Source organism: Cimex lectularius, unplaced genomic scaffold (genome assembly GCF_000648675.2).
Source record: "Cimex lectularius strain Harlan isolate CLEC.00 unplaced genomic scaffold, Clec_2.1 scaffold317, whole genome shotgun sequence".
Lineage (NCBI taxonomy): Eukaryota > Metazoa > Arthropoda > Insecta > Hemiptera > Cimicidae > Cimex > Cimex lectularius.
The window spans coordinates 289739-360511 of record NW_019393018.1 but is presented as its reverse complement, the minus strand read 5'-3'; the positions used below and the strand labels follow the sequence as shown (position 1 = coordinate 360511).

The following is a 70773-nucleotide window of genomic DNA, read 5'->3' as shown; positions in this document are numbered from 1 at the left end:
GCCGGTTTCTGATTTCCGGAGATGGCGTGATATCCTGATAGAACTCTCTGCTCGGGCCCAGTCATATCGATTACTTTGACTTTAGTCAATTCACTACGATTTGAATACGAATGATATTCTCAATTATTCAATAATTAATAAAATATTTAAGATGTTGTTACTTGAATTCTCGTTTCCTTTGGGGCTGAACACTTTGATCGAGTACGTCTTCAATGCTCTTGTAAAAATAACGAGCTTTTCGGTTTTTAGACCCTTCGACTTTCCTCCACTGGGATATCCGTTCTTCCTTTCCTTTCGCTTTTCCGTCTGAACTCTCTGCCACTTTTTGGCCTTTTTCAGGCCCATAAGCACCTGGAATTTGCATTTGAGTAATTTGTTGAAAATTAAATTAAATATACTGAAAAGTTCGTACCGATAGCTCCTCTTCCCTTTCTCAACTGTGCTTCTATGGGAGCTTGTATCCCTTGAAGATCTTTACCAAGACCTTTACCTGGTTGAAAACCCATCTAAACATCAAAAATATAAAAAATTATAATACATATAAAAATATACAGTCAGTACATAAAACAAAATAAATTACACCTTGGTTTTCATTAAAAGATAAAACTGTAACTTAATTTTGGATATAAAATTATAGTTATTACTGGCATTAAAATGAGACCAAATTTTTCATCATCAAGATCATGTCTGAGTTCAAATCCCATGAATTTTAATCGATAATAACATACTTTTGAAAGAGTCAGGTGTACATATATTTTTTTAAATACAATTAATTTAAGTTTTTTAGTTGAAATAAAAAAGTCAATGGCACGAGCGGGATTCGAACCCACGATCTTCGGCTTGATATGCCGCTGCTCGACCACTTGAGCTATCATGACCTCGATCCACTCGGACACCAACTTCCCATCTCAACCGCACTTTTTTTTTTTTTTAATTTTCCCCCCTTTTTGCCATTTTTCAAGTGGTAGAGTGGATCGAGGTCACGATAGCTCAAGTGGTAGAGCAGCGGCGTATCAAGTCGAAGATTGTGGGTTCGAATCCCGCTCGTGCCATTGACTTTTTTATCTCAACTAAAAACCTTAATTAATTGTAATATATTAATTGGTCAAGCAGACCACGAAATTAGTGAATTTTTTAAAATAATTGAATAAGAATTGATAAATATAATGAAATTTACCTGAAGAAGAAGTTTAGCGCCTATTCCTTTGGTGTGTTTTTCCCAAGTTCCGACACCTCTTTGAGCCAAGGCTGGATTAGGTTTGAAAGCAGATTTTTTTCTCAAACCGGCAATCTCTTCATTTATACCTGCCAACGGATCTAATACTTTTGAACCGAATGACGCTCTTGGTTCCTCATCACTGGAAAAAAAAAAAAAATCTAGTGATGAAATCTAATCGGTTTAGTGAAAATAATAGAAAAAATAAAACCTCGAGTCAGATAACGTAATGTGTTTTTGTCTCTCGTGGCTATTTTCATCGTTTTCTTCCTCGTCCGATTCATTCTTTGCTTCTTCTTTTCCTGCTTGTTGCACACCACCAGCGACAAAGCCGATAGGCGCTGAAAAGTTCTTACTCCTCCTTCCTGATTTACCAAAAGCAGGCCTTTCATCTTCATCTGAATCCTCATCCCTGGCCCAAATACCTAAAACAACAGCAAACAACTTGTTTACAAATAACATAAATAAATACAATTCTTTGCTAAACACCATAATCAATTTTTGTACGTCAATTTCACTTTTATAAATTTTAAAAAATATATATATATTTAAAAACACGTGTGAATGTGTTCTCTTAATATGTAAAGGAGGGAAAATTTATTTATTTATTTATTTATTTATTTATTGAAAAATGGCAAAAAGGAGGGAAAATTCAAAAGGTGAGTTGAGATGGGAAGTTGGTGTCCAAGTGGATCGAGTGGTAGAGCAGCGGCATATCAAGCCGAAGATCTTGGGTTAGAATCCCACTCGTGCCATTGACTTTTTTATCTCAACTAAAAACCATAATTAATCTTAATATTTATTACCTTATTTAAATTCATCAATATGAATCTTTCAGTAAAATACACTCTACACTTTCTTTAAATTCTGCACGTCTTACGAGCTAATATACAATGACGATTCACTCGTTTCCCACAATGAGGACTGAAAGCGAATTGTGGATTTAAAAAATAGTTTAAAGAACCTATTTATTTAAAAATAAGTGATATCAAATTCCCACATAGTTTTTTTTAGGATTTATCTATGTATATAAAAGAGTTATGATAAATGAGAACAATGATCAACAGGTTTCAATTTAATTGGTGATAACCAGGCAAACTGTCTCCAGCCATAAGGAAAAAATGCCCACTTTCCAGAGAAGCAATTTAAAAAGTTTGCACCTATGTCCAAAATCATGTATTACACCTCAGATAATTTGAATAGATAGTGGTTATTTTCATATTTTTTTCTTTTATACGACAACAAATTTTATAAAAAAAATTTAAAATTAAATTAGCTAAGACTTATTTAATTATTACTGACTACCTATCTAGTTATGTACGTACTAGATTTTGGTAAAGGCTTTTATGAATTAAGTTCTATATCTCGACAGTCATCTGGTGGGTGCAGGATATAAAATTTGGAAGAATCGGAATATACAAGTGAAGAAAATATTTGGTTCTTATATAAACCTAAAACATCAATATCTCACTGGCACTCTCAACACGACACACAAGAATGACACATCTACATGGAAAACAAACACTTTGAGCCCTGAAGATGATCTCAATAAAGATGAAAACGTTGGAACAATAAAAAAAATGTTTTACTAAAACATCACACCAGACCACATCTCACGATCTCCAAATTGATATTAAACCTTGCGTGGACCCCCTGACATCGTTCAGAAACCCCAAATCAATTTTAATTTTCCACGGATCCCCTGAATGATACCGGGTAGGGACCACTTTGGGAACCACTGTTATATACCATTCACTTAGGTGGACCACTTTACGTTTCTCCTTTTCACCCTTTGCACATATAACTAATCTAAATCACTATACATTCAGGGTAATAATTACATTCACTCTCAATATACACAAAAGGAAACACATTAGTGATAGGACTAGAACCCTTCTGCAGCATAGGAATCCACACTATCAATGAGCACTTCAGACAAAAGGATAAAAAGAAAATGAAAGAACAATGGAATTCATTCATTGGACACAAACAATCCAAGAACCTCCTAACAAATTTCGGAAGGGAAGAAGTAACAGAATATATCAAAGCAAGTAGGAAAACGCTGTGAATCCTAACAGGATTCCTAACAGGACACTGCAAACTAACGAACATTTAAAGACTTATAGCCCAAGACGGCACGTGCAGAACCTTTTAACAAACTGTGGTGCTTCACATTCTCGGAGGAGGAAGTACTTTGAGACGTACAATGTGTCCATAGAAGAAATTCAACAACTGAAACCAGACCTACTTCAAGTTCTTGATTTAATAGGACTTCATCTCTTCATCTAAAAAGCCCTGCTTCCTCTAAAACTCGAAACACGACAACTAAATACTCGCTGCTGTACTCAAGCACAATTCTCATATCAGGTGGCATTCCTACGCGCTCTTCATATGATGTCAAGGTATGCCGTTCAATTATGCAAGACACATCAAGTCTTGTCGTACATTTAAAAAGTAAGTGTCCTTGTGTCAACCTGCAAGGCCTATTCTTAACCTTACAATTAACCTATGTATTATTATAAGGGGGTCACTCCTTTCCCAGAATAAATTATTTTTTTATTCTACTTCCTGTGCTTACATACACGCAAGACAAACATTAAACAAATTACTACTAGACCATTCTGCACAGAACTAGAACATCAATAAAAAGTATAAATAATCAAATGTTAATTTCGCAAGTTTTTAAAAGTTTTTAATTAATACAATAAAATATTGAACTCATTCATAAATTCTTTTGATGTTAAGACCAATTGAACGTTTCCAACTAGTAAATATTATGAAATAGTTTAAAATGAGTTAAATGAGTATTAAAAGAATGTTAACTATACCATAAATTTGTTGGTTTTTGGAATTCCTCTGAGGGCGTCTGGGGTTGAATTCGTTTTCTATGTCATAGTCGGTTATTTCAAACGGTTCGTACTCTTGGTCCGACATTTCGTTTGAATTCAACTCGTTTTATTTGTTATAAATAATGGTCGATCATTAGAATTAATACAAATAAACAAGGAAAATCCAATTTTTCAAACCATAAAAACAAACACAAAAACCTCCTGGGACTGTTATAAGTGTAGCACATAGATTTATTGGTAAATAATCGATATTCTTATCGAAAAAAGGAATCGATATTTGACGGCTATATACACATATATGATGGAGTAACTAAAGCGAAAGAGCTATTTTGAGCTTTTTAAAGTTTATTTTACAACATGGAATTACTATCAGTCTTAAATTAGAGTTTTGGTTCTAATCTCATGATTCGATGTTTTTTACATCAATTATCGATATTTTTATACGAGTTTTTCGAAGTTTGTTGTACTTGTGGTGCAACTTTATTATGAATGGTTGACCTGTTTAATATAATAATTAAAAACGATTAATATGATTGGACATACAGGATTTCAAAAAAATGAAAAAGAACTATTGTCTATTAAAAACTACGATTCACTAAGAACTACGCTTCACTAAGAACCATTGTTCACCAAGAATGTAGTTTCAATAAGAACTATCGTTCACTAAACGGAAAGACCTGTCAGTATAGTCGTGGGTTCGAATCCCTCTCGTGCCATTAACTTTTTTCACCTCAACTAAAAACCTTAATTAATTGTAATGATTTAATTGGTCAAGCGGACCACGAAATTAGTGAATATAGTTGTGTTTAGGGAATAGTTCATTTGAACTAGTTCTATATATAGAACTATATATTTCTTTAGTTATGGAATAGTTCTATTTCTTACTGAACTACAGACCTTATATTGAACAAAAATTATAGCGAACAGTTTGAAAAAGTTATATTAATACAGGATAGAAAAGATGATAACTAAATAAATATATGTGTATAAAAACTACAATTCACTAAGAACTTTGCTTAGAAGAACCACACAATTCACTTTAGAACCACAGTTTACTAATAACTACGGTTCACTAAGAAATATTTTCACTGAGAACTACGGTTCTCTATGAACTATTGTTCTCTAAAAGAAAAGACCTGTCTATATAGTTCTTTTTTGGGAATAATTCATTTCTTTGTGTATTATTCTAACAGAACCTTAGTCTCAGTGAATTATATATTTTTTCACTTTCCTTTGTTAGAAAACAATATTAATACAGGATAGAGGGGAAAATAATTTAAAAAAATATATAGTTTACTAAGAACTAAAATTCACTTTAGAACTACGGTTTACTAATAACTACGGTTCACTAAGAACTACAGTTCTCTATGAACTATTGTTCACTAAACGGAAAGACCTGTCTATATAGTTCTTTTTGGGGAATAATTCATTTCATTGTGTATTGTTCTAACAGAACCATAGTCTCAGTGAATTATATATTTTTCACTTTCCTTTTTTTAGAAAACGATATTAATACAGCATAGAGGGGAAAAAATTTAAAAAAATATATAGTATACTAAAAACTAAAATTCACTTTAGAACTATGGTTTACTAATAACTACGGTCCACTAAGAAATATTTTCACTAAGAACTACGGTTCTCTAATGAAAGGAAAGACCTGCCAATATAGTACTTTTTGGGAAATATTTCATTTGAACTAATTCGTATGTGAAAAAAGAACACTATTTCTTAAGTTGAATTATTCGAAAGGCTTCATTTGCTAACTTGCAACTCGTGCTTCAACCAGTAGGTCAAACTCGAAAAACCGTTAGAAAAACATATTTTTCGAAGTACTTTTAGGGTTTTCATATTTCCTTAGTTTCAGAAAGTATCTTTAAACAACAAAAATTAAATAAATTATGGCAGGCTCAATTTTTAAATGCATAAATTTATTGTTAAGATAAAATTATTGTATAAACTTTAAAGTGTGTGATAATTGATGCAGCAATAAGCAATCTTCAGGAAGCACGTTGTGTATTTTTTCCCCTATGTTATTTACTTATAGCTTGCATATGAGATTGGATGTTGTTTGTGTTTTTTTGTCATCCCATTACACTCAGATGATTAATTTTTTGCAGTAACTTCCTGGGCGAATTCCAGTGTTTATTCTCTTTCTTCCTCGCCACATGTTGAAAATGCACTCTACTAGCCCAGCATTTGTCTAGTTTTTTTTTTCTATTAGTATCAACTGTGTTTGACTTATGGAGTACGTTCCACTTCTAATGAACATCGAAAAGTTAAAAATTCTTTGATCATTTTCACCTCTTCACCACCTCTGTGAAATTAAATAAACTTAGATTTTTTTAACACATGCTTGTCTGACAACCGTATTATAAAAAAAAAACACCTCAACAAATAACAACAAAGATAAAATCGATTTTACTTAACAGAAATGAGAATGTGCTTCGTGTAGGCAAAACATAACATCGAATGGAGGACTTAATCCTCCTAATAACTAATCAATTAAATGTTAGCATGGTAGAGGACTTTTTAAATTTGTTCATCTAGTCTGGGTTATTTCACCATCAGAAAAACAAGGTTCAAAATACTTATTGTGACAATACAAAGTCCTGCGTAAAAAAAGAATAAAAAGCCAAAAAATCATATTAATTTTTAAGTGTATTATTCGTCAGTCTGACTGTTCCTGTGTACTTTCAATTTAAAAATTATTTGTTACATTTTAATTAAATTACTTGTACATTATTAATTAAAATCAAAGTAATTACTTACACTGTATTTGAAAAAAAATCACAATGTTGAAAAAAATTCTAATAGAAATAGTATAATAGTTTTCTATATTTGAAAAATCATGAGATTATAATATTTAAGCTTTCTATGCATAAATAGAGAGGCAGGTAAAATTTTAATAATCTATCCGCACAAAGTATGCTTTTCTGTTAATTTAATTTTTTTAATTCAGATTTTTTCTCAATATTTTATCCAAGAAAAATTAAAAATGTTCCTATATTATCAAATTAAACACGCAGCCGAGATTCAAAGAATCCCAGTGCATACTTAACTTTAAGAAGTATTAGATAATTTTTTGTTGCTGCAATTTCTTTCCTTGGGTTTTCTTGAATTCTGGGTTATTTCTCCATTGAATAGATGCTTCTCATTCGAAGAGGCTATGGTTGGCTGTCTCTTCCGCCTGAATAACCTGCAAAGTTATTCAACATGCCCATATTATGTAGATGTTTTCTCAAATGACTGGTATATCCTGTCACTCCTTTAAGTTTTGCCCTGTTTAACAGTAGCAGTGAGTTCACCAGTATTGTTTCTGTTGTGAGATGGAGGATTATGTGTTTTGTAATCCAATGTATAGGTACAAGGCCTACACAATTTCCTCCTCTGGCCAGTTTGTCTGTCTTTCATTACTCAAAAGTCCTTTGTTTCCTGGCACCCAAGAGATGGAGGGCCTAGAGTCAAGAGTAAATGGGATACCCTGACACCCGTCACCATATTCCAGAGTGATAGAAAAGGCCTCCAGTGATCCGAGTGATCCACAGCCTTTGAGATCATCAACTACGCCTGACACCTCATATGAAGATACACTGGGCACTAAAAAAGATTGTAAGCTAGATTTGGCACATGTTAAACTTGAGCATTTATTTTATTATACTTCCTCGTACAGGATTGTTTTACCTGTTTAGGGAGATATCCTGAGGCAGTAAAGCAATACCAACCCTCTACCGCCATTAACCTCCTCCACCCTTGTATTTTCCAGGAGCATGAATCTCTCAAATATTTGAATTTAATGTGGTAACAACTTTGCCCAAAAAATGCCTTTCACATTAAGATCTTTATTTATTGAAATAAATAAAACAGTTTTAAATTAGACTGTAAATATAATATTTATTTTTCAATCTTCTATAAGACAGTCCCACAGCATAAATCATACTTATGGTGACATTTTTGTTTCTTTTATCACATTCTCAGTAAAAGTATACTTTTTTCTTTTATGAAACTGAAATTATTTATTCTTAAATACAATGAATGAATAAGATGGGGGATGATCACAATGATGGTCTATTTTGCACATGTAACGAAAAGATGGCAAGATAAACGTCAGAAATTTGTTAATTTAAGAAAAAAAAGGCAAATTCACAGCTGAAGATCTAAGTTCCTATAAAAACCATAAAGTTAAAAGCTACTAATTCACAATCAGACAAACAAGGTGTACATTGCAAATTTTTTAAACACAAATAGCTATAAATAAAATACCTAGAAAAAATAATATTGATCAGTTTGCATGCTCTCATATACATAAACAAAGTTTAATAAGAAATGCAAAATTAAAGAAATAAAAGTTTATTAAACATTGAAAATCGCCAAACTTTTTCAATTTATCATTAATTTGTATACATTTTGACCCGGCTTATTTATTACTTTCAAGTAAAATCTTGTCAGTGAGGTTCTACATGAAAGATTTTCATGATTGTTTAGGAAAATTGTATTTTATTATTTTATTTGTTAAGAGATTATACGATCGTATATCCCTGACTGCTGTTTTTAAATTACTTTCATTGCAATAATCATATAAGTGTCATAATAAGTAATAAATATGTCGATTTTTCAGTTTGCATTTTACATTCCTGTCAATATTATTCCAGATAATACAAAATATTTATAAAGCAGTTTAAATCGTTTCAGTCTGTCCTTTTGGCTTAATAAAAAGTAAAACAGAAAGATTTTTAAACAAATAAGATGTTGGTGATTGGTTTTTAGAAGTGGCTCTAATTTAAAAAGGAATTTTATATAAGGAATGCCGGGCCCTCCGGGATAGCCGAGTGGGTTTTTCAATAGCCCCTCGGTATAGATATATCTACGATCCTACGGGTTCGAATCCCACGAGGGTAAATTTTTTTTTTTCAAATATGAGATTGTAAAATACTTTTTTATGTACTTTATATACGTTGTAAAAGGTATTTTTATGGATTTTAGAATAAATTTATTGTTAAAATGTGTGGTGGTTAGTGACCGTTAATCGAATAAGATAAGAATAAGAAATACTTTAATTGAATATATACAAAAACATATATATTTTGCATTGTATAAATTCACTTTTCCACATCCAAAATGTAATTGCTATGTGTAAACAATGTTTGTAAATCCCAGGCCCTGAAGATGATCTCAACAAAGTTCGAAACATTGGCACGATAAATAAAATGTTTTTCTGAAACCTACATCACACCAGACCGCATCTCACGATTTCTAAATAAATTTATTGTTAAATATAATTTTTTTTTTGTATCGGACGGTTTAGACGACTCAAGGTTGAGTTTTATTGAAAAGTGTCTTTCATTCAGAACGGTTTTATTTTTCGTGTCATTTAAAAATAATAACAATAATAATGTCATTATTTGTAACCTTATTTTATCATTGCTGTCCGTACAATTTCGCTGGTTTTTACTCATCAACAACTGAAAACGATAAAATACCGAAAAAATTGTAGAAGAAAAAAAATCAATAATGCATTCTAGATTTTTTTTTGTGACAATATATTTTATATATTATACCGTGTTGGTTTTTATAAGAGACTTGGACTTTTATGCTATTGTAAAACTAAGTATGGCTCCAAAAGTAATTTTTCACATTCTGCTGGTGTTATTAGCTATTTTTTTTACTATTTTTGAAATGTAAAGCTCTGTTTTTATTCACATATTTTGAAAGTCCTTTTCATTTAAAAAAAAAATTATATCAAAATCTAAAAACTTAATCATTTAAGATATTGTAGTTTTCCTTCTGAACTTCATGATTTTAATTTATCGTTTACCTTATTGATCTTGTTCAGTGTTTACAGACATCTTTAAAAAATTCCACGGAAATTAAATCTTTTTATTTTCTTCAATAAATTTACAATTTTCACCTTTTTTTAAAACTAAGTTATAAGAAAAATTTAAATTATTGAGCTCCGAAGGAAAACTTCAATAACACCAGAACAAATTGATAAATTTTTTCTTACTTTTTGATCCTTTCGTTTAAAAAAAATTCATCAGAAACTTAAAAATTCATCAATTTGTTTTGGAGAAATTTAAGCTTTTATCAGTTTTTAAAAAAATCAACACATAAAATTTCCTTCTTTTATTCATTTAAATTTTCCCCTTTTTTAACTAGTTATAAAAAAATTTAAATTATTGAGCTCCGAAGGAAAACTTCAATAACTCCAGAACAAATCGATAATTTTTTTCATACTTTTTGATCCTTTCGTTTAAAAAAAAAAAAAATCATCAATTTGTTTTGGAGAAATTTAAGTTTTCATCAGCTTTTAAGTTTTCAGCTTTTAAAAAAATCAACACAAATAAAACTTCCTTATTTTATTCATTCAATTAAATTTTCAATTTTCTCCTTTTTTAACTAGTTATAAAAAATTTTAAATTATTGAGCTCCGAAGGAAAACTTCAATAACTCGAGAACGAATCGATAATTTTTTTTCTTACTTTTTGATCCTTTGGTTAAAAAAAATCATCAGAAACTTAAAAATTCATCAATTTGTTTTGTTGAAATTTAAGTTTTCAGCTTTTAAAAGAATCAACAAATAAAATTTCCATGTTTATTCAATTAAATTTTCAATTTTTTCCGTTTTTAACCAGTTTTTTTACACGATAAATTGAAATTGTCGAGTTCTGAAGGAAACTTTCGGTGTCTCCTGAAGGAACCGATAATTTGCTGACAATGAATTTTTTTCATACATTTTGTAATCCTCCTTTCTGAAAAAAGATAAAAGAAATTCAAACATTCATAGATTCGTTCTTGAGATATTTTGAAATTTGCAGAAATCGAAATTTCAGTTTATCGTGTAACTAATTGTTGTTGCTTAAAGCCAGCGTTTTAAAAAATTAACACAAATGAAATTTTCACGTTTTATTCAATTAAATTTTAAATTTTCTCTTTTTTTAACGTTTAACGTCACGACACACAAGAATGATACAATTAAGCCGAAAACAAACACCTAGAGTGAGTAGAAACACTTTGATTGAATATATATTTTAAAAAATTGTTGCATTGTATAAAATAACTTTTTTCCACATCCTATATGTATTTGTTAAACGTAAGCAATGTTTGTAAATCCCAGGCCATGAAGATGATCTCAATAAAGATCGAAACGTTGGCACGATAAAGAAAATGTTTTTCTGAAACCTACGTCACACCAGACCGCATCTCACGATTTCCGAATAATCAGTTATACGATTAATTGCAATTATGGAATTCTGAATGAATACTGCAATATCTCAAGAACAAATGGATAAATTTTTAGATTTCAGGTATATTTTTTTAGAATAGAAAGAACATGTGGTGATAGTGACCGTTTGTCGATGATTCAGAAATCGTGAGATGCGGTCTGGTGTGATGTAGGTTTCAGAAAAACATTTTCTTTATCGTGCCAACGTTTCGATCTTTATTGAAATCATCTTCAGGGCCAGGGATTTACAAACATTGTTTAAATTTAACAATACATGTAGGGTGTGGAAAAAAGTGAATTTATGCAATGCAAAAAAATATTTTTTATATTCAATCAAAGTATATTTAGTAGTATTTCATAGTTATTTTTTTTTAGTATTTTATATTCACTCAAAGTGTTTGTTTTCTGCGTAATTGTGCCATTCTGAGAGTGCCTGTGAGATTCCTGTTTTATGTTTATATAAGTTGGATTTTGAAGGGGTGGGGAAGGAAGTCGGTATAGAAAGACATTTTTATATGAGGAGTCGGCTTCTTTGAGGTGAAAGGAGCAGACGATATGAAAAACGTTGGTAATGGTTCGGCCAGATTATCCTTTCAGGATTATATAGACTGGGATAATTAGGAAAAGGAAAGCTAAATTGTTGAAAAATTACACTATGTAGAAAATTATTCAGAAATCGTGAGATGCGGTGATGGAGGTTCGTATGGCACTCTCGACACGACACGTAAGAATGGCACAATTACACAGAAGACAAACACTTTGAGCCCTGAAGACGATCTCAATAAAGATCGAAACGTTGGCAAGATAAAGAAAATGTTTTTCTGCAATCTCCATCTCCGCATCTCACGATTTCTGAATAATTATCGATTAACGGTCACTAATCATCACACACTATGTAGAAATTTTTGATGTGTGGAATGTGATGACATATGTCTGTTCTGTAATTGATGCTGTGTTTGTCTCTGTTGATATAAACCATTTCTAAGAAATTACGTTTATGTTTGTTTTGTTCTGTGTGTAATATTTTTGGATTTTTGAAGTCGAAATTGTGTTTGAGTTCAAAATGATGGAATGCTGTTGGATTTTGCTTGGGATTTTTGAAATCATAGATATGTTGCTTTACTTTCTTATCCAGAAAATGGGATGTTTGTATATCCAGAAAGTTGCTGGACAATTTAAACAATTGATTTTGTAGATTACTTCAGATTTATTTGATTTTGGTGTGGGATCTTTAATTTTGGAAAAAAGTGTGTGAATTGTTTTATAGTTTTTAAAACTATTGTAAAGTTATCGGAAGAGAAAAATGTGTTTAATTTATGTGATAGATATGAATGTTGGTTTGTCTGTATTTGATAGATTTGATGTAGTATTTATTAGTAATAGTGGATGGTGTTAGTTGTTGATTATTCTGTTATGTGTTAAGGGTAGTGATTGTTAAGGAGGATCTGTTTGTATATCTTTATGTTCTTGTGGTGAAATGATTCATGGCTTAGCGTAATCATTCTATGAATTAGCCCATTGGCCGTGTTTATTATTGTATGAAGAAGATGGTGAGATGTAAAGTTGAGGTAGGGTTTTTGATACCAATCTGTGATTAATGTGCCATCTGGTTGTTTTATCACGAGTTTATCTAAAAATGGTATTGTTTTGTTATTTTCGATTTCATGTGTGAATCGTTGGCGTGGGTGAAAGCTATTAAATGTATCTAATGTTGTTTGAATTTGATCTGTGGGAACTGCTGTCAATATATCATCTACGTATTTAGTGAGGAAGGGTAAAGTGAATTACATCTATTAAACACAACTTCCTTTCACATTACCCTTTGAAGATTTCTTCGTTAAATTTTTGAGTGGTGTCATTTATTGTGAATTACCAGCCCCTTTAAGGACATTTAAAAGACGAGCCGAGTTATTATTACCTAGAAAGGAGGGTTCAACCTATCGTTTTAAATCTCTATTATATTTAGATTGTTGTTTTCTGGACGGTTGGCACGTGTTTGTTATCTTTTTGTCGACTACTTCTTCAACTCTGGGTGTGGGTTCGCAGCGGGAGACGCGTGCCGGCTTCGTCGCCATGTGTAAAACCTTATTCACTTTCTTATATCTCACATTGTTATATTTACATTATAGGACGATTTCTTTTTGTATAATTAGATTTGAAATAAATGGTCGGTAGGATGATAAAAACGGATTTATTTGCGCATGTTGCGGCAGGGGCAGATTTTCTCTTCCGCTCCTCGGGTTTTCTAAAAATGAAAAAAAAGTCAAATTTGAAGATTTCAAATATAGTTTTGAACACACCCGTTTTTGGTCTTCAACTTGTACATCGTGAATGTCGTGGATTATTTGCTTATATTTCTTATCTGTGTCCTTCGCAGGAGGCTCGGTCGTCCTCTCCAATTTGGGGCTTCTTGCTCTCGTTGAAGTTCCCTAATGTCAAATATTAATAAAAAAAATATCATAAATAAATTCACTAGTTTTAGTGGTCCGCTTGACCAATTAATATATATTTCCATTAATTAAGATTTTTAGTTGATATAAAAAAGTCAGTGTCACGAGCGGGATTCGAACCCACGATCTTCGGCTGGATACGCCGCTGCTCAACCACTCGATCCACTCGGGCACTAACTTCCCATCTCAACCCCACCTTTTGAATTTTCCCTCCTTTTTGCCATTTTTCAAGTGGACCACGAAAAATAGTGAATATAAAATTAACATTCAATTGCTAAATATTTAATTTTTCGTTTACAAATAGTTTAAAAAAATATCAAAGATGTTAAAACTTCTATTAAAAAATAATGAAAATAATACAAAATAAGCAACAAAAAATGTCTGTTTGGTATAAAATGAAATGTAAGAAAAAAAAGCCTCAAAAAATTAAATTGAATATTGGAATTGTCCGTCCCCCTACTTGAAGAATGAAGTTAATATTAATTTTTTTAAATTGTTTTTTTTCTTATATTCAATTTTGTACCAAAGTCTTTTGTTTATTTTGTATTACTTTCATTATGTATTTAAAAAATATTTAAAAGAAGTGTTAATATAAGTAATTTTGTTGAACTGTTTGTAACGGAAAAATAATTTTTTAAAATTATAAATTAAATCAAACGTTAATTTTAAATTGGCGATAACTGACCTCATTGGCTACATTGGCTCAAATATGCCATTTGAAAAATGGCAAAAAGGAGGGAAAATTCAAAAGGTGGGGTTGAGATGGGAAGTTAGTGTCCGAGTGGATCGAAGTCACGATAACTCAAGTGGTAGAGCGGCAGCGTATCTAGCCGAAGGTCGCGGGTTCGAATCCCGCTCGTGACACTGACTTTTTTATCTCAACTAAAAACCTTAATTAATTGAAATATATATAAATAAAAATCATACTTCTGTGCGTTTTCTTTCGTCTTGTTTCATTTTTTGCTGGACGATCACGCTCGCCTTCGACATCTTGTCTATGTGCGTCTGCAATTCGCATACCTAGAAAATAAATAATTTATTTTTAAGAAAGGTTTGAAACAATTTGACTGCGTACTCTTTCCATCAGCATGCGGCAGTGGCTGGTAGGAGATTGGTCGCGTTTCTGCCCTTGCCCCTCGTCCAAACTGGCCAAACGTCTCTTTAACCTCTCAATCTTAAAGCGAAAGTTAATTTTTAAAGGAGCAAATTGGCTTTTTCTTTGATGAAATACCTGATGGTCCTTATCGGCCAGGATGGCCTGCAGATCGTTGACTTCCGCTTTGCGCTTAGCCCTTTCCATCTTAAGTTCGGCGCTTAACTTCCTCGTCACCGCGACCAGTTCCATGTACGCTTTCTGCAAAAGCATCAAATAATGCATGCTAAACATTTTTAGTTTGGACGAAAAGTTGTGATAAAAAAAACGAATATTGCGAGACTACTTCCACCTTGATCGCCTATCCTCTCTCTGGCTTGGCGTGAATCAATCATTGAAGCATGCTGACTAATTGGCTAACTTGGTTATAAGCTAAGTTGGTTAAAAAGGTTTACCAAGTTGTACCTGACGGTCGGACAACAGATTCTGAAGTTTATTTAACAAGAGTATTTAATCTAAACTCTTTAAAGCATAGGCTTCTGCCTTTGTTGTGCATGTCTATCAAGGTTATTGCATGTCGTTCAGTTTGTTATTGTATCAACTTATAACCTACTGGGCTATAAGAGTGGATAAGAAATTCATTAATTACACTTTTATCTCAATACTATTCACTTTCCAAACCAGGGAGGAAATTTTTAAGCTTTAGAAGATTGTCAAGAAGGATTCAGAAAGAAATGTGTTGGCCTAGGAGCTTAGGATGAAGGTCCAGGCCATCTGTATCGGCTTCGAAAGCTTTTAATCTGAAGTGACTGGATTCTTTGAAGGGTATACAGTTTGATACAGTTCAGTCCTTACAGATTGATTGTAGTAACAATGTGTAGGTGACTTTGCAGTGACTTTTGGTCTGATTGCCTCTCTTTTGGGTAGTTTACCTCATATAGTAAGTTATATTTTTTATTCAATTGTGGTGAGCTATTATGGCGTATTATGGCTGAGGTCGGTTGACTCCACAGAGGCCGAAGGTACTGGAGTGCAGCAATTAGCCGAGAGCAGCGTTTGGCATTATAGCCAAGTCATCTGTGTATAGAAGGCGAGAATCAGGCTAAAGCCGCGAGTACCCTTGCTGTCGTCGACGGTGTTCCAATAGTGATAGCTCGTCGGGTTGACGAGTCTGCTGTCGTTGTTACCAATGTCGGTTAATTAGTGATTGGTGAGATCTCGTCTGGTTGACGAGTCTGATTCCAGCAAGGCAGTGGCCCTGCTTATATTGGGAAGAGCTTTACTCTGATTGGCTGCTGGAGGGCGAGAACTTCCATAAGTGGTAGTAATAGTAACTACAAGTGGCCATTACAACTGTATTATCTAGAAGTTGGAACGCATGGTTGAACCCCGCAGTTCCATTCCGTAGTTGGAACTCAAATCGTACCAATGGACAACTTGGTTGTTGGGAGAGGAACGGTGATGTAGGAAATTGGAAGAGAGGTCATGCGATAATAAATTAGGGTTATTTGGTTCGTCGATCTTGATCCTCCATTTATTGCAATATTCTTTCAAGCGGAGATGTTCCTATAGGTTTCTGAAGCCTCTAGACTGGGTTTGCTGAAAGGTTGGTGGGTGTACAAAAACAGAAGTATACTTCCTGTAAGCTAAAAAAGGTTGATATTGAGATAAATTGGACAGTATTAAAGAAATATCAATATATATACTGATGTAACGAAAGGGAAATACAAAACTGCCATTTTTCACTTCTTGGCAGATAAGGTACTGGACTGTTGTTGCCGGATTTTATGAAGATCTACTGTAGAAATGATCCTGTGAACGTATGATCTTAAAAAAACAAAAAGGCCAGAGGCTTCGGCGGGAATTGAACCCACGTCCGCGGGGTCTACGAGCCGAGAGTCTCTCACGCTAACCACTCGGCTACCTAACTAACGAAATGGCTTCTTGGCAGATAAATTAAAATTACGAATCGAGTCAAAATTACCTTTCCTAGCGGCGAAGGTTCTCTGTATTTCTTTTTCAGGTTGATAAGGGCTTTTCCGATTTCGTCGTTTTTCCTCGTCAGAATCTCGAGTCGAGATGTGAGTTCGTCAGTCGTCTCGATCAGCGCTGCTTTGTAGTCGTTGATCACTTCCGAATGGCTCTCCTCGATCGTTTTGTTGATCCTTTGCAAATCGAGCAATCTGCAGAAAAGAAAAAGTATGAAGTTTTGTTTTAAAAAATGTAAAACAAATCGTTTAGGAATTCACTTCAGCTTGAGGTCTTCAACTTCGCGCGATACGCATTCCATTTTCTTTTCGTTCCGCTTGCTCGCCTTCTGGTAGATGCATACCTCGTGCAGAAGCGCGTCGTTTTGAGACTGGAAAATTCTTTTATAAAGCAGTTCTTACTTGAAATAATTCTAACACTCACTTTAAGAAATGACACCGTTTTGGCATTGATGGGTTCTTTATTTTGAAAAGAAGTAAAAATCGACTTGTGCTTCGGGTTTCGATCACGGTTATAGTCAAATTCTTCATCCTGTAAGTTTTATTTTAAGTAAAAAAATGAATTTAAAAACATATTATTATTAGATTCACAAGTTTTCGTGGTCCGCTTGACCAATTAATATCTTTCAGTTAATTAAGATTTTTATTGAGATAAAAAAAGTTAGTGTCACGAGTGGGATTCGAACCCACGATTTTCGTTTAGATACGCCGCGACTCTACCACTTGAGCTGTCGTGACTTCGATCCAATCGGATACTAACTTCCCATCTCTACCTCACCTCTCGAATTGTCCTTCCTTTTTGCCATTTTTCAAATGTCGTGTAATCTATATGATTCTCGGCGACAAATGAAATGGCTACCGAGTGCTTTAGTGAAGATATACTTTATTTTAACTTATTAAATTCATTAGTTTTCGTGGTCCGCTTGACCAATTAATATATTTTAATTAATTAAGGTTTTTAGTTGAGATTAGATCCCAATGAATTATCCAAATGAGATTACATACATAATATATTAATTGGTCAAGCGGACCACGAAAACTAGTGAATGTAATGAAAAGCTAAAAATACATAAAAGTATGTTGAAGCCATGGCCCGAGGAGAAACGGAAAAACAAAATAATACTAACAAGGTTGCGAATAGGTCACACCCGTCTCACGCACGGTCACCTCTTAGTGGGTAAAAGTCAAAAACGCTGCCCACTCTGTGGAAACCCGGTAACGATGAGACACATTAGAGGAATAAGTTAAGAGAGTACCGAGAACGATGTGACCTACCGTCTAATCTGGAAATAGTTCTTAAGCATAACAGTGACTTCAAAGATAATCTTATTAGGTACTTAAAATGGATAAATGCGTATGGATACATATAACCAGACGCGGTATATCTCCAATTTGCAGTGTGAATGTATTTATAAGCGTGGATGATGAGGTATGTCTGGGTGTGGCTGTGACTAAATATCGAGTAGCTCACAGGCCCGCCAAATTAGTTTAGGTAATTATAAGTTGGGTGATGTGACAGGTCGCCGCTATCAAGGTTGTAGTAATACTGCCGAGATTCTGCGACTTGCCCATTATGAATGTATTTAATAGCGTGAATGTTTTGTGTAAGTGGACGTGGATGTCGAGGAATATCGAGTAACAACAGTAATATCCAGTACTACCTGGGTCACCCCTTTAGCCTCACGAAAACTCATTTTCTAATTGAAGCAAGTACTTTCTCAAGGGAAGAATCGATTTCTTGGTCAGGGCGAACAACTATTGGGGAGAGTTTTACTAACAGGGAGACTCTGCACGTCCACTCCTCTTCGACCTGTTCCTAAGTACATGTACTACGTGGCCCAAAAGTGACAAAACAGAACACTTTCTGGTATGTCAAGGCATGGTCACAAAAAATTACATTTACCTAGGAATAACTTTTTCTAAAGCTTTTCTTGGGAATTGACTAGCTGTTTTATTAACTAATGCGAAACGCGACAAAACTAGGTTGTCGGGTGTTTTGGTCACCATCGGAGAAACATATTCTTAACCTCAAGCTCAACTCATTAATTACCTCTGTTGTGTTTTCAGCGAGGTTCGATTGAACATCAAGCAATTCCGTCGATAAAGCCGAAGAGTCTTCCTCATACAAGTCCAAGGTGTCGCCGAAATCCTGAAAAAAATCGTTGAGCCAAAACAAGCCGAAAAGTCTTGGGTTAGGTGTTACCTTGTACGTTACATGCTTGAGGGATTTCCCTTCCGGAGGATATTTGTTGAAAGGTGACGACAGCTTTTTACCCCTGATCTGCCTCGCGAGTTCTCGCATCAACTGAACCCGCAGGTGACCATCCTCGGACGACTTCAGCTTCAGAATCCACAAACGGCTAAGCTGTTCTTCTGAAACAGGTAAAAACCAATCGAGTCGATCTCTGTTGTTGATCCCCTCAGGAAATGCCCGATGGAAAAAATAAAAAAATAAAAAATAAACAAATCAGCATGTGTTTAAGACTTCAATGAACGGGTTCAACGACACGGTAATGCGCCAAGTAACACGTGTTCAGTCTCGAATGAACGGGCGCAACAGGTGCACGGCAAATATATCGGGCATGTCTGAACTTGCCTGGACTTATTTTTAATAAAATCTTTTTACCTTCGTAAGTCAAAAGGCTGAGATGGACCGGCCTCACAGACGAAAGAGCGGCTTTGAATTTTTCCTCGAGGCTATTTTGAACCGGGTCGTCCATTGTTAAAAAAGCTCAGCTACTCTACCCCGTCTAAAAACGTTATTCGGCGGATACTTCACACTAATCCTTTATTATCTAAATTACAACACAACCACTGAAAATTTAGTCATGTTGGTTTCCATAGAAACTACTATCTGACCTGTTTAATTAATTTTTGATTAAAAACATGGTTGTTTTACTAAACGATACAAGTAACCACTTCAAGATTTTTATTCAACCTTACTACCAAATTGACTAATTTCGTGGTTCGCTTGACCAATTAATATATTACAATTAATTAAGGTTTTTAGTTGAGATAAAAAAGTCAATGGCACGAGGGGGATTCGAACCCACGATCTTCGGCTAGATACGCCGCTGCTCTACCACTTGAGCTATCGTGACCTCGATCCACTCGGACACCAACTTCCTATCTCAACCCCACCTTTTCAGTTTTCCCTCCTTTTTGCCATTTTTCATCTCGCTCGTGCCATTGACTTTTTTATCTCAACTAAAAACCTTAATTAATTGTCATGTATTGATTGGTCAAGCGGACCACGAAATTAGTGAATTTAATGAATTAAAATGAAGTATACTTCACTAAACCTCTCCGTGGCCATTTCATTTGTCACCGAGAATCCAATCCAATTACACGACATTTGAAAAATGGCAAAAAGGAGGGAAAATTCAAATGGTGCGGTTGAGATAGGAAGTTGGTGTCCGAGTGGATCGAGGTCACGATAGCTCAATTGGTAGAGCAGCGGCGTATCTAGCCGAAGATCGTGGGTTCGAATTCCGCTCGTGCATTGACTTTTTTATCTCAACTAAAAACCTTACTTACTACCAAATTTAACATAACAGGTTTTGCTATTGTTTTAGATCATCAATGCTAAAAAACATTATATAAACAGAAAGCTGGCTAGCTATCCTACTAATATTTACGAAATAAAATTAAATTTAGACATGGGTACAATAATAGGCATCGTAAAACATAAATAGTTTATCTACAAGTAGAAGTAAAAGAAAAAATAAATAAAATGAATTCTATAAGTTACACAAAATCATAAATATTTTAGTATTTAGGGACCGTTAGTTAATGATTACCTTCCAATTAATTAGGGTTTTTAGTTGAGATAAAAAAGTCAGTGTCACGGGCGGGATTCGAACCCACGACCTTCGGCTAGATACGCCGCTGCTCTACCACTTGAACTATCGTGACTTCGATCCACTCGGTCACCACTTCCCATCTCAACCCCACCTTTTGAATTTCCCTTCTTTTTGCAATTTTTCATAAGGTGTCCAAAATTCAAAAGGTGGGGTTGAGATGGGAAGTGGTGTCCGAATGGATCCAAGTCACGATAGCTCAAGTGGTGGAGTAGCGGCGTATCTAGCCGAAGGTCGTGGGTTCGAATCCCGCTCGTGACACTGACTTTTTTATCTCAACTAAAAACCTTAATTAATTGAAAGATATTAATTGGTCATGCGGACCACGAAAACTAGGGAATTAATAATTACTTAGAGATCGTGACATGCGGTATGGACCCAAGACCTCTAAGTAATCATACAAATGTTGAAACAGTCTAGTAAGCCTTTGAGAATTTTCATCCTGGCACTTTCGGGGTTATGAACCTCTTTGCTGTTTTCCCATTTGGGCCATTTTGCAATATTGAAGTTTTGTGTTATATTGGGAAGTAACGATCGGTACGAATGGATCTTAGGACAAAGTAATAGGTAGCTGATAGGATCCAAAGTGCCACACCACTCAAAGGTTTAGTGCACATCAAAGTGCACAAGAAGCAGGTGGAAATGCTGTCTGCAATGTGATGTGCTTGTTAGATAGCCCACTTGCAACTCAAAAAGCCGAATTTATGTTGGAGGACATTAGTAGGTCGTCTATACAAGGAACGACTTGAAAGAAACTAACCAACCAGTCCGTAATGGCTCACTTCCAATGAAACAGAATGGGACGCCGCAGAAGCAACTGATTACTGATTACAACACGGGTGCCTAGTCACTCGACTAATTTCGCCCTTTTTCGGGTGATTTTCATGATGGACGATCAACAGGTGGAGAAGTTGAAAAACAATTTTATACAACTTTACGATTCTTGGATACAGGAGGAAATACGACATTAACAATCATGACATAAAGTTGGACAAATGCATGAATGCAAAACCTTCCTATTCTTTTCTTCTGTAGCAATTATAGTACAGTAATATGTTAGAAATTACTTTACTTTTACCATTTACTATGGACTTCACAGGAAGGTTGAGAACTAAAAGTTAATTTACTCAGTTTGAGCAATTCGATCCAAATTTGTGGATTTTAGCTTTGAAATTATCTCACTCTGATTTGTTGGGGATTAATGAATGCAGGTTTTCCTTAGGTCAATTTGAAGTTTCTTGCCGATCAATTATTAGGTGGAGAGCAGGATGCATCCTATATGTGCTGGTTATTCCAAAAAAAGAGGGGCCTTTTGGCAATATTGCATGTTGTTTTGCTCTCTGCGGCTCCAGGACTCCGAGGTATAGTTTTGATTGCCTATTTTTACTCCTTACGACCGTCTTTGTCATCTGCGTACGTCCTTCGCTGGAAATCTATTTAAATTGTTTTGGAAAACTTCCAACCTTTTTAATACGACTTAATTAGCGTTCGTTTGAACGATTAAACGCTCCGATTTGTCGAACACGATTACGATTAGTGTGATATCAAATCGCAAAAATCACTGCAAATAAGAGTCAAGTCATTACACAATATCATCATTATTTATCACTGTTTATGATTCCAGTTTGAAACGTCGAGAATCCGCTCAATGAGAAACGTTAATAAATTATTTTCTATTCCTGACTATGTTTAAGCATACCTTAGCAAATTTGAGACACGCCGTTATCTATCGTTTTTTCTCTCAAAAATAAAAAATAAAATAGCTGCCCAATCTTATTTATCACCTCGTATTACAATGTATTGTCAGGATGACCTAAATGGGACGTACTATCGCCACTCGGTGCGCTGACAACCTGATTTTATAGCTAAGTACTAGGTTAACTTCCCATAGGTTATGATGATGACCTAGTAGTAACAATAAACAGCATATTTGATTAATCAGTATCGTACGAAATGCAGTGCTCTCGATTTAGAAGAAAGGTGGAAATAGGCCTTGGTGCCAACCCAAACAAAACCACACTAGCAACAGGGAAACTATCTAAACGCGCCCTCCGAAATGAAAATATTGCTTCCTCCAGAGGGATGAATTATCCAGGCCTTACACTAGATCAAAAGCTCGTCTGGAATATTGGAATATATACAAATATACGAAAAACAAAGGTTGAATAAGGTGTGGGCCGAAGACTTTATAGCTCTACCTGCGTTGGCGCTTCTCCTCGACCTACCTTGTTTTGGTACATAGATGGATTCAAAATGGAACGTGGATTGGCTCATCGGATAAAAGTTTGACCTAGCAAAACCTTTATATTAGATATTCATTGTATATATTTTTACATTCAGATATAATAGATATTTCACTCAACACACTAGTCGCTTTCATTATGCGGATCCCACCGAGGCAGTTGGGAGTGGCGGGATACTCATTAAAGTTCTACCTTTTATCCTTCCAGTCCTTCTACATATCTACAATTTTTCCTTACAGAAGTCCATTTTTCCAAAAAGAGACATCTTAGCGGTCGAGAGAGGCGGAAGCACATTAACGGAAAAGGTCCAAAATTAATCCCCAACATAGAGGTTTTCACATCGAGAGATCGAATCAGAAAATTAGAGGCAGAAATAAGAAAAGCACCAGAAGGATATGTATAATCACGAAAAATTCATGTAATTTTTAGTACAAAACATAAACGAACAAAAATACCCTCACGACAGTAAGGAATGAGAGGTAGATTCTTTTGCGGAATCAATTCAGAGGTGCTAAAAATTTGCAACTTTAAAAATTATAAAATCATTTGAAAACCGTGGGTATATATTATTATTTATTTTATACAAAACGTAACATCATGAACATATTGCAATAAGATAAAAAAAATTAATTGTTTTGGTTTCTTATTAACTGCTGGCGTTACATTAAATTAGATTCGGGCCATTTTTTCCTAGACCACTAAAAATAATGAAAATAAAATAATGCTTTATTAGTTAACTAATTTGAAATTTTATTTAAGTTATTTAATTAATTATTTTTTCGCGTTACTTCAATATTATTTTTTGGTAACAACAAGAGATTTACGGAAAAAGACGTGTGATGGCCACGCCATATTTATTAATAATATACATAATTAATTAAGGTTTTTTTAGTTGAGATAAAAACGTCAGTGTCACGAGCGGGATTTGAACTCACGATCTTCGGCTAAATACGCCGCTACTCCACCACTTGAGCTATCGTGACTTCGATCCACTCGGACACCACTTCCCATCTCAACCCCACCTTTTGAATTTTCCCTCCTTTTTGCTATTTTTCAAAAGGTGTCAAAAATTCAAAAGGTGGGGTTGAGATGGGAAGTGGTGTCCGAATGGATCGAAGTCACGATAGCTCAAGTGGTGGAGTAGCGGCGTATCCACGAAGGTCGTGGGTTCGAATCCCGCTCGTGACATTGAGAGACTTAATACTCTTTAAAAGGATAGTTCCTACTACTTCGAGTTAAGATGAGTTTTGTTTTTGCGATTGAGTGGTAACTGTGTACCGTAATCTTGTGTGAATAAAACAATACAAAGTAATCTGTGTTGTTTTCCGAAGTTATCCTTTTAAAGAGTATTGAACACCACACTCACTCCATCATTTATCATTTCTATTGAGAGACTTATTTATCTCAACTAAAATACCTTAATTAATTGAAAAACATTTTCAATTTATATTTAAGATATAACTTTGTGGAGGTTTTAGTAACTTCGGAAAACAACACAGATTACTTTGTATTATTTTATTCACACAAGATTACGGTACACAGTTACCACTCAATCGCAAAAACAAAACTCATCTTAACTCGATACTAACAATCTAATCGATACTGCCATGTGCTGTCAGGGAAAATCTACGGTGAGTGGCGCTGTTGTATTAACGTAATTCTCAACAGTACTCCCCTCCCCCCAATAACAGCGTCCAAAAATCTGACACTGCACTAAACTCCTCTCTGCCAGAACGCGTCCTGTATTGCTCCATTGGTCCAGTTGCTCTGCTGTTCGATGGCGTGATTAGTCGCTCTGCTGGTGGTTGTGTAGCTTGGGTCAGTGTTGGATCAGTATCGTCAAGCTGGAACGCTGGCTTAAGACGATTAATTGTTACGTTAAGATTTGTTGTATCAGTCAATTTGATTATAAACACCTTGTTGGTTCGGCTTACAACCCTGTACGGACCCATGTAGGCTGGAGTTAAAGGACGTTTACTTCGGTCGTCTCTGAGGAAAACGTGCGTCGCAGTAGTAAGCGCAGCCGGAACAAAGGTTCTCTTGTGATAAGAGTTATTTGTAGGACGTAACTTTCCCAAGCCTTCGCGAAGGTTGTGTAAAAATTCATCTATGTCAGTAAGGATAGACGATGCTCCAAAAAACTCACCTGGTATACGGAGTGTCTGTCCATAAACAAATTCAGCTATGCTGGCCTGTGCGTCGGTTCTAAGGGTGACCCGTAGACCTAAGAGGACAGTCGGAAGTCGGTCTACCCAATGGTTTGAATCCATATGGGCTGTTAGAGCATACTTAAGACTTCTATGCCAACGTTCCACTAGGCCATTCGCTTGTGGATGATATGCAGTAGTCCTAAGTCGCTGGATACCCATTAACTTCAGCAAACACTGGAACAATGAGGATTCAAATTGACGTCCTTGGCCAGTTGTTACTGTACGAGGAGTTCCAAACAGCGAAATCCTTCCTTGATAGAAATCTTCTGCTACCGTTTGTACTGTGATGTCGGGAACAGGAAAAGCCTCGGGCAAAAAAAAAAAAAAATGAAAATCTACGGTGAGTGGCGCTGTTATTGGAGTATTAACGTAATTCTCAACAACTTCAAAGACAACTATCTTAGGGTTTTTCTATGCCTATCCTAGGTTCACAAGGAATCAGTGCCTTCGATAAAAAAGTGCCAATATTGTCTAGTGAAGGTGTAGAAAGAACTGCACCAAAACTAGGGATTAAACCTAAAAATGCCCCTTTGGCCTACTAGCGTTATTAGACCAATGATTACATGCGGGTAGATCTTGCAAATTAAGACGATGGTATTAAAAAGAGAAGCTAGAATAGGTATGCTCCTAGGTCAACCTGGCAGGATTAATGAACAGCTAAAGCCGAGGGAGAAGTCACATGCTGACCTCATATTAGTTATGACGACTGTTGCTACAACTCCAAAATTAAACTTGAATGGCAGGAAAGACCGGACCTCTTTAGGTGAATTATTTTTTAGTAAATTGACGATTCACAAATTGAGGAAAGCACAATAGTCATACGAGTAACAGTCAACAGTCATAAGAGGAAATCCAAAGTCTATAAACCCAGGCTACATTTTTTTAATCGAAAATTATAGCAATTGTATACAGCGCTAGAAAAATGAAAAATAATCTTTGAATCCACTCTGGGAAGATATTAAGATGATCTGCGATTTTGGTGTCAGGTAGCCGGGTTAAGAGGACTAGCCTCTATCAATCACACCACTCTTCCTTTGCACGCCAACAGCAGTGCACATGTTTGAAATTAAATTAAACGGTAAACACGTTCCATTGATTATAAAATAGCCAACATCTGGCCACCACTCCGACCCCGTCTCAAATATGTTAAGGAGAGAGAAAGAGAGTAAAAAGTGTCAACTGAAAAAAACAGAAAAGAATAGAAAAAACAATATAAAAAGTACTACTGGTTCTTATAGAAAGATGCTGGCATCAAGTCAAGCCTGGTAGCGAGTAATTATACTTAACACGTGTGTTTAGAATATTCTGGGGTGGAAAAGAAGATGGAGAGACCTGTCATTCCCACTCGAAAGATCACTACTTATTTATTAACTAGTAATGGACTACCCCCTGTTTGTCCTAGAAAGTTTTTATTTAAATCAATCGCAAAATATTCTATAATAGAAACGGGGAAAAACTTTTTGGCTGTTTTTAATTAGGAAATTTATTTTCAATTGTTTTCTGAAATTTTCAATTACAGATCAATCTTCCTTGTCTCAGTCGGTCTTCGGCCAGACAGTGATATTGTTTAATACTCAGATACATGATTTTCGGAAATCGTGAGATGCGGTCTGGTGTGACGTAGTTTTCAGAAAAACTTTTCCTTATCATGCCAACGTTTCGATCTTTATTGAGATCATCTTCAGTAGAAATACTTTGATTCAATATAAATATATATTTTTTTGCATTGTATAAATTCACTTTTTTCCACATCCTACATGTATTTGTTAAATTTAAACAATTTGTAAATCCCAGGCGCTGAAGATGATCTCAATAAAGTTCGAAACGTTGGCACGAGAAAGAAAATCTGAAACCTACATCACACCAGACCGCATCTCACGATTTCTAAATAAATATCGATTAACGGTCACTAATCACCACACATTTCTACTCAGATAAATATTATAAAATTGAGAGTTATATATTTTTATAAATATAGTTTATTAATATTTTCTTTGGTGATTGATCAGCCTTGTCAGTTTAAATATTTTTCTTTCCAAAAGGTAGATTGGGGATGAGGCCAGGAAGACAGAAACGTTTATTTTCTTGTCGAGCTTTCGGCAGAACATATCGCCTTCATCAGGACTATATAATATCGATGAATGGCCTCTTCCCAAATCTACCTTTTGGAAAGAAAAATATTTAAATTGAGAATGCTGATCAATCACCTAAGCAAATATTAATCAACAGCGGAGTGCTTCATCGATATTGTACAGTCCTGAAGGCGATATGTTCTGCCGAAAGCTCGACAAGAAAATAAATGTTGGTTCTGGCTTCCTGGACTCATCCCCAATCTTCCTTTTGGAAAGAAAAATATAGTTTATATTTATAGGGTGACATATATATCCAATTATTTCGTATTTATATTTTTATATGCAGGGTGCTCTTTTTAGATGCTTGAATTTCTCTCGAACCAATGAAGCTATAAAAAAATTACATGTTTAATATTTGTTAGCCTAGTATCAATTTTTTTCACCTTTTTTTTGGAGAAAAATGATAAGGGTAACACAGGCTCAGTTCAACTTCAAAAGTTCAAATACTGCCCTACACATCCTGGCACACTATTTTAAACGAATTTTTACGTTGAAAACACCGGTGTAATCCGATTTTAAATTGTTGAGAATATGAAAAGTTACGGCAAAAAGTTTAAAAAACGCATTTCGTTTGTTTCGTTGTTAATTCCAATAATTTGCTTATTCAATGAAGTAAACATTAATTGCCTTTATTGTTTACATTCTGCCGGAGTTAGTCGAACTCGCATGAGAGCAAATCTTAATTGCTGTACATAAATAAATTTTACAATAGTACCTGTTCGTTATATTCACATTTCCATTCAAAATGAGCCGAAGAACACATTTTTCCTATCAACAGCGAGTTGATACGACTGTTTTATTGATGGTGGTGATATTGTGCGTGATGCAGTCGAGTTGTACTCCCAGAAATTTCCTGATGGCCCCAGGGTAAACCACAAAACGTTTATTCGTGTCGCTCGCAATATGAGGCGATACGGATCAGTTGCTGTTCCAACACCAAGAAACCGGTAGCGTAATTTCGACGAGGAGCTGAATATTTTACTGTAATTTCAATTAATTAAGAATTTTAGTTGAGATAAAAAAGTCAGTGTCACGAGCGGGATTCGAACCCACGACCTACGCTGTTGTTCTACCACTTGAGCTATCGTGACTTCGATCCACTCGGACACCAACTTCCCATCTCAACCCCACCTTTTGAATTTTCCCTCCTTTTTTGCCATTTTTCAAATGTCGTGTAATCGATGTCATCGAGCGATCTCATTAAGCAACAATGTCCATTAGACAGAGATAAAACCTATGACGTACTTTTTTTCTTCCATGTCATACACCTTAATAATGACGTATTTTGTAGAACGGTTTTGTATGTCACGGCTAAGTCAACTCACAATCGTAACAGAAATTGTTCGATACATTAATTTAAAAAAATTAATTAATTAAATATATTATTAGGTTAAAAAATGGGGATGTTTGGACCAAATTTTTAATATCTCCATTCAAGATTACCCACTATGGGAATAGTACATAAATAGTACATTAAACATCAAGCTCAACTGGCATAGGGTCACTTATGTAGTACCAGTTACATGTAGTATACATCATGCTTAACTGGCATAGGGTCACTTATGTAGTAGCAGTTACATGTAGTAAACATCATGCTCAACTGGCATAGAGTCACTTATGTAGTAGCAGTTACATGTAGTAAACATCATGCTCAACTGGCATAGGGTCACTTATGTAGTAGCAGTTACATGTAGAAAACATGTAAAATGACGTAAATTAATTGAGAAAAATTCATTTAGAAGTTGGTCCTCCTGTATAGGATCTCCTGTAAGAACGGCGTATTATGACCTTTGGAATTTGTGATTTTCTTGAGATGGTTAAAAATATACATTTATTTACAGCGCTTGATGAATACTAGTCATTGTCTTATACACTGCTAAACTGATTGATTGGTGAGTAAATTTGATGCAATTCAATAATTAACAAAACTCTTCTGTCATGAAATCAATATTTAAAATCTTTGCTATATTATATACTGTATATTGAAGAGCACCACATATAAAAAGGTGTTTTTGCCATAAAATACAAATAAAACTCTTTCTCGTCATTTTTCCCAATTATTCCACTTCGGGCTGGTTCAAATAAACCACGTTCTCGAGGGGTTTCTCACACATTTCAGTACATTTTGAAAGGATTATCGGGACAAGTGGCGGTCGAGGGGAGAAAAAGCTTTCATTTACATGATTTAGACGGATGAACAGTGAAGGGGGTGGCAAAAAACAAAACAGCATGGAGGGTGAGGAGGATCACTTCTCTGGGTCAGAGCCCTCGTGGAGACAAAAAAAGGATTACTCAAACAGGAGTCTTCCAAAGGACTGTTTACATTTTTCTATGTACCGGGATAATAAAGCTAAAAAATACAGTCGAAGGAAAATTTCCCTCGTGAGACGTGATATTTTCCGGGCGCTACAGAAATTCCCAGGACAGATTGGTTTTGAGACTGCATCAAAGCCCTGCCAGGCTTCGGGGGAAATAACAAAATTACCCTCGTTAAGGTACCAGGGCACTCATGGCAGAAGTGCACAAGGAGGTCGATAAATTTACGAAGGAATTTGTTCGTAGCGATTGCCAGTGGCCTCCAGACCGTTGCTCCATCCCATGTTTGTAACCCTCACTGCGGTTGCTGAAAAAAACCGGAAAAAAACGATGATTGTATTGTTAAATACATGAAATGCTTCACAAACGATTTTCTCTTCAAGTAAAGTAGGCTAAAAGAATTGTTTTATCCTTCTTCACAAGTTTTTATTTTTTATTGGGTTTCGTGGTCCGCTTGACCAAATAAATTCTTTTCAATTAATTAAGGTTTTGATTGAGATAAAAAGGTCAGTGTCACAAGCGGGATTCGAACCCACGATCTTCGGCTAAATACGCCGCTACTTTACCATTTGAGCTACTTCGATCCACTCGGACACTAACTTCCTCCCATCCCAACCCCACCTTTTGAATTTTCCCTTTTTGCCATTTTTCAAATGTTGTGTAATTTATTTGATTCTCGGTGGCAAATGAAATGGCCACAGATAGCTTTCGTGAAGATATACTACATTTTAACTTATTAAATTCACTAGTTTTCGTGGTCCGCTTGCCGTAACTTTTCATTTTCTCACCAATTTAAAATCGGATTACACCATTATTTTCAGCGTAAAAATTCCCTTAAAATAGTGTGTCAGGATGTATAGCGTCGTATTTGAACTTTTGAAGTTGAACTGAGCCTGTTTTGCCCTTATAATTTTTCTCCAAAAAAAGTAAAAAGAATGTGTACTAATTGAAAATTCAAAAGGTGGGGTTGAGATGGGAGGTTAGTGTCCGAGTAGATCGACGTCACGATAGCTCAAGTGGTAGAGTAGCAGCATATCAAGCCGGAGGTCGTGGGTTCGAATCCCGCTCGTGACACTGCCTTTTTTTATCTTTAACCTTAGCCTTTCACCATTACGGAATTTTTTAAACCAACGCTGCACTATGGATTCATTAATGTTTCGAGCTGTTTGCGCTGCACTTCGCACAAGATTAAATACGTGGAAATAAACTTGCAGAAAATCGTTCTTTGTCAGACATCTTTTTGTTTGAAGGCACTGAACAGACTGAAATGAAAGGATTTTAAGAGAAAGAGAGGGAGATAAATAGCTTTAAAAAATAATGGATTAGTTTTGTTTACAAAATTGGTATTAAAAGTGAAGCGAAAAGGAAAACCTGCATTTATTTCTCCATCAACCCAATAATTGTCAAAATAGTATTTTTTCTAAACTATCTGAATCATAGATGAAATAGGCTGTATTGTTCTTAGGACAGTCCGTGGATCGATTTTACCCGTTGCCGCGAGCTCTTCGACGTGTTTTTTCCCTCGTTTCTTTTTTCTTCAACCCCTTCATATTTTACAGTCTCGGACCACACGTGTCACGGCCTGCAGCACGGCCGAAGACTCGTCATGTGCAAGTAGAGTTATTTTTTACCGACGAGGAACCTAACGAACTATCCTTTTTACCTCAGCCCCTTCGGATTTTTTTATATTTTATTTTTTACTACTGAAAAGTCAAAGGGCGACCAGCTTAATATATATCTATCAACAAATTAGGGAGTAAAGCAATTAAGAAGGAGACGGAGAACCGCCTCGATCGAGTGTTTTTAATTCCCCGTCCAAGTTTTCGTATGGATTCTACTTATAATAAAAACCTAAAAACCGATGAGATATTTTTACCGAGGGGGTTATCTTTAAATGTAAAATTTATTGCAAGAGACAGTGCTTTCATTTCTTTTTAAACGTACAAAGATACCCTAATTTTTCTAAGAATATGTGGCCATCAGCAGTATAACTATTTGGAAGTAGAAATAGTAAAAATGGATTTTTCGGGAAGATTGAGATGCATGGTACATCAAAACATAAATTCTGAACCTGCCTTTTTGTACTATTTTTAATAAAGAGATTTTTATTTCATTTAATTATAATTTTGTCACTGCAATGGCAACCAGTCTCATTGTAACATGATAACTTAGTATAACCCGAAAACTAAGATTATAAGAAGTTAATTAAAGTTTTTAGTTGAGATAAAAAAGTCAGTGTCATGGGCGGGATTCGAACCCACGACCTACGCCGCTGCTCTACCACTTGAGCTATCGTGACTTCGATCCACTCGGACACTAACTTCCCATCTAAACCCCACCTTTTGAATTTTCCCTCCTTTTCGCCATTTAATAAGATTATCGCCTTTCTCTCTTTCACTCTCCCTCTCTCTCTATTTATCTGTCTATCTGTCAATCTATCTACCTTTATCTCTATATCTATCAATCTCTTCTCTCCTTTGCCTGCTGCCTGTCACTCTCTTCCTCTTTCACACTCTGGCTCTCTTTTTCTAAATATCTGTCTCTCTACCTATTTTATCTCCCCTTTTCTCTCTTTCTGATTATTTCATTCTTTCTCTCTCTATTTATCTATCTATCCGTCCATCCATCTACCTATATCTCAATAGGGATTTTATCTCGCCTTTTCTTTCTTTCTGACTATTTCATTTTCTCTCTTTTCTTTCTCTCTTTCTATCCATCCATCCATCTACCTATATCTCTATGTCTATCAGTCTATCAATCTATTTTTTCGTCTGCCACTCTCTTCCTCTCTCACTCTCTTTTTCTAAATATTTGTCTCTCTACCTATTTTATCTCCCCTTTTCTCTCTTTCTGACTATTTCACTCTCTCTCTCTCTCTCTCTCTTTATTTATCTATCTATCCATCCATCCGTCTCCCTATATCTTTATGTCTATCAGTTATCAATCTGTTTTTTCGTCTGCCTGTGCCTGCCACTGTCTTCCTCTCTCACACTCGCTTTTTTTCTAAATATTTATCCCTCTGCCTATCGATATCTCTCTTTACCTCCCTTTTTCTCTCTTTCTAAATTTCTCTCTCTACATATCTTTCTCTTGAGTAAAGCAGGATCAGTATCAAGGACAGGTCCTTGCTTTGACTCACGCTAGACAACTACAACTTTAATAGGACCTGCCTAGGTATAACTTCACAAAGACATTTCCAATTATAGTACCGATAGTTTGGTATTAAATCTGCTGATATTGAAATCCTATTCATCCAGGTTCCGGCATGCTTTTGCCAAGTATTAGTACGTTTTATAGAACGCCTATTGACCCACCATTGTTTCAAACACCAAAATAAAATAAAATGTAAGTTGTGTTTATTTTAAGATTAGGAACTAATTAATAATAGAGCGACAATCCCTCGAGCCTGCAGCAATCTTTTCACCGACCACGCTGAATCTGGTGAAGTAGAGGAGGGATTCTGCAGAAAGGGTGGGAGACGTTCCGACCAATGGGGACTTCGAGGGACACGTGTCGCGCCCCAACTTCAAAAATAAAAGGCCACTTCGGCCCGACAGTACTTATCCTGCACTTGCTCGGATTAACACTTTGGATACTTCTCAGAACTGGATTAAGTTAGCGTAAGACAGATTTTTTTTCTAATGGGGTTTTTGAGTCAAATTCCAGACAAAATGGTTAAGTTTTACAAGAACAAAGAATCAATATTTGAAATTATAACACAGTGTTGATATATTTTATGGTTTAAACTTGCCAGAACTTATTTTTTTAATGTTTTTGTTTTTAATTTGGTGTTTACAGAAAGACTTGAAATAAAAATTTACAATGTTCCTTTTATATTGCTTCTTAACAATTCTTAAACAAAATGGAAACTATTCAAAACTTAGAAACTTAATTTTTTTCTAAATCAAAGTAGGTTTTAAAATTTGGCTTACACTACCATTGAAGTCATTTGATCTTCTACTTATTTATGTATCTTATTTACCCAATAAATTAGTAAATCTTGGTTAAATCAGGGTGTCCGACTCATATTTGCCACGCTAGAGCTTCTGGGTTTGAATCATGAATAGAACAAGGAGACAAATATGACAAAGTCAATTGGTTCTGACCCCTCATCTGTGGTGTAGTTGGGCTAATGTGAATTACTTTTACTTTACTTAATTTAAATTTTATCAAAATGAGCTTACTTGTGCAATATTTTATTTGGATGTACCTAAAAGAAAATTTAAAATTTGAATGTGCCAGTGCTTAGCTTGTCAAATAGATGTTCTACTTACTTCTTTTACTTTAATAGCAAAATATCTGCTTAAATTACTGAAATGTGAAATATTGACCTATAGATTGATCGTCTTTGATTCCTGAACTGCTGGTTTCAAAATAAGACAAAGGCATGATGATCAAAGATAACTAAACTTTAAAATAAACGGATAAATATGACAACTTAGCGGTTTTGATAAATATATAGAATTTCTTTCTAGGATGATGCACATGTTTGATTTTATCAAAGAAGAGTGGAGCAAGGATGATCCGCATGAGATAAAAGAAGAATGGTCGAATGACGAGTACGTGTATATGGACGTAAACAGTACATACATCACACTGCCAGAGGACAATGTATTCATCAGGGCTGACAGTGTCGACAGCGGTCTGCCTGACGAGAACAAACTCTTTGAGGTAAAATCCTATCAAATCGTTTAAAAATATCCGTTTAAAAAGAAAATTCTATTAGGATGACAAAAACGTTTACTTTGGGCACCTTACATGCAGAGATTATGCAGATGAAAACTCGACCATTGATAATTCAGTGGTGATATGCAACGATCATGAACTACTCCAGACTCACCTTCCGACGAAAGTGAATGAGGTCGCAAGCTACCACATCAACCAGGAGACGGGAGAGTTGGTCGAAGAAGAAGAAGATGAAGGTGTTGAAGAAAAAAGCCTCGGTTGGTAGATAAAACTTTTAAAAGATAGTTATCATGATTCTTCTTCGGTTTTTCATAATTATTTTGCCAATTTTGTTTCCGGATATGAAAGATTTACAATATTTTAATCGATAGGGCATGACAGAACTGTGTGAATAGTGTTAAATGTTGTAGAAGCTGCCTTAGAGTGCAGGTGGGAGGGCTGTTACTGGCTGTTCCAAACTCAGCAGGACCTGGTTCGTCATATCGAGAGCCAGCATGTTGAGCGTGCGAGGAAGAGCGACGAGTACCCATGCCAGTGGAAAGATTGCCCGAGGAGATATCAGCCCTTCAATGCCAGATATAAGCTTCTTATACACATGAGAGTACACTCTGGTGATAAACCCAACAAATGCAGCGTAAGGTTTTTTTGTGTAATTTAGTCTTTCTATATGTTTTTATATATACATTTTATTTTTATATTTACAGTACCCAGGCTGTTCGAAGGCTTTTTCTAGAGTTGAAAATTTAAAAATCCACCAAAGATCGCACACCGGTGAAAGGCCTTACATCTGTCAATTTCTGTCGTGCCGAAAGGCTTTCAGCAACAGTTCAGACAGAGCAAAACACCACAGGACTCACATTAATCTGGTAACTTTCTTTGCAATTTCCCTTAAAATATGAAAAATAGAACAACAAACAACATTTGCTGTGCTAGTGGTTCTGGGTTTGAATCCCAGCATCCTTGGCTTTTTAACTGAGAATAATAGTTAAAAAGCAATGTACAGTGTTTTTACCCCTCATCGGTGACACCCAACAAGTTAAACAGTAAATCCTGTATAAAAAGACTAACTTAAAAACAATGTAATAATTTATTAAACTTAGAACATTTGTTATAGTCAAATGTTAAATGTTGCTGTTTTTTCCTCAGAAACCTTATGTTTGTCATGCCAAAGGTTGTGGCAAGAGGTACACAGACCCAAGCTCGCTGAGGAAGCATGTGAAACTGCACTATCAAGTCATCCCTGGTCCAAAAAAGCTGGTGAGATTTCTTGTTTTAATATTCATTATAATAAACGCACGAATAAATTTGTTTATGGAATATAAGAATGCTCTGTGTATGGTTTAAGTTTGAACAAAAAAAAAAATATTAAAAAAAAACAGTTAATGCAAAACAGCGTTATCCACTAACTATAGTCTTAATAGCTTCCACTGCAACGTAAAAGATCAATTGTGATATTGACCCTTCTTTATTTCCAAAAGGCAGAAAAGTGCACTACCCTTAAGGTGAGCACTTATTTTCCTTAAGCATTGGTTCCTTTTCACTTTTTTCCTTTAGTGTTGGTATCGCCATTCTGAAGAGGCTCTTACCACTTCCTGTACGCTTTGCAGTGGAAGTTTTACTGTTGTAAGCAGACACACAGTGTGTGTGTGTGTGTGTGTGTGTGTATGTGCGGTGAGAATAAAGGCTTATTATTTTTCTTAATTCGTTCCTGCTGAGAGAAGCAAAGGTATTAAGGAGCTTTTTTATTGTTTTGCACCTAGTGAATTCATCCAGTGTGTGGTATCTTCTTTCTCCATTCATGTCTTCAGTTTCACTTTCAGCAAGCCAATTTGTGGTTCTGTTCCAAAAGTTGTGACGGCTGTTTTTCCCCCCTTCTTCTTCAATGGATACCAGGAACTGGAGGAGTTCCCTCCTGAGCACTGCAGCTGTACGGCTTATTGTACTTTATCCCTGGCTCCATTTTTGGTGGCTCGCAACTCGAGTGTGAATTTGAGTCCCTGGTTGCCGATGTTCTTCCATCAAAGAAACTCATGTTTGAAGGGAGTTAGGACCAAATTCAGGGTTGCTGAGATCTGATCCCGCCCCTTCCATTGACGAGTGCTGTGTCAATTTCTTTCAATTGCGGCCACCGGTCCCCTTAGATATCAGAAAAAATCCAGAGGCGACGGTGGGGATCGAACCCACGACCGCGGGATCTACTAGCCGAAAAAATCTGACGCCTTAACTACTTTGCTACTGCAGCCCCCCACGGCTGCTCTTATTTTTCCAAGATTGTCAGCCTGTTCATGTCTGTCCTAGAGGATGCACTAAATCACAATTCGGCCCTTTGACTCCTGCCTTACTGTGCTCCATTATCCATCTGAACACCATAATAAGCCCCTTTCTTTATTTTTATTCCTTTTTAGGTTTTTATGATGGCGTTATCTTAGATCAGATTTGTATGCTATGCTCTGGATGCATGGATGCTTCGGGGACAATCCCAATGCCCTCCTCTTTTAATGGTTTTTCCAATCTTTGTAACTTAAATCGATTTTTGTGTCTGTCTCAAAGTTTTTTGGTCACCATAGTAGGGATTTCATATGTAATCAAGGGTGTAATCTTGCCAGGAGGCTGATTTCAAATGTATACCTCTTGTTTTACTAAGAACAGTAATTAATAGGTAAAGTAGACCACAAGTTCAGCAGTTTTTGGAGTGTATGTTACTCAAATTATCACTAATAAATTTTTCATATATCTACCACAAAAGCTGAAGAAGCCATTGTTAGCAAATAACAAAATGGTTGAAACTTCATTTAAACTAACCTAAAAACATAAAGGAAATTATGAAACAACAAAAGGAGAGGAAAAAATATAAAGTATTTTTCACTATCATTCATAGCAAACACTTCTACTGGGTATAGCAATAATGGATTCACTCGAAAATTCAAAAAAAGGTGGGATTGAGATGGGAAGTTAGTGTCCGAGTGGATCGAGGTCGCAATAGCTCAAGTGGTAGAGCAACGGCGTATCTAGCCGAAGGTAGTGGGTTCGAATCCCCCTCGTGACACTGACTTTTTTATTTCAACTAAAAAACCTGCACTAATTGAAAGGTAATAATGGATATTAAACCATCCTTGTAGGAAGACCTGCATTGGGAATGGACTCATGTGGTGAAAATTGGCCAGAGTCCAAAACATTTATCATAAGTAAATATTTAGGCCATGGAACACTTGGATTTTCTTTTCCACAATAACTAACTAGATAAATCTAAAAAAATGTGGAAAACAGTAATATAATATTAATTTTTCTCATTAAGCATTATTACACATAGACTAGAAGTACTTCATGAAAAATGAAATTAATTAAAAAATGTTGCTTTGCATTTTAGATGGCTAGTGAACCCATCGTTACGGCAGAAGAACTTCAATCCAGAGGCCTGAAGAACACTTTAAGTAAGTTTGTTTTAAACATTATTATAACCTTTTCGGGACTGATTTTAATTAAAATGCATTCCCCCTTATAAATTCTCTATGTGAGCCCTTCCAGCCCAAATTGTTTTGCACCATGCATCGCTTTAAATCACTCTTACAACTTTTGAGGTGCACTAATTCCATTCAAAATTTGATAGCACATTCCTTAATTATTATAGTTTTCACCAAAAGTGAATAAAATGGCAGGAGAAAACAATGTATTTACTTTTAAAAATATTTCACTTGCTAAACGAGCAACAGATGGGGATTTTATAGACATAAAATTGCCAAAATCTGACACCAAACATTCCCTGAGTAATGAATGGGTAAAAGCCTGGAGCATTTGGTACAACGGTGGTTCACCAGGGCCATTTGATCGATCATTGTTCCCAGAAATAAATATCGCTCCATGGTTTTCGATAGAGTACAGAAGCAAAAAAAATTTTTTCTGCCTCAACACTTTTAAGAACAAATCACAGCATTTGTGGATTTTACTTGCATCGAAACCAAATAGCTCCACATGTGATGAATGAAAACATGAAGTATATTGTCTTTTTTTGTCTTAATTACGAGACAGAAAGAGAGAACCTTTTAAAACAGATCTTCCAGCAGAGGGAAATGATTATGCCTTTTAGTTATGAAACCTTGTTAGCATCAGGCAATGGTGTTATATACTTATTTTTGAGTTCTTGCAAGATAGCGGAGTAGATATATAGATTGAGACTATTCAAACAATAATCGATGTCCAGGAAGCCTGGAGGAGTGGAGTGCTCAGGGTGCCTTTTGCCCTGGGTTATAGGGAGGATGTGGATTTTTTTACAGCGCTGTAAGTGGTTTTTATCTATATCCTCCCAATGCACCCGTAAGAGAGGGCGGAGTTCCCAAATGTAAAAAACATAAGTCTATGGGGGGGGGGCCGCTCTAGTCTCTTCCCGGGGGTGCCTTTGGTCGGCTTGCGTGGGTGGTGTCGCTGGCAACACAGAACACTGGCCATATGCATCAAAGCAAAGCCAAAAAAAAATTAATTATGTATATTGAAACATAACCAAAGACAAAATAAATATTGATTACTGATTGATTTAGCTGAACTCTGTACTGTATATATACGTAAACTTTTTTTGGGGAAAAAGATGGTTGTACTCATAGTGTTGTGAGAATACTGTGAGTACAACCATCCTTTACAAAAAGTGAATTCACCTACCTCAAATATTTCTATTCTTAAACTTAAGTACAGACTTGGAAAACAATAAATAAATAAGGGCAACAAAACAAAAATATCTATTGGAAAGTTATGGCGAACATAAACGAAGTAAAACTTAAACGCAACGCACTTGGCAGACAAGGGGCGAAAAATCAGAAAGGCGATAGAGTACATGGAAAGGAAGAGTAGAGGGTTGGGAAATGCAGGGGCAAGAGGTAGATGAAAGTATGACTTTCCCACTGACACGTAGATAATGTAGTCGAATGGTTTTACATTAAAATGATTGTATCACAATTTCACAAGTGTGAGAAAAGACAGATTGTGTTGTGAATTGAATGAGGATGAAAGAGTGGTTTGCTGATGATGGAGGGAAAGGAAGGGTATGGGAGGTGGTTATTTACTACCGATCTGCTACTCATTGGACACAATCTCAGCACGATATATGCCTTGAGTGTTCAGCTAGATCTCTTAAAATGCAAATAACACAAGAAAAAAAAAAACCACAAGCCTACAGAGCATATAAGCCTGAACGAAGCAGCTGGTCACTAGTCCTGAAAAGGTTAAGCACTTTTTAAAATAAAAATTTAATTTTTTTTCTTTTATAGTCTTTGCGAAGGAGGCCAAAGAAGTGGACAATTCGTGGAGTCAGAATTTTGACTGCTCATTATTTAGTAAGTTTTCATGAAGAAAATTTATTTTCTCACTAACAGCTTGGCATTTTCTGAATTTCTGAAAACGGACGAAAATACCAAGCTTGTCACCACCCTTCAGAAGAAATCTCACAATTATATCATTAACATTGCAGGCCCGGAGGATTCCATGTCTGACATGATTGACTCCGATGTTGAACGCGAGCTGTTGGAAGATTTCAATGAAACTTCTGAAGACCTGCTACCGCTTTACGGTGATGTGTTTCGAGACATCAGTTTTTGAAAAATTGTACAGCCAGCCGGCACAGAAATGATCTCAACTGTAAATTATATGATCTCAAATAACTATGATGGAATCCGAGGGGGTTTCCAATCTGTATATAGTGTTAATGTTATTTTTTGTATATTAAATTGCTTTTTTCTTTTTTTTATTAAAGAATTGTTTATACATTATTTTTTAAAGTAAACGAACATAAATTATAATGTTGATTTCTTTAAAATTTTTCCTTCTTTCCTTGATATCCACTTTTTGAAGAACTTTTACCCAATGAACTGTTTGTTTGGAAATGATATTTTTAGTAATGCTTAATTATGATGCTGCCATTGGCGTACACAAATTTTTATTTTTGTTAAAAATGTTCAAGCATTAAGTCCCTTTCCTCGATTAGCATTTTAAGATCAGGACGTTTCGATCCCCACCCAAGGATTCCAATAGTTGTGTTCACATACTCAGATACATGTCTTATGAGGCTGAACATTATCGGGCATATTATGAGGCTATGAAAAGCAAATCTTGTGTGAAAGCAGATCTTCAGATTTTCAAGGTCCCCCCTTTAAACTGGTACCAGCAACAAGAAATGCTGCACCACAATTTGATAGATCCTCTTACAAATGTCACCACTGTCACAGCACTGAGAGTATTTTTCACATTTTCTTCATTGGTGCGAAGGCCTATGCAGCCTGAAGATTCCTATTCTTGAGAAAGGAAAAGCAAGGCTTGAAGGATACACTTGAGAGACCTTAAAGCTTAGGGATCTGATAAAAAGCCTTTACGATAAGAAAGAAAAGTTATATTTTTAGAATAATGTCAGAGGATGAGTTGCAGTGAAAGACGATAAGTTCTTCAGGCTGTTAAAAGAAAAAACAGAAATTTAATTAAACAGGTGAATTGATGTGTTCAGATGACTGTTGTATTACAAAATTAAAACACAATTTAAAAATTATATAAAACAACAAACCTGTCAATGACTTTAAGTCTTTTTTTCAATTTTGTGCGCTTATCCTCTTTCACTGCAGATTTCTTTTTCTTCTCCTTCATTTTTTTTGCAAATAATGAAGTTTTCTTCACAGAATCCGATTTGTCTATATTCGAATCTCTTTTTTTCTTAGAAGGTGGCTTCTTCTGAGATGATTGTGACACTGGCGTACTTGGAGGAGCTGGAGGCACTGGTGTGGTGGGCAGAGATTCCTTTTTTTCTTTCTCTTTCTTTGGCTTGTCCTTTTCCTTCTCTTCTTTCTTCTTTTCCTTCTCTTCTTTACCCTTTTCCTTCACATTTTTCTCTTTCTTTTCCTTCTTTACTTCAGGAGGTGGAAGTGATGGAGTTTTTTCTTTTACTGGGGAGGGCGAAGGACTGTGTTCACGAATAGATTTTCGTTTCTTTGGCTTCTTTGGACCGGGACAGATCATTGGGGTGGATGGGGGTGGTGCAGGTTCCGGCTTGACAGGTAAACGTGCTGGAACAATTTCAGTATCCTCTCTAGAGCACTTACAAGCTTTAAATTCTTTCAGAGCACGAATTAAAGCCTTGGTGTCTAACTCATTGTCTTTACAACCACAAGCTTTAAACATACTTGGCGGTTTCTCAATCACTACTTTATTTTCTGCAATTTCCAGATCAGAAGTGTTAGTGTGAACATCATCAACGTCCCATGTAGTTTGTGAGGTAGAGCATTTCCTAGCAAGGGGAATTTTTTCTTTCTTTCCTGCGACCAAATGACTCGATTTACCTTTTGGTACACAGCAATTCAACTTGCAGGTCGAATGTTGTTGTTTTGGTGTCTTCGAACCAGATGAAAGTGCAGCAGCAGCACCACCAGCCTGGCATACATTACTGAACTTAGCATTTCCATTCGGTAAACTTACAAATGAAGGAAAAGGTTGCTGACAAGGAGGGATGCATCTAATCCTCTCTTGACATCTTTCTGGATTACCACTATTATTTATATCCCTGCTTTGACTTTTCTGGACCATTTCATATGCTGCTGGGCACGATTTAGATGAAGATGGCAGACTCTTTGCATTATCAGTGCATTCAGGTACTGGTTTTGACAGAACGGAAACACATTCATCTGAACTGTCTTTTTTGAATTGCGACATTGACGGGTGACACTTGGGTGGCAAAATTAATGTCGGTGGCTGCACATTAGTATATTCACCAAGAGGATTGAAGAACGAGTTACAGCAAGGGCATTGATAATACTCAAGTTTCATAGAACACATTCTAGGAGCGTTACGAGAAGCGTTGCAATGAAAATAATTTTGACATGTGTTTTTTGGTGGACACGCACAAGGAAATGAACGAGTCGACCTAGGTCCTAAGCCAAGATTTTCTCCAAACACTGGATATATGTAGTATGAATACGGGGGCATTCCTGGTGTATACGGAGGAAAAGGGTAGTACATCATCCTCCAAGGATCCGGCGGAGGGCTGAAAAAATCGGTATCTCTATCCGGCTGGGATGTGCTGCACTGATAACACGGCCTGAGATCTATCCCATCGGCAGGATTTATTAAAATCGGCATGCTCTTTTGCTTGCAATGCAAAACACTGTTAAAACTCATTTCTGACAATCACACAAAAATAAAACGAAAATTTCAAAGATTGTGTAAAAACTATTACATATGGAAGGCCTAAAAAACATTACTGAGTTATTATAAATTAAAAAATTAATACACCTGTTCCATTTGTTGAAAGGCAAAGCTGTGTTCTATGGACGTTTTGACAAAATTAAAAAACAAAAAAATTCAACCTAATTTAAAATTTGAAAAATGTAATTAAAAAGGTACAGCCGAACTTTTCCAAATGGATAATAATAATTAGGCATCCCTGATCATTATACAATTTTATTTTCCCTGGCATTACTCCATTTACTTTACTAAGATGATACGAGGATTTTAAAACTAAGAGATTTGTTTTTTCCCCAAGCACCGCTTGCTTCAACCTTTTCAAAGTTCTGAGTGTAGTATTTAGTGATCATTAAATAATGATTATTTAACAGACATATAAACCCTACTCAGACGAACTGACAGACAGTTCCTCACTGAAGATGGCACAATGCCGAAATGCGTTTGAGTGGAGACAGCCCCAGTAACCCTGTGCCGGTTCAACATGAGTTCACCAATTCGCAGATCAATACCCATCAACAACTCAAAATTGCATTAGTTCTAAACCTAACTAATAATACACACCACAGGCAAACGTAGTACTCAGAATAGTAATTAAAAAAAATAATAAAAAAAATTCAGCCTTCTAAATTTCTCAATAAGACCTTATTTTATTTTGTTTCTGATAAATCTATTTTTATTAAACTAGGGTATTTAGTGACCATTAATGATTATTTGTAGAGTGTGATATGCGCTCTGGTGTGACGTAGGTTTTCTTTATCGAACCAACATTTCGATCTTTATTGAGTTTAACTTAGCCTGGGATTTATAAACATTGTTTAACTTATACAATTACATATAAGATAATGAGATATCATTATGAATTTGTACAATGATGTAAATGATATAGAAATTTTAGGTTTAATCAAAGTATTTGTACTCTCTCAAAGTGCGTTTTCTGTGTAAATCTGTCACTGTTGTGTGTCCTGTTGAGAGTATTAGTGAAATTTTAATGTTTTTTTGTTTAAATATGTTTGATTTTGATGGAGTGGGAAAGGAAGTAGGAATAGAAATTCATTTTTCTTCTTTGAGGTTATGGTTTGTCATTCAGGCCTGGTTAGCCTTTCAGAATTTTTATAAACTGTTCTTTAATTCAGTTCAATTGATTTGTTCCTTCTTTTAAGAAGTAGACAGTCACTGACTTTCATAGTTACAATTATTTTTCCTGGGTCATCTTGTTACTCTAGATTGTCTCTTTTGAGCAGTTGCTTTGCATTCTGTTGTAAGTGTTTTCTGTGTAAATGTGTCACTGTTGTGTGTCATGTGGGGAGTATTAGTGAGATTTTAATGTTTTTTTTTTTTAATTTAAATATGTTTGATTATGATGGAGAGGGAAAGGAAGTAGGAATAGAAATTATTTTTCTTTGAGGAATCGGGTTCTTTGAGGTTAGCTTGTCATTCAGGCCTGGTTAGCCTTTCAGGAAGTATTTGACTTTCATAGTTACAATTATTTTTCCCGGGTCATCATCTTACCCTAGATTGTCTCTTTTGAGCAGTTGCTTTGCATTCTGTTGCAAGTGTGTTTTCTGTGTAAATCTGTCACTGTTGTGTGTCGTGTTGAGAATATTAGTGAGATTTTAATGTTTTTTTGTTTAAATATGTTTGATTTTGATGGAGTGGGAAAGGAAGTAGGAATAGAAATTCCTATTCTATAACTCCATTGAGTTTTACTCTGTCTAACTGTAGCAATGTGCATGCCGGTTTTGATTATGGTCCTTTAATCATTAGCTTGTTGTCTGGCACCTCTGGAATTCATCCATTTCTTCTTTTGTGTCAGAGGACCCATTCTGAGATGGAGGTGTATATTGGTATCCCAATTATATGGATATGGATCTATGGTCTTGCAAATCCTAGTAGTCTGAGTAACTTCGTACCTGGGACCTAAGATGCGCTGTTAAGATTTCCCTTTTTTTTAGATTTTGGATGCATTTACCGTTTTCGACGTGACCTTAGTATATAGAAATGAAAAATGGTGGAATGAGTGTGTTGTTCAATATTTTTAAAAAGATAGTTCCTACTTGGTTAGTTGTTTTCAATGATCCGGATTTCGTGCTTGTAGCTCATCATCAGGTCGTATTACTTCTTCAACCTGAAGATGAGCTATAAGGTATCCGGTCGTTGAAAACAACTAACTCTAACAACTAAGTAGGAACTATCTTTTTAAAGAGATTGACCTTTGTACATCCTAATGCTTCTAGGGCTGATTGTCTGATATGAGGATTTTTTTTTTTAAGTGTAACCTTTTATGCACACGCTTTTCCTGTTCAATTCCTGAGTGCTGTACACTTAATGGAAGTTTGAGTGTATATTAATTTTATTCTTTTAACACTGTGATCTGAATGATGGGGTAAAGTCTTTCTGTTAAATTACATTATATGATAAACAACTTGGCACAGTTTATTACAAAAAAGATTGAAAACAGTATTTTACAAAACTACATTGAAGATATACTTACATAAAAACTTTTTACAGTTTAACACTTTTGGTCATAAAGCTCAAACTCTCTTTGCTAAAGTCAAGCGGCATCATTCCAAGATCACCACTAAACCTATTCTTTGAGATCTGTAAAAATAAAAATAAAAACATGATTGATTTGAAATTTGCGTAAAAAAAATTTATACCGACCTGAAGAAACTTTTTTGTCTTTAAGACATTCATATTTGTCTGGTTTTGAATAATTAGAACGTTGTCTGCCTCTTGGCTCGCTTTGGCACCACCAAAAATTGACATCGCTGTCAATGGTTCTCCTTCTTTCTCCTTCCTCGGATGAATGACAAGCGTCACATGACAATTGTGCATTGTTGCAAAATTGCGGAAACTTCCAATCAATACATCTTGGCGGTAAAACCTTTGAAAAATTTGGTCTTATAATCATTTCAGTCTAAAGAGCAATTATTGTATTTATGCCATGTGCAAGGTACTGTCAAATAAAGTAAATAGTGCAGAAATTTAAATAATTTATCTGTTGAATTTAAAAAAAAAAATTGAATTATATGAGATATTTCGAAGAAAGAAGGATTGAAGGATTTGGCAAAACCAAAAAAGTAAAAATCCTTCATTAAAAAAAAAAAAAAAAAAAAAAAAAAAAAAATTATATATATATACCATCATATGGTAGAATTTATCATAGCTGTATGATAAAACTTTAGACCAAGAATTAGCAATAGTATTAGTTATTTATGATTAAATTATTTATTTATTCATGCGTTATTTAATTATTTTATTTACTGTGTGATTTTACTTAATTAAATTGAATGTTGGAGATCTGAATGTGTGTCTATTTAATTGGCAAATGTGATGTGAAATAATCCTATGGCTAACATAGAAACTCAATTAAAAAAAAAAAGAAAATCAATAGTATCAATGATATAAAGGATGGGACCAAGTCAGTCTAACTTTCGACAACTCGCTGCTACTCATCTGAAGCAAGCAGGTAGGTAGTAGCAAGATAGGATTTCAGGATAAGGTAATAAGCAACTCCCAAGCAATACTCTATTCTCTAGAGCAGAGGAGATGGGGTCAACAACTCTGAAGCCTTGTCGTATCGTGGAATGATGAGGTAGGAAGCCAAATTGGCGAGAAGGAATTTTATAAGTATCTTGGATGGATATCAAGTGCTTTAAAAGGAGTCTTTCAAAGATTTGGACACCGAAGGAAGAATGCTGATAGATCTGAAGGCCTATGGCACAGCGATTTTGGCAAAAGCGTTTACTGAGAGGAAATCCAAGTCAGTGTGTCTTTTCTCTCATGAGAGTGGGACATGACAGTCGATGCATACCAAGTGGTTTTGAAAGTGTATTTCCTGGAATGGTTTGTAGTACTTTATCAGCCACACATTTTGTGTCCAACTACACGTAGTTTTCAATTTTCATTTTCTTTTGCTTTTTTTCCTCTATTTTCTACATGAACCACTATTGTATTACATGTAATATAGATACATTATTAACTTTCACATCATATTATCTTATTTATAAAACTAATTTTAAAATGAATTATACTAAATATTGCTCATTTCCCATAAGCTACAAGTTTTAGCAAATTGTTTAATCACTGTTATATTGTTTTCATAGAGGAGGTTTATATGAGTAGACACACCAAATCCATTCAGCAGGAGGTGCTGTATCAGATTTGCTCTTTTGCATTCAGCACAGGGCGGTGAATTAAGAGATTATCCACATCCTGTACCTGATTGCCGCAAATGCACACTGGTGATGTTTACATTCCAATTCTTTGCTGATATTTCTTGTTGGGCCCATGTGCGTTGAGGGTTTCTGTCAGCCTTGCTGTTGTATTGAGAGTCAATCTGATTAGGGATAGTTACTTTGCTCTATGAGGAATGGTGGGGGAGTCGCATTTCGAGCGAGAAATGGAAAGGACGAAAGAAGTGGCCTGTGAGAGTCTGCGCAAACCAGAAAACAAGAAGTGTGTAATTTATTTTTTTTATATCGTATGTACGATTTACACTTTTTCAAAAAATTATGAGCTCATAGTTTTGGCCATAGGAGAATTAGTTTATATTTTTATTATTTTATTTTGTATATAAACAAAGATTGAATTTTTTTAAATAATTAAATATACTGGACTATATAAGTAGGGAAGTATTTGTTTATTTTTTTAATTATAGGAAAGTATTTGTTTATTTGTTTTAATACTAGAAAGAATTGTTTAATAAATAGGTTTATAGTGGAATTTATTTTATTTAATTTACCCTAACACTACAAGGAGAAGAACTCGTTTTTTCATCCACTAATAAACAATAATAGAATATAGTGCACTATAATATTTTCCAATATAGGAAAATGACACGAATGAGACTGATCGGCTCCTTTATATATTGTCTCAACCAACATGATACCACAGTGTCTGTCAGCTACAAAAAAACCTGCCATGTTAAAGACATTGGTCAGAACTGCTGTGTGTCATAGCCGTAAGAGGATATACAGTTGGGTGGTTTGTGAGCTTTAAGAATGAAAATAACAGTTCAATTTAATGAAATGTTTTACTATTAGATAGGTAAATAATACTTAATAAATGACAATTAATTAAGGTTTTTAGTTGAGATGAAAAAAGTTAATGGCACGAGAGGGATTCGAACCCACGACCTTCGGCTAGATACGCCGCTGCTCTTCCACTTGAGCTATCGTGACCTCGATCCACTCGGACATCAACTTCCCATCTCAACCCCACCTTATGAGTTTTCCCTCATTTTGCCATTTTTCAAAACTCGAGCTACATTAGCCCGCAGGAGGAAGTGTTTTGGGATGTACAATGTGATCGTAGAAGAGCTTCAACCACTGAAACCGGGCCTATTAATCAAGTTTCTTGATGAAATAGGACTCACCGATGTGCTTTAGGCAGAGCACGGGGGATACAATAGCTCTCAAAGGGCGCAGTATACTATACCCTGAAATTACAATCTACCTACAGAGAAGCATCTTGCATGGAAACAAATAAAATATTTAATTTATATAATAGTATAAGGAATAGGCAATTATTTTAATCGAACCAGATCAAATTAGGCAAGACTTGGACCTGATTGGACAATCGTTTTTCAATAATTGGAAGTATGTAGCTAAATTAATAATAAAACCCTAATATACAATGAAAAAGTCTCTAATTATGCATATGTTTGTCAGTAAAAATGAAAAATCTCTTACCTATCTAAATAGCCTGATTCACTTGAAGACAGCCCAAGCATGAACTGAACATTGTCGATTATCACATGTGCGACATCATGAACGTAAGAAGCATGTTTTACAGTCTGAAAAAGACATTTAAAACTGTAATATGTAAAGTGTACATGGCGTCCGGAAAAATATTTAATCCAGGCACGACTATAAAATAAAGACATTGTTTTAATCAAAGCATTAAACTAACGTTTATTGAATAAAAGAAAATGAACAAAACATAAACAGAAAAAAGTAAAGAATTAGTGAGCATACAACTCTGGCCAGATTCTACACTAAATAATTTACAGATTTTCAAAGTCAATAAATTCCGGGTTCACTGCTGCCACTGACACACAATAAAAAAAATCTTGATGATCACGAGCATATTTTAGAGCCATTAAGCAAAATTACATTGATACTTTTCAACCTTTTGAGGTTTGCATAATTGAAGCAGTCCATGAACATCATTGGCTCAAGGCTCTCTCTCAACAATCAGTTCTCCTAGACACTGCGGTTTGGAATCTTGAACAACTTGCTTCTGTTTTTGGTTTCATTTGTAAACCATGGTGCGTTTTTCTATTTTGGTTTATATTTTAAAGTTTATGTTTCCTTTTTGTTTTGCTACCAAAGCGTGTTGGAAAAATCTACTCTAATTTGTTTCTACTTTAAATTTTTTCCTCCCATTCAGTTTTCTTTTTGGCCGTAGTTGATTTGAGTCTTTGCTCTTTTAGCCAAACTTTCTAGTGGTGTCCTCATGTTTAAATTGATTTCTAGGGAACACTGAAAAATTCCCGTTACAAGAAGTGACTCACTGAACAATATTGCTCGTTTACTTCTGTTTTTTTTTTTTGTTTTTTTTTTTTCATTCTCGATAATAAAAAGAGGTCAGTTTCTTACCCTAAGAATATCTTTGAATAACTTAAAGACAGATATAAATCTAACAAATTAAAATCCTGCCTAGATGTAATTTTTATACTGTACAAATTGACGTACCTCCATGACTGTCTCGAGTGCTTGCTGCCCGTGGAAAGTCATGAAATATATTGGCAGCTGTTCAAAACAATCAGCCCATTCGTCGAATGAGTCCACATTGTCCTCCAAAGGAGCCATGGCCATTTGTGTCAGCATGGTTTTAGCCAACCTTTGATTTCTGATCTCGAAACTACCCCAAAGTGTTGTAACCTGTTTAAAAACAATCTGGTTAACATATATATTTATAAAGAAACTCTAGTATAAATGCCTTTTGCATGGCAAGATCGAGTGAATATTCACTCATAAACGTTGTCTTGCCTGATCCAGTCGGGCCTGTGAGAATCGTCAGCTCTCCTCTCCTGTGCCCTTTCAGAATTTTATTTAATAAAGGAAACCTCTCCCATTTTACTCCTGACGCCTTTTAGAATTTAAAAAAACAAAAAATTATAAAATTTAACATACCGCTTTAAAAACTAAAAGTAATAAATTCACTTTATCAGCATTATACAGTTCAGAGAATACGTCTTCTCGTAGACTTGAAAAGGTCGTAATACTCGAATGGGCAATTTTTTGAGCAGTATTGATAATTTTCTGAATATCCTTATGTTTCTCTATGGCCTCTATTACAGTTTTTTGGTCATCTATAGGTCTGAAAATTATCAATTTTTATAACTTAGATAAATTATCACTTTATAATAAAACGGACCTAACTAAATGACATCTTTGTTCAGACAGCTTCTTCGCCAGCTGTCTGGCATTATCCCAGGAAGTATCATTTCCAAACCAAAGAATAAGTTTTTTATAATTTTCAAAAAGAGGCAGAACAGACTGAGGAAGGCTGTACTGACCTGAAAATTCAGTTCTAGAACCAGCGAAGAACATAATGTAGCTACTACAAGATTTAAAAAAAATTACCATGAGGTAGACAAATAATATCGTGATTCGAAATTCCAACATGACAAAGACCCAGAAAATCCCTCACACTATGTACCACAACCGCACTCGTGCACAAATTCTTTTTCTTGTGTAAAATCCCACTTGCGTCACTCGACGGGTACGACTCCTCTTTGAAATTTTTATGGAGTGTTTTGTAGCCAGTGATCTGACCGCCTCCGTTGCAAAGAGGGAAATATAAAGTTCCAGTTTTTATATCAATGTGCACTTCGAATTCTTTCAGAACTTCGTAAGACAGATTCTGCGTTTTAAATAAAACAAGGTTAATTTAAGTGCTGGTCATTTTTTCTTGTATTAAATTATCTTCATGCAGTACAAATTTCTAAAGTATAGTGATTTTTCTATAATACTTTATTTAATTAAATTTAATGATAATTACATACTGAAAATTTATATGCTTAAGAGTACAAACCGGCAATCCAATGTGTCTTAGAACATCCTCGAGTCTATTTTCTGACAGCTCACTTACATGATGAAGATGTTTTTGAATCTTCAACCATTTCGTCAAACCAGCTGCCGATTTATTATCGATCTTAAAACAACATAATACAATATTATTATTTTAAACTATACGATTTAACATTAAAAACCTTACATGTTGGACAAAAGTTTCAGTTTTATCACGAACAACAGCCTCCAGGTCAACCCAATTTCCACACTTATTACACCCATGGCAGATGAAAAATCCTAATAGTACAAGATATTATAAATAATGTGGGATGGATAGTTGGTTTAGGAGATGGTTAAAAGAATGAATGGATGGTCAGATAGATAGATAAAGAAATGAATGGTAGAAGGAATGAATGTTGGAAGATAAGCTGCCTGAAAGGAATAAAAGATGGACGGTATAATCAGTGACTGGAAATATGAAAGGGTTAAAAGAGGATGGAATAACAAATTGGTGTATCGATAGAAAGCAGGCTAGATGGATGGAAAAAAGAAATCATGGTTAGAATAATGGAAAAGGAAATCATGGATGGTTAGAATAATGGAAAATGAAATCATGGATGGTTAGAATAATGGAAAAGGAAATCATGGAAGGTTAGAATAATGGAAAATGCAATCATGGATGGTTAGAATAATGTAAAATGAAAACATGGACGGTTAGAATAATGTAAAATGAAAACATGGATGNGAGAGTATGGGAAATTATTTTGATTAAAGAACATTGCTTTAAAGTAACTAGTTTCTTTTTTTTTGTTTAATACCAAAATCCTGCATTATTTTCCGGACAACCCAATAGGTGAATTTCTACAAATGAAAACATGGATGGTTAGAATAATGTAAAATGAAAACTTGGATGGTTAGAATAATGTAAAATGAAAACATGGATGGTTAGAATAATGTAAAATGAAAACATAGATGATTAGAATAATGTAAAATGAAAACATGGATTGTTAGAATAATGTAGGTGAATTCCTAAAAATGAATAACTAGAAGCAAAAGATTATAGGATAATAGATAGAAGACTGGATAAACAGAGGATTGGAAGAAGGTGGAATGGTCATAAGAATGAATAATGTGTTGTATGAATGAATACCGGTGCATGGAATGATGGTCATACCTGTCTGGCATCACATGGAGAGCAATTAGGACAATGGAAGTGAGCCTGCTAGTCCGCACCTCTCTGTACCAACACACCGCGCCGTGTCTGACTTGGTTGGTTTAGTTTTTGACGGTCACGGATAGTGTGAGGTAGTGCAGGTTTAAATTTTTTTAAAAATATTTCTTTTACCTATTTATTCTCGAGCTTTTTATATATATTTTATAATTTTATTTTGTAAAATGGATGCAAAGAAAGTAATTGAGGAGATCAGAAAAGAAAGTTTCCTGCGTTGTATGACCAGTCCAATGAAAGACAAAAAAATACGGAATGTAAAGAGAGAATAATTTAATTAAATAATAATTAAATAAATTAATTCTCTTTCAACACATCTTTTATTCATGCGTTGTGAACCCACATTCTTCTCCTTCTGCTAATTTCTTCGTCAATTAACATCTTCTTGAAAAGGATCCCTAACTCACTATTTATAAAACTTCTTAACATTTTTTCTCAACTAAATGATGTAAGCTTCGAACGATGTAGCTTTGAAGATACTAAACTACTGAGTGTTGTCCAACATGATGTGCAAGTCAGCCGACATCACACGGGGTGGATCTGGTGTGGTCATGTGGGGTCCAGGCTTAAACAGAGTATTAAAGCTGAGGCCCACAACATCCCACCACTATATCGGACCGGTTTGTAGTCCTACCACTCCTCTGAGTTTAGCTCTCTCGAATTGCAGCAGTTTTGGTGAGGTTGTTTCATCAATTTTAATCAAATCACTGTGTGTTTTGTTTGGATATATTCTGCGATAAGTAGTAGGTAGGAAACGTTTAGGTTTATAAAGCATGCCTGGGAGCCAGACCCTATTAAATTGCTTGTTTAATTTAAAATTGTAAACCTCCCAACCACATATCCTCCTACAGACCCATCTGTACCACTGCCACTGCTCCTTCTATGCTACATCCAAGCAATACTCTTTGTTCTCAAGAGCAGAGTTGTATAGTGTGCACTTGACAAGGACAAGGAGATGGTTGTTACTTTTTATGGATATAGAGGGAGGTTTCAACAATGCAACATCAGTCTCTCTATGTAGAGATATTAAAAAAGGGGAGTTTTGGAGAAGATATGCCAATGGGTGGAAGAATGCCTAAGGAACAGGATAATTACATCCACCACGGGAAAAGTGACCATCCGGGATAAGACAGCCAGGGGATGCCCGCAAGGAGGTGTTCTCTCACCTCTACTGTGGGCGACACTGGTAGATGAACTCCTACAAACGTTGGAATAAGAAGGATTCTACTGCCTAGGCTATGCGGATGACCTTGTCGTAGTAGTAAAAGGCCATCATGCAAACACCGTGATAGATTGTATACAATGAGCCCTCAATCTTGTTGATAGGTGGTGCAAAAGGGAGGAGCTATCTATCAACCTCCACAGAACCATAATGATTCCATTCACAGGGAAGAAGACAATAGGTAGCTTAAAACTTCTAAGTCTAAACAGGACTCTGATCCCATTTTCCAAGGAGGCCAAATATCTACAGATTACACTAGACCAGCGGCTCACGTGAATTCACATCTGATTAAAACCACCCGGAGAGCCAAAATTGCCTGGTGCTGAAGGCTCTGCGCCAAGAACTGGGGCCTAACCCTAAAATGACCCTATGGCTATACACATGTGTCTTAAGACCAATGTTGACATATGGGTCGGTGGTGTGGTAGACCAAAACTCTTCAGGCCAAAGCAATGAGGCTATTAAGTGGCACCCGAAGATAAGCCTCTCTCAGTGTCATCGGTGCCATGAGCACAACGCCAACTGTGGCCTTGGAAGTGTTGCTAAACCTCCCACCACATCATATTATAATCCAACGAGAAGCCAGAGAAGTAGCTCACAGGGTCATAAATGGGCAACCATCTGCATGGATAGACCATATAAATAGACAATGGAAACTGAAGAAGGAGATAAAGGCAGATGCCATTCTAGGCAAGCCAATTGATGCCGCTACTCCAAAGTACAATTTTACTAAAAAGTACAAAGTACTGATACAGAACGGGCCAAAGGAACATCACTAAAGGCAAACTCCTACTTTTATACTGACGGCTCCAAAGCTGACAAGGGTACTGACATCATAACGATTGAACAATGCACCAGAGAAATAAAAAGGTTAGAAATACATTCCTGGAAGAAAGAGATTTTCTCTGACAGCCAGGCAGCACTTAGGACCCTAGCTTCATGCGAGTCGAAGGCAAAAAGTGGAACTCAGTGACACTAATGACCTGACCTTGGCATGAGTCCCTGAACATTCGGGCAATAGAGGCAACGAAAAGGTTGATGTGTTGGCAAAAAAGGGAGCCAACGTGGACTCTCTGGGCCTTGAACTCTACCACGGCCTAGCAGCCTGCCAAAAAAAAGGATACATCTTAAAATGGATCCTTAATGAGTCCAAAACCTGGTGGAACAATATCATGTATGAGGCACACGAAGAGATTCATAGACCATCAGCAAAACTCACAAAAGAACTACTGGAAGGCAACCGCAACTGGACCAGGATTCTGGTTGGACTCCTGACGGGGCACTGCCACTTAAGAAAGCACATGCACCAAATAGGAGTACAGACAGAATAAACACTGTGCAGATACTGCCAGGAAGAGGAGGAAACATTTTATGTTTCTGTTAATGTCTAGGAAGGTGCAGGGTCTTGCAACTAGGACAAGAAAAACCACAAGCAAGATACCACACCAAAGAACCGCTGGCAAAGCTGTGGAGGCTGGTTAATAACCTGAAGCCAGTGAGTTATAAATAACAGGGGAGCACAATAGATCTATTCAGGTCGAGGTGCAGTAGACCTCGTGGCCGTCTGTTTTATCCCGATCCTTATCCTTAGTGTTGATAATTCTGAAACCTTGTTCGTAGAATGATATGGGTGGAAGTAGAATTGAAGTGAGAGGGAATTATTTTATGAGTATTTAGGATAGGGATTAATCGCTTTAAAAAGAGTTTTTTGAGGATTGTGGACATTGCAGGAAGAAGGCTGATGGGTCTGTAGGAGGATATGTGGTCGAGAGGTTTATGATGTTAAATTAAACCAGCCAGTTTAAATTTATGGGGAATCACATGACAAGACAGTTTTAGAAAAGTTCATCAATCGTTTTGAGTCATCGAAGGTGAGTACCTGTGATCTTGTTGATGTACAGCTTTGAAGATTTGCCGGCGCAGAGGAAGCAGTCGAGGCTGAGGCAGGTGAAGCCGTCGTCGAACGTCAGACGGTTTTTAATCAGACTCTGCTTCACCTGGCTCACCGACACGAATTCCGGGTTCGTCGGCAGACGCTTCTCAACCGGGAACCCGGCCGAGGCGAGGCCCGATTCCAGCCTCCCGGCCTTCCTCCCAAACAGCTTCAGACGATTTAGACTTTTTAACATTTTTCCTAAAAAAAAATTTTAACATTTGCCGGGAGAGGATGTAAACAACCTAACAAGAGGGCGATATGGGTTATCAGATGTATCGATTTCCATCAAACTATTAAACAAAACGAATAGTTTTATATATCTGTCTAAAAGCATGTCGTACGCTTTATAATAGAGTAAATGGATTGTTTATTTTATTCGATTTCCAGCCAAAATGGGCAAATTGTTAAGAAAATCGATTGTTACTCGATACATCGTTTACTACTTACTAGTTTAGATGTTTTATGAAGGTTACTTGGTGCAAGTGTTATTGCGTGGTTGTCAAACCTATTCTTCCACATGGTTTGTTCATTTTTCCATAATTTTAACGCATAGTTTTTAATTAAATATTTTTTATTTGTTAAACGTTATTATCCGAGATATGTCGGTCACACGGGTCGATTGTGACAATTTGGAGAAAAACCCGGAGTGTCCGCACGGGCCGACACTCCTCTTTACCAGGATCGTCAAAGGGAGGCCGCAAAGGTTCTTCGCCTGTTCCGCGTGCAGGGACCGGAAAGATTGCCCTTTTTTCCTCCTCGAGGGCGAAAAGGTCACGGAATCAAAATTGCTATCCTGGAAAGTTCTTAGGGATGAGCTGAACCCAGATGTAAGTCCTGAACTTCTGAGGACGGCCTATGAAGAGGCCAAGTCGCAGGAAGCAGCTGAGAGGACGTTCTGTTACGATTGCGGCAGGTTCGTCGTAAGCGAACTGTCCGATCATGCAACTCACGAGATGAAGAAAAAAGTCTCGGATGAGGCGATGTTGATACCATCGAAGATACTCGATCCGAAGCAGAACGACAAGAAAGAGGCGCAGTTCTGGTTTGACAAGTCCACAAAAGACTTCATAGTCCGTTCCATCAAAAAGTTAAACATAGACAATGTCCTCTGCATCGGATGCCCGACGCTACATGAGATCCTTCATTGCGACATGCCCTCATTGCTCCTCGATTTAGACTACAGATATTATTCGTTTTACGGAGAAGATGAATTTCTCTGGTTTAACATGTTTAACTTTCATTTCATGCGTAAACCCGAGGAGAGCAAAGAAGCTCTTAGAAAACATCTATCCAAGGATGTTTGCGTAGTTATAGACCCGCCGTTTGGCGCACGTCTCGAGCCAATATCGTATTTGTTAAAAAAGCTAAAAGAAATGTGTGCCTTGCAGTTACAAGTCTTCCTCGTCCTGCCTTATTTCATGGAACCCCAGGTGGTCAGACACCTGAAAGGATTCGAGATGCTTGACTTTGTCGTCGATTACTCAAACCACACCAAGTTCAGGTCAAAAGGCAAGCCCGGTCCTGTACGACTGTTCACAGACGCGGACCCGGAAGTTTTCGAGATGCCCAGAGAATCGGGATACTGGTTTTGCGCCGAGTGCAGGAGGTGGAGGGCGCAGGGAAACAGGCACTGCAATAACTGCATGACGTGCACTTCGAAAAACGGCGAAAGCTACCTTCACTGCCCCCTCTGCGATAAATGTGTGAAAAAGACCTGGGCACACTGCGTCCTCTGTGGGATCTGCTCTTATCCGGAAGGTCACACCTGCCAGAAACAGGGCAACAAAGAGAGGAAAATAGAAAAACACAATAAAAAGAAGAAACGTTGAGTCGCTGAAAGAAATATGTAAATTGTACATATCATTCTTCTCAATAAACCTACAATTTTATTAATTTCTATATTTTAATATCCTTTTTGTTGTTTTTGAAAAACACAAAGACAGCTAAGGCCAAGAAATCCCAACATCCAGCCCTGATCTCTAAAGCTGAAAATGCTAGTATATATAGATATAATCTAAAAGAGCGTCAGAGGGTCTGATCTGAATATAGGATTTGAACCAAAGAAGAAAGATGATCCTCACCCCATTAAAATACGCTGAGGTTATACGGACACTACATTTTGGGCCAAAACCCCTTGTATGTGTCCAGCATGTAGATAAAGGTTTTTGATGTGTACTTAATTCAAGGATCCTTCGCTCCATATTTTTGTATTGTACATAATACTGATAAACATCTCATTTTGTTTGCTCTTTAATATATATCGAATGAATGTATTTATGAGCGTGAATGTATATTGTGAGGTGGCGGAATATTGAGAAGGCCATCAACCCTCAATTGGAGTGACTAGTGTAGGGGCTGAAATAATCAAGGTCTGCTTTTTTTTTTTTAAATTATGGTGCTACTCGTTTGTGGTCTACAATGATCCAGAATTCAAGCATTAAACTCTCATCAACCATCAACCATCCCTAATCATCAGGCTGAAGGGGCTACACTTGAAATGAATTGTAAGTGTGAACCACCAGCAAACTTTTCAAACTGAATTGCAACGAGGGCAATATTAAATAAACAGAACAAAACAGCAGAAAAAGTAAATAATGCTCAAAATCTGGATCGTTTGAACTTACAAATCTATGAGTAGAATCATCATTTACAAAAAGTGAATCTACATAATCACCCCACCTTCATCATTTTTTAACCAATCTCTGATCCGTGGACTGCCAAAACCCAAAGTAGGTGATTTGCATGGCAAGCTTATGAAGATATGTATACCGAATGGAGCTTATATAAATCAACCAATCAACAAGCACATCAGATAAAAAAATATGGTATGTTATATTGTGTGATAATTTGAAGATAGATCTGTTGTAATAAAGCAAATAGATTGCTTGTCAGCTTCTTGGTTTATGCTTTTAATAATAAAACTATATCAGATCTCTCCTTCACATCTGATGTGGTCATTGGTGATGTTTGATCTACCTAGTCTCACAGTTTGGATAAGAGGCTTTTCAGCTTCTTGCCATCTTCAGTGGTGGAACTGTGTAATCCCTTCTTTTTTTCTAAAAAAAAACAGTCCTTTCACTTTTCATGAAAAACATAAAATGGACTTGGTCATTGGACTAAAACTAATTGAAAAATCTCACTAAATCACTACAGAAAATAGCGTTAATTCAAAGGAAAACCAAAATAGGAATGATAGGCAGTACAAAAATAAATTATAAATGAAGCTAAAGTGCCTGATTTTTTCTGTCGGTTGATTAGGTGGCAATTGTAATTTATCAACTTTATATTTGATAATGATAAGACGTTAAATGTGATCAAAACCATATCATTTTTATGGTATAAGCATGGGATTTTAATTTCTACTGGCCTAATTCAAAATCGTACAAGATTATGCTTAATATAAAAAAAATAACAGAAAACATAAAATGCCCAAAGAAATCAAAAAAGCTAAGCAGCACACAACTTACTGGCATGAAGTGCTTTTTTTCAGTGTATGGCAAAGAGGTCTCGAAATTCTTAGTCCCATCCTTTATATTATTTATAGTGGTGACCTATCCACAATGTAGTACCATCATCACCACATAGACAACTCCTATTTTTTTCTCTTACTTGAGTCCTATCCAAGCTACCGCAACATCCAAGGACACCTTGAGCTTATTGAAGACAACTGCAAAAACTGGAATGCAAGACTAAATGAAGAAAAATGTACTCAGTGTTCACATTGAAATTCTCGGCCTCCACTTTACCTCAACAAAAAGATACCGACTTCCATTCAAGTCAAATACTTAGGTCTAAACCTAGACAGCAGACTGACATGGAATACCCACACAATACTTAAGAGACAACTTAACCGAAGAGTTGGACAACTATGAAGATTTCTAGGATTAGAATCCATCTTGGCCATCATCACTAAACCTAATACAAGACTTTACTGCATTCTGCCAAGCCATCCAACATCTAGCACATCCAATTCTACTTAATAGTCTTCAGACAAATCCTTAAAGCTCCTTACTATGTCACTACCATCCATAATGACCTCAACATTCCTTTTGTCAAGAAACATCCATTCCCAATAACAAAAGTTTCACATTAATCTCTCTATATCCATCCTAAGTTTCTGCTTGATCCCTTTATACACATAACCATCCCAAGAACTCCCATGTCTCCTTAATTGACAATAGCGTCGAAAACTTGCACCCTAATCTCTCGCACTGAGTACCATCATACCTAATTCCTCATGGCATATGTCCTCCGGCTGCAACGTTGCATTAGCGTTAGTGTTTTGACCGTGTGAAAAAACGTTTTGTGATCATATTTGTAATATGTACTAATATGTAAAGGGTGCAAATAAAGTATAAATAAATAAATATTTCAGTGTTAAAGTGTTAAGTTTATGAGGAACAGTAAGAAAATAAAATTATCACATATGCTAAAGACATGAAACAATTAATAAAATTATAAAAACAATTTACTATGTTTATAATTCTAATAACAGATTTACCACATCCAAATAAAAATAAAAACAATACAATAATGATTTTGGAAGTTATTAAAATATCTTTTACAGACAATAATTTGCTAACAACACCCAACGGTTTATACTAAAGGCTAATTAAGTACACACATAACAAAAATTTGTGTAATTTAATCAATTAATTTTGATCTGCCTGGACAGACTAAAAAGATTGGTAATGATCCAGTTATAAAGTACACATCCCCATCGAGATAACAAAAATAAATGTAGATTGGATCCAGACAAAACAAAGAAGTGGTTAAACTCTAGCGGTACTAGACATAGTAAACTTACGATGGAACAACCCTCACCAAGACTGGCAAAATCACTGCTGCAACTGGAGAGGGCTAAACTCAGAGGAGTGTAGGACTACAACCGTCATCTGAGAAAACATCTACACAATGGGCAACAAAATATGATCCCATCTGCAGATTATGTAATGAGGAGGAAACAGCCACCCATTTCATCTTCGAATGCGAAGCAACAGCACAATGGAGATTCATCCTAACATACATAAAAAACTTAGGGAATGAAATTGTAGAAGTGAATGACCTGATACTTCTAAGGAGAAGGATAGAGTCTATTGCACTGAACTAAGCAACTTGGAAGGTACAATAAGCCAGAAAGCTGCACCGTATGGGGAGTACAAACCCTACTTCCTAGTATCCTTATCTCCATACCATACACATCCACATAAAATTTTAAAAAAGTTGCTAATAGATGAACTATACGAAATTCAAAGTTAAAAACCTAAATCACAATCATTAAATATTAACCACTATATATATATATATATATTTTTTTTTTTTCCAGGCTAGCGTTAAAGAGATGCCAGGGGACATTGATATTGACACCAGTGAAAATGTTATTCGCCTCGAGGCCGAGAAAGAGGAAGATGCGTACGAGAAGCCGAAAAAGACCTGGGATAACGAGGAAAAAGTGGTTAACAGGGATGGCGAGGTGTCTTGCAGGCAAGACGAGCTACAGAAATGCTTCCTCGACAAGCTGAAAATCGACGGCAAGTATGACGTGAAAGCCGTAGAGGAAATGAGCAAAGAGAAAAAGACGTGGACTGATGAAGAGAGGACGATGCTGCAAGAACAGCTTGACAAAGAATTTGATGATTTTATTAAAGGATTGGAAACAAGGAAGCAATCGGAAGCATGGCCTGAAGAAAAATGGGAAGAGGTAGATATATATTTGTTTTAATTACTTAAGTGCTTTGTTTTATTATTTTCCTTTAAAGGAAATGGAAAAACATCCTTTCTTTATGAAAAACACCCCTGAAAATGGCGAACTTCCTCCTTTACTCGAAGGCCTCTGCCAGCTTAAGTATAGCTCAAGTGAAAATACTCCTGAAGGTATTTTTATTTAAAAAAACAAACAAAAAAAACTAAATTTAATTATCAAACTTTTTACTCTTTTAGAATTAGCAAATGCTTTTAAGGATGATGGGAATTTCAATTTTAAGTGCAAAAATTATCGAATGGCAGTTATAAGTTATACAGAAGGAATAAGCAAGAAATGTAGTAACGCAAGGCTCAACGCCCAGCTCTACAACAACAGAGCGGCTGCACAATTTTACCTTAAAAATTACAGGTATATCATGACTTTTGTCAATCGATTTATGAATTTTATTTTATTTTATTTTCAGGTCTTGTTTTTACGACTGCAAGAGGGCTTTGGAGTGCCAGCCTCACTATCCGAAAGCCTCTTTGAGACTGGCACACGTCTCTCTACTGCTGGGAGAGTTTGATGAGTGCCTCAAAGAATGCGAGATCCTATTATCGAGCGACCCGACTAACAAAGAATACAAAAATATCCAAGAACAAGCTGCTAAATCAAAAGTACCATTTTTTAAATATCAATGTTTTCTATTTTGATATACAAATCTGTGTATTTTTTTCAACAGAAAATCAAAGAAAGAAATGATAGGAAAGAATTTGTAAAAAGCAAAAAAGCTGAACTGGACAAGAAAATTCTCGAAAAAGCTATTAAAGAGAGAGGGATAAAAATGTTAAATACAGGTATTGATCCACCTTAGATAAATAAATAATAATAAAAATAACCATAAAAATTAATAATAACTTATCTATTTATTAATAATATAGTATTATTAATTTTTTATTTAATAATAACTTTTCTATTTATTAATAATATAGTGTTACTAATTTTTTATTAATAATATTTATTAGTCACTCATTTATCTTGCANATTAGGATTGTACATCAATTATATTATTAATTTTTTTATTAATAATAACTTTTCTATTTATTAATAATATAGTGTTACTAATTTTTTATTAATAATATTTATTAGTCACTCATTTATCTTGCAAAGATCATCGACATATAAAGGCCTGACTATAAGATTATCTATATTATCAGCCAGACCGTTTACCGCAATAGCAAATAAAGTGACATTCAGAACCAAACCCTGAGGAATCCCGTTTTCTTGAATTAATGTACTAGATAAGGCGGTACCTAATCTCACCCGGAATCTCCTCATTTCGAGGAAGTGTTTTGAAAATGTATCTATGTCCCCTCTTAAACCCCAATCATAGAGTTTCTTAAGAATACCAAATCTCCGGGTCGTATCGTATGCTTTTTCCAGGTCGAAGAAGACAGCTAAAGCATGTTCTCTTTCCAAGAAAGTGTTCTGAATAGCACTTTAAAGGAGCACTACATGATCTTCAGAGCAAAAGTGCTTTCTGAACCCAGCCTGGTATTGGCTGTACAGACCTTTTTTCTCAATAAACCAATTTAACCTTTGTTAATTATGGCTTCCAATATCTTGCTGAGACATGATGTTAGAGAAATAGGTCAGTAATTTTCTGGGAGGCTAGGATCTTTACCCAGCTTAGCAGTGGGTATCACGACCGACTCCCTCCAGTTTTCAGGATAATATCCCGCACCCCATATTTCATTAAAAACTCCAAAAACTTTACTTTTTCTTCTGGAGATAGATTTTTAATCATGGAGTATGTGATTTCATCACTTCCCGGAGAAGATTCTTTCACTGAACTCAGAACAAGATCCAGTTCAGCCAGAGTGACGGGAGTGTTCCAAACTTCTTCTTCATCAGTTGCAAAATTTAAATCGTGTCTTTCTTCCTCCTCCTTTATCTGCTTGAAACGCTCCGAATACCAGCTGGAATTAGAAACAGATTCAAAATGACGAGCTATACACTCAGCAATTTGAAACGGTTCTGTTATGACCACGTCTTCTGTACGAAGTATTGGCATAATTGGGGGCTTTCTTTTGCCCGAAATTGCCCTGATCTCCCTCCATATATCCGAGGATTCCGTACATGGTGTTAAATTGAAAATTAACTATTTTAGAGAGTTTTGTTTGGCTTCCTTTATTCCTCTTCTTTCTTTGGCTCTGGATTTACGAAAGTTTGACAAATTGTCATCAGTCAGAAACCTTCACAGCTGTCTTAGGGCCTTTTTTTGCCCTACAGACAAGTTCGCATTCCCTATTCCCTGTTTTTGGAATCGCTTCAGAGGCGGCAGCTTTAATTTTTTCCGTAAGCATGGCAACATCTATGTTGACATTGTTACATAGATTAGGAAGATGGGCAATTTGTGCATACTTATTCCATGCTGGTAGTCATTGCTTATTATTATCAGTTTTGTTTGTTTTAAACTACAAGGTTATATGACTTTCTGACAAAATAAGGTCGAACAATTTACCCACAAAAAATCTGACTTTAGAATAAATTAGCAAAACTTTTTACATATTGTATCAACAAATGTTTCATCAATATTGTTATCATTTGGTTGATTTTTTTTTTTCTTTTCAGAAACTGCGAATATTGTAAATAACCTTTTTTCTGACGTGGCGAAGAAAGGAGTGCATCTGGATGATGACAAAAGGATAATATGGCCGGTGATTCTTCTCTACCCAGAATATAGGATGTCAGACATCATTGAATGTTTCCATGAAGATACGACGTAATGCGTACCAGATTTGTTTATACTTTAAGATTTTTTCTTTTCATTTTTATCCTTAGATTTGAAGAACAGTTTCAAGAAGTATTTGCAGAAGTGCCTGAATGGGACTTGAAAGGAGTTTATAGACCAGGAGCGCTCAACATTTATTATGAAGACGCCAATAACGCCATCCACCAGGTGCACCCGGCCGACACATTGGGCTCCGTTCTTTCAAGGGAATCGTAAGTATTATTATTATTATTAATACTTCTTTAAAAACATTTTGTTTATTTTTAGTTATTATATCGACGCTGCGACACCATCTTTTATTGTGATGCCGAAGGACTCAGAAGCAGATACCAAGTTTTTGGAAGGACAGTTCAGCAGCTTCCAGTGAAGGTCGATCCTGTTTCATACAAAATTTTTGTAAATTTCTGCATTTGTTACCGTTAGACATAATTATGATTTTTAATAAAGGAAAATTGGTATAATTTAAATATTTTATTTATTTATTACCTTTTTCTTTTTACAAACCACCGTGCAGGGAGAAAACTTCAAAATATATATGAAATATACTCTGAATTTTGAAACATATTTGTGTTCTTACAAAATGTAATCTTTTCAATTTTTATGAACTAGAATTTTAATTTGAATTATTAATTGTATATATTGTGAGATTTATCAATGTTTTATATGGGAATAAACCTGAAAATTGGTCATTATTGAATTTTGGTTTGCTTGTCCATCCTTTCTAGATTAATCGGTTGGACGTGTTTTGGCATTTATTTCACCATCTTAGTGGTCTCTCTTTATTAATATACAATTCACTATGAATCCAGACCAAAATCGGGCGTGGGGGAAAATGAGTCCTACGCTTTTGATTAAAAATTATTCATAATTGTACATACATGTTTTATTAAAGTACCTAATTCGGTGACCTCAGCGGTTTAGGCATTGACACAGTGTTCATCAGTGTAAGATAAAGGTCCTTGGTCTGTATCCAGCAGCTCTGGATTTTAGCCTGATATACTCAAAAAAAAAAGTCACTCTGAAGGTTCACATAATCTTGCAGTTGAAATTGTTTAAAAAAATAAATAAATAAAAATGATGTTAATATTTTTTAATTTTTAGTATTTACACTTAAATTATGAAATTAGGTAATGAGACAAAACTTTTTTTCAAATTTTTTCTTTAAATTTCGAATTTTTTCAAATTGTCACCCTGAGGGTTCATATAACCCCGTAGTTGAAATACCCTCGTAAATAAATATAAATAAATAAATGGTGTTAACATATATTTTTCTAAATTTTTAGTATATACCCTTATATTACGGAATGAGATAAAGTAGACAAAACCGATACGAACACGGCGCAAAGTATATGCAGTTTGTTTTAACTCATTGGTGTTGCAGGTTTAGCCTACATTTCCCGTTTAAGATATTTCTAGGCTTTGATAATTTCTCTTTTATTAACCGCTTTCATAAGTTTATTTCATATGTTTTGATTTTTAATTCATTAAATCAACCGCAGTCGACATATTGGCTTAATAATTTATTCAAGTACAATATACTATATTCAGTATTTGTTGTTTATATTCATCTCTGTAATAATATGTGGTGATTAGTGACCATTAGTCGATGATTATTCGGAAATCGTGAGATGCGGTCTGGTGTGACGTAGGTTTCAGAAAAACATTTTCTTTATCGTGCCAACGTTTCGATCTTTATTGAGATCATCTTCAGGGCCTGGGATTTACAAACATTGTTTACATTTAACAAATACGTGTAGGATGTGGAAAAAAGCGAATTTATACAATGCAAAAAAATTTTTTTTATATTCAATGAAACAATGTTTAAATTGTCCGGCAACTTACATCGGTATTACATCCCAATATCTGGATAAGTGAGTAAAGCAACATATCTTTGATTGCAAAAACACCCAAGCAAAATCCTACAGCACTCGCTACCCACCATTTTGAACACAATTTCACAAACAAAAAACGCTATGTAATGAAAACACCGTTTAATTTATAACAAAAAAGCCTTCTATAGATACAAAATATAAAGAGAAAAAAATTTACTTTAAAAACTGCCTTCTTATAAAAACTATATTTTCTTTTAAAAAAATTGCCGTCTTATTAAAACAAAATTCTTCTGTGCGCTAAATATTATTTTAATATCTCTAATAAATTATTTACAAATATCCAATTAGACAACGCGTATGCGCGAAAATGAGTGCACATCTTTGGCGTAATATTTATGGAGTAAATAATGTGTCCCTTCTTGTGCTGGTGTCAAAATTCCAATTTGGTCTATTACATTATCGGTGAAATATGAGAGAAACCTCTTCTTTTGTAAGCCTTTAACAAAAATCTTTTTAAACCTATCAAGATGATGACGTAAAATCTATCTAATTGGTCATAGTCTACATCACGATCTTCCCATTTTATTTTATGGAAATACCGATGTAACCAACTATTTACTTGAAGACTGGACTCGTTTTGCGCACATTCCTCCGGCGGTTTGAAAACCCAATGTGGACTCGAATAGTGGTCAAGATCTACAATCGACAATACTTTTACAATATATGCATTCGTGTTGTTCACAAACCATTGAATTTCTACAACAGATGCTCTGTTCGAACTCATGGTAGCAAATGAATTGAAATGTTCTGGCTTTTGGAATTTATACCATTTTATGAACGATGTTGTAGAGAGGATTGTATTCTATTATTCTATCATGTATTATGAGACAATAAGCGGTGGTATCAGAAGGAAACGGTTTATTAGCTTCGAATTCGAGTCTCACATCTACCGGACCAGTTTTTGTGGATTCGGACTGTTTGGCACAATCAATTACGACAATAGGAGCTTCATCTCTGAAGTGAGTTAATGACAGTAAAGGAGAGGGATTAGACTCAGAGCAGTAATTTTTTTGAACGTTTGCATACATATAGTATAACATTCCGTATTGGTTATTAGAAAAAATCACATTTAATCGTCGTATGGGTAAGATTTCGAATTTAAAAAAAGTTTTATATTAGTCAAAAGAGCAATGGTCAAATTTATTTGAATTCACCAACGAATTATTTTTTCTAAACGACTGAAATGCCAAAATTACAAAACGGGGTGTTTCCATTTGTGTAGAAGTTTTGACCGGCCATAACTGTCACTGAGTCGTAGGTAGTAGCGGGTAATCGTACAACTCCCAACTTCTAAACGATACCGATATTACTTTTCCTTTTTCAAATGCTTCAACATCAATAGTTTTTGATATTCGTTTAAATAGAGAGAGGGCATTTTCCAAGAGAGATTCGTCAACTCTATTTTCGCTTTTCCTAATTATCTGCTGAAATGTAAGAGTTTTCATCCCTTCTGGATCGTATCAATATGAGCTCTTGTTTCACGTTGATGATAACGTTTTGGTAATCTTCTGCAAAACCGAGTAACAATCGTAATGGGATGCATACATTGAAATGACCTTCACTCGAATTCAAACTTTGAGTTTTAGATCCTGGTGAGATCCAGCCAGCATTCTCATTGATGCCGTGACGTCTTATTGAAGTTAAACCCTTCAAAGCACTGGAATTCTCGGATTTTTAATTCTATTTCCGTTCCACAGATTTCGTACCTAATTTCATCGAACAAAAAAGCATTCAGAGTTAATGTACTATTAGTTGGTACACCGTCGTCTTTTAAAATTTTCCCTTCTAAATAGAGAAACTCTCGCATGGTAATGTGTAAATATCTTGTTGTTCAACAGTGATTCTAATCTCATCATCATGTTGTAATTTTGTCGATGTATAAGGATAACGTGAATGTAATTCTATATCTTCTATGATCTCATCGCAACTAGGGCGTTCTTCTACATTTAACATTTCCATTGTGATTTCGGTAAAATTTTATATTTGGCCGTTTTCAAAAATACTATATTTTCTTCCGACACGAGAGGTCGTTTCTCGTTAACTCCCCGTGGAAGAGTGGACCGAAGTTTACCATCCCTCTTTTTATATACTTTTCTGAAGTCTAAACTCATCGCTACCAGAAAAGACACTGAATTTTTCTTTAAAAATTGTTGATTTTATAAGGTCTAGCAAAAACAATAAACAAAGATGGCCGCAGTGATTAGAATTTGGAGAGTGATACCGCCGTTTGTTCACAATTATGCGGGCATTCTTCAAATATTTTACGAACTGAGGCGAAGGTTTCCTTTACCAATGCTATCACAATTTCTCATTCAATTATCTATTTTTTATAGCAAACCCAATGGGTTCCACGTCCAGAACTTTTATCCAAATTCAATATTGCACATTCGTTTGTAATCGGTTAGGGAGGGTATCTGTGCGAATCAGGGCTCTACAATATTTAGGATATCCCAACTCTAATGTATTTTTACCGGTTTTCCACGAATGACTCCCTCACACTGATGGCAGGGGTATGATGTCTTCAAACAAAACCAATTCCTGAAACATATTAATATAATTCGCTAATTATATTAATATTAATATAATATTAATTCAAGAGTTTGCTAATAACGAGAGCAGGATTGAGTTTATAAAATGAGTTATAATGTTAATACAAGTTGTAATTAAAAATATATAAACATATACGAACAGATACGATAAATTCACATGAGAACAATTAGTATTGCATGCAATAAAACAGGTCGATTATGGTAATAAATTAATAATGTAAAACTAAAAGAACTGTATTCTGCAATAAATTCTTTATATTTGCCATGCAATTCGGAATTTTTATGAAATTATTATTGAAGATTATAAAATCTGGTGATGGCAAATGACCGTGAGTCTGGATATGTCAAGCTGGGATGTCGAAAGGGTAGAGCAACCATATACCGGCCAGAGGGTAATCGTTGAAACGTGGATCTAAAGTAATCTTCGCATTTTATATCTTCTGAATGGGAATCCGTTGCAACCGTTACTTCCTCCATCTCCCAGAAACGTTTTATGACTGTGTCAGAAACAGAACATTGTAATATAGACAAGCAATTTCCGTGTATGGTCGAAAGTTGTTGTGGTAGAACTCCCACGACTACATGTCCAATGTGGGTAGGGTTCAAAATCTTCTGTAATTTTTACCATTGCTTCCGTTGTCATTGTTTGAAACAAGAGATCCGACCCTAGAAGAAAGTCTACGGGACGTGATTTCCAGAATTCTTCGTCGGCCAAATTAACAAAATGAAATTGTTCGCATACAGATGGATTTAGGCAAGCTGTGGGCAAGTTATCAATTAATGATGGGATAAGAAGTGCTTCAGTAATGATCTTCTTTTGCATATTTGTAGTAGGGCTAAGTGTGACTTTAACAATACCTTTGGAGGAAGGTAGACGGGTTATTCCTATCCCACTCATAGTCTACCTGCAGGGCGACCACGTAAGACCTAATCTTTTGGCGCAACCAGTCGTTATTATTGAGAATTGAGACCCTGAATCTATGACTATCCTAACTGGCTGGAGATGACCTTTCCAAGCATTAATATGGACTACCGCCGTGCCGAGTAGAACATTTTTGTTTTCATGAACAGAGCCCACAACTCCGGTCGATGTGTAATTTATGACAGGTGATTGATCCGAAATGGCTGTAGGGCAAATCTTTTGATCAGAGTTATTTTCTTGATTTGAATTGCCCAATTGGTTATCTATACCGTTATGAAGGAGGGAGTGGTGCCGTTCTTTACAGTGGAAGCAGCTGTACGATGAGGGGCACTGTAAACAGTAATGGCCAAGCCGCAAGCAATTAGAACAAATTCCTTTTGACCGTATAAAAGTAAATTTTTGAGGAAGACTCAATTTTTGGAAGATGAACGTAGAAGTGATTCTTATGACATTTTGGGCAGGTATTCTCTTTTGAATATGCAGTGGTTGTTGAGTTGTTATGTGCTTCAGGATAAATTGCAAGAACCTTAGAACGGCGGGATGTGGATCTAAGTCCTGTTGGTATAGAATATACTGTCTCTGATAAGTCCACAGCTTGACACCGTTGTTCAATGAAATTTATTAATGAACAGTAAGTTGGGAATTCCTCTCCTTGTTGCGTTTCTTCAAACATCCGTCTGTTTTCGAGGTCCATACAGTCCAAAGCAATCAGAAGTTTCAAATAGTCAGCCTCATTGTTTATTTTTAAATTATTAAAGGCGGTGAAACTATCAGCAACATTTGTTAAAAAGGCTCGTAAGTAGTAAGGGTTGGAAGGTTCTTGATTTAGTGAAGGTTGGAATTTTCCAATTTTGTGAAAGTAGGCGGAAGCCAAAATTCGTTTACTGTTATATCGTTTGTTAAGAGCTGTCCAGGCAGCCAGGTAATTATTTGCTGATATTGGGAAGGTTGAAACGATTCTGAGGGACTCTCCGCTTAAAGATCCAACTAAATGATGGAATTTTTCCACCTCATCCAATGTGCCTTCGTGATGTACAATGGATTTAAATATGTCCCTAAACGCTGGCCATTCCAACACTTCGCCTTGAAATAACGGAAGGTTTATTTTTCGCAATCGACATTGTGCCATTGTTGCCGAAGACAAGTTCTGAGAGTCTGAGAAGGTAGAGTTTGCTCCGGGTACAGCAGGAGGATTCGGAATAGGATTCATGACGTCATGAAATACCGTGTTACACTCGCTCACGTGACTTGTGATAATATTTAAAAGGTCCTCTGATAGAGGAAAATCTTTATCCCAGGCGTTGGAATATTCATTAAAATATTTATCTAAAAAACAATATCTTCCTCGAAATGTGGGAAATTGGGACATGTCCGTTTCGGCAGTTTTGGCACTCTCCCGAATCAATTTTATCTCCCCATAAATTGTTCCAAGTTTATTCTGCAACACGCGGGATTGTTGATCGAGCGTTAAATCAGTCATCTTGATGAATAAATTTACTGGAAATTAATTTAGGAAAAGAAAATATTTAGTTTGACGATACGGACGATAAAAAACCAAGACAGGAGAAGAGGTCAGACAAGGAAAATCCGGCCCGGAGGACCAATGTGCGAATCAGGGCTCCACAATATTTAGGATATCCCCAACTCTAATGTAGTTTCACCGGTTTTCCACGAATGACCCCCTCACACTGATGGCAGGGGTATGACGTCTTCAAACAAAACCAATTCCTGAAACGTATTAATATAATATGCTAATTATATTAATATTAATATAAAATTAATTCAAGAATTTGCTAATAACGAGAGCAGGATTGAGTTTATAAAATGAGTTATAAAGTTAATACAAGTTGTAATTAAAAATATATAAACATATACGAACAGATACGATAAATTCACATGAGAACAGTTAGTATTGCATGCAATAAAGCAAGTCGATTGTGGTTCTTCTTGATAAAACCCTCCAGCTATTTCCTGTTTCTTTGAATCCATCAATGTATACGTTACAGGGTTTGTTTTTTTAACTTTACATACTCTAAAAATTTCAGTAGACCACGATG

At 35.6% G+C, this 70773-nt stretch overlaps 7 protein-coding genes across 11 annotated transcripts in view; 3 read left to right on the top strand and 4 right to left on the bottom strand.

The window, feature by feature from the left end:
* LOC106668843 (septin-interacting protein 1) overlaps positions 1-4282 on the bottom strand; it is an 8211-nt gene extending 3929 nt beyond the window's left edge. Inside the window, exons 1-6 of the mRNA XM_024229817.1 lie at positions 4045-4282; positions 1428-1641; positions 1178-1358; positions 413-506; positions 162-351; positions 1-93 (exon numbers count right to left, since the gene is read on the bottom strand). The exon at positions 1-93 is cut by the window's left edge and continues 97 nt beyond it. Of these exons, the coding sequence (XP_024085585.1) occupies positions 1-93; positions 162-351; positions 413-506; positions 1178-1358; positions 1428-1641; positions 4045-4150 (878 nt within the window). The 5' untranslated portion in view covers positions 4151-4282. The remainder of the gene's footprint in view (positions 94-161; positions 352-412; positions 507-1177; positions 1359-1427; positions 1642-4044) is intronic.
* Positions 4283-13458: 9176 nt separating this feature from the next.
* On the bottom strand, positions 13459-25302 carry LOC106663398. Of its 2 annotated transcripts, none has more exons than XM_024229816.1 (11): positions 25065-25302; positions 19019-19188; positions 18866-18964; positions 17240-17347; positions 17077-17186; positions 16812-17010; positions 14966-15088; positions 14810-14908; positions 14662-14754; positions 13585-13713; positions 13459-13529 (listed from the first exon to the last, which is right to left on the bottom strand). In XM_024229816.1, the coding sequence occupies exons 1-11, from the start codon at positions 25285-25287 to the stop codon at positions 13476-13478; spliced, it is 1407 nt and encodes a 468-aa protein (XP_024085584.1). In that variant the 5' UTR covers positions 25288-25302; the 3' UTR covers positions 13459-13475. The 2 variants fall into 2 exon arrangements, with proteins under 2 accessions (XP_024085584.1, XP_014243733.1); XM_014388247.2 differs by lacking the exon at positions 25065-25302 and adding an exon at positions 19442-19677.
* LOC106662005 (twinkle protein, mitochondrial) lies at positions 25237-55248 on the bottom strand. 3 transcript variants are annotated; one of them, XM_024229815.1, is made up of 12 exons: positions 54820-55248; positions 50697-50788; positions 50514-50633; positions 50063-50342; positions 49854-49995; positions 49640-49796; positions 49416-49565; positions 49169-49357; positions 48164-48267; positions 45132-45354; positions 44962-45068; positions 25237-25302 (listed from the first exon to the last, which is right to left on the bottom strand). In XM_024229815.1, the coding sequence occupies exons 1-11, from the start codon at positions 55067-55069 to the stop codon at positions 44973-44975; spliced, it is 1803 nt and encodes a 600-aa protein (XP_024085583.1). In that variant the 5' UTR covers positions 55070-55248; the 3' UTR covers positions 25237-25302; positions 44962-44972. The 3 variants fall into 3 exon arrangements, with proteins under 3 accessions (XP_024085583.1, XP_024085582.1, XP_014241293.1); XM_024229814.1 differs by lacking the exon at positions 25237-25302 and adding an exon at positions 25364-25434; XM_014385807.2 differs by lacking the exon at positions 25237-25302 and having other exon boundaries at positions 44881-45068.
* On the top strand, positions 32968-39968 carry LOC106662050 (zinc finger protein GLI1-like). Its single transcript, XM_014385855.2, has 9 exons — positions 32968-33196; positions 34052-34247; positions 34303-34519; positions 34673-34896; positions 34967-35128; positions 35409-35519; positions 37630-37693; positions 39518-39583; positions 39718-39968. Exons 2-9 carry the CDS (start codon positions 34053-34055, stop codon positions 39843-39845), a joined length of 1167 nt encoding a protein of 388 aa, XP_014241341.1. The 5' UTR covers positions 32968-33196; position 34052; the 3' UTR covers positions 39846-39968.
* Positions 40611-43111, bottom strand: LOC106662028 (rho GTPase-activating protein gacO-like). The gene is made up of 2 exons (XM_014385827.2): positions 40801-43111; positions 40611-40690 (listed from the first exon to the last, which is right to left on the bottom strand). The coding sequence occupies exons 1-2, from the start codon at positions 42402-42404 to the stop codon at positions 40639-40641; spliced, it is 1656 nt and encodes a 551-aa protein (XP_014241313.1). The 5' UTR covers positions 42405-43111; the 3' UTR covers positions 40611-40638.
* On the top strand, positions 54578-63814 carry LOC106662036 (tetratricopeptide repeat protein 4). 2 transcript variants are annotated; one of them, XM_014385848.2, is made up of 9 exons: positions 54578-54811; positions 60203-60577; positions 60636-60750; positions 60817-60988; positions 61044-61236; positions 61302-61416; positions 63194-63344; positions 63404-63565; positions 63621-63814. In XM_014385848.2, the coding sequence occupies exons 2-9, from the start codon at positions 60218-60220 to the stop codon at positions 63718-63720; spliced, it is 1368 nt and encodes a 455-aa protein (XP_014241334.1). In that variant the 5' UTR covers positions 54578-54811; positions 60203-60217; the 3' UTR covers positions 63721-63814. The 2 variants fall into 2 exon arrangements, with proteins under 2 accessions (XP_014241334.1, XP_014241326.1); XM_014385840.2 differs by lacking the exon at positions 54578-54811 and adding an exon at positions 55332-55396.
* Positions 55365-56769, top strand: LOC106662048 (zinc finger CCHC domain-containing protein 4). Its single transcript, XM_014385854.2, has one exon. The coding sequence runs from the start codon at positions 55476-55478 to the stop codon at positions 56703-56705; it is 1230 nt and encodes a 409-aa protein (XP_014241340.1). The 5' UTR covers positions 55365-55475; the 3' UTR covers positions 56706-56769.
* Positions 63815-70773: the final 6959 nt, after the last annotated feature.

Excerpts from the sequence above, each read along its gene's own strand:
- LOC106662028 (XM_014385827.2), bottom strand. The coding sequence starts at position 42,404 with ATGAGTTTTAACAGTGTTTTGCATTGCAAGCAAAAGAGCATGCCGATT. Across the intron at positions 40,691-40,800 it reads AGACTTAAAGTCATTGACAG|CCTGAAGAACTTATCGTCTT; the intron begins GTTTGTTGTTTT and ends TTCTTTTAACAG.
- LOC106662036 (XM_014385840.2), top strand. Across the intron at positions 60,578-60,635 it reads CTGAAGAAAAATGGGAAGAG|GAAATGGAAAAACATCCTTT; the intron begins GTAGATATATAT and ends TTTCCTTTAAAG. Across the intron at positions 61,237-61,301 it reads AACAAGCTGCTAAATCAAAA|AAAATCAAAGAAAGAAATGA; the intron begins GTACCATTTTTT and ends TTTTTTCAACAG.
- LOC106662048 (XM_014385854.2), top strand. The coding sequence starts at position 55,476 with ATGTCGGTCACACGGGTCGATTGTGACAATTTGGAGAAAAACCCGGAG.
- LOC106662050 (XM_014385855.2), top strand. The coding sequence starts at position 34,053 with ATGATGCACATGTTTGATTTTATCAAAGAAGAGTGGAGCAAGGATGAT. Across the intron at positions 34,248-34,302 it reads ACGAGAACAAACTCTTTGAG|GATGACAAAAACGTTTACTT; the intron begins GTAAAATCCTAT and ends AAATTCTATTAG. Across the intron at positions 34,897-34,966 it reads ATAAACCCAACAAATGCAGC|TACCCAGGCTGTTCGAAGGC; the intron begins GTAAGGTTTTTT and ends TTATATTTACAG.
- LOC106662005 (XM_024229815.1), bottom strand. The coding sequence starts at position 55,069 with ATGTTAAAAAGTCTAAATCGTCTGAAGCTGTTTGGGAGGAAGGCCGGG. Across the intron at positions 50,789-54,819 it reads GTACATCAACAAGATCACAG|GATTTTTCATCTGCCATGGG; the intron begins GTACTCACCTTC and ends TTGTACTATTAG. Across the intron at positions 49,996-50,062 it reads TATTATTTGTCTACCTCATG|GTCAGTACAGCCTTCCTCAG; the intron begins GTAATTTTTTTT and ends CTGAATTTTCAG.
- LOC106663398 (XM_024229816.1), bottom strand. The coding sequence starts at position 25,287 with ATGGGTATCCAGCGACTTAGGACTACTGCATATCATCCACAAGCGAAT. Across the intron at positions 17,187-17,239 it reads AAACGGTGTCATTTCTTAAA|TCTCAAAACGACGCGCTTCT; the intron begins GTGAGTGTTAGA and ends AGAATTTTCCAG. Across the intron at positions 17,011-17,076 it reads GTTGAAGACCTCAAGCTGAA|ATTGCTCGATTTGCAAAGGA; the intron begins GTGAATTCCTAA and ends TCTTTTCTGCAG.